The following is a 51,280-nucleotide window of genomic DNA, read 5'->3' as shown; positions in this document are numbered from 1 at the left end:
GCAATTGTAGTGTATAACAATGTTAAATATATTTACGTACATTGATTAGATTAGTTTAGTTTAGTTAATTCCTGTATATATATATAAAACCGAATTATTAGAAGTACATGTATGTTGTAATCTTAAGAAATTTTTTTTTCCTATTTACCTGATAATCCCTTTAGATTTTCAGTCCCACCAACTATTTTCTACGTTCTCTCCCTCTCTATATTTTTCATGTCAATATCTTTCTTCAAACCTTTTATAAAATCTTGTTTACAAACTTTTCCTCTTTTAAAGCCTTTACTCCGCGACTATCATTCTCTATTATATCTTTACCATGATTGAAATATACTTTGATTTTGTTTCTATCCAAATTCGATAATTTTTTGTTGGTAAATAATTTTTTTGTTTGTTTCTTAGTAACGTCTTATTGTGACACGTCAACAATTTTCATATTCTGCTTCTATATAAAGCTATTACTTATGGAAAATTGCTGAACTGGTTGAGCTCATGAGCTGTTTATAAAATTATCATGAAGTACATTATGCTTGTACTTCCATATAAGTTACATTCAGATATGCATTTCTTTTAAAATACCTTTTTATATTAAAAGTATAGTATCATCTTTTGGAAACACAAAGGGTAATAATTATGTACGATTTGATATCCTTTTGACCCTCACCAACCGACAGTATAGTGTTCCCTATTTTAACGTAACGAGTAGCTCACTTACTATTGTAATTGACTTTTGAAATGTTGTTGTTAAATACTATTGAGATACCAATGTCAGTTGCGATATGAATACAAAGAAAAAAGATAGTAACTGTAGTATGTTAATAGGTACTTGCGTCTAGATCAATGACATTTGGATGATAATTATCAGGTATACTATTCGCCCTTTTGTTAATTGATATTTATTTCGTTTTCAGATTATTTTTACAGCACGCATAGTTCATCCGCTCGATTTTTTTGTCTGATATGTATGTACAAAATATATACAGGGGTAAGTACGGACGATGGGCGGACTGTTCAACAGGGTTCTATAGTGGCATCAGGAGTTGATAACAAAATGTTATCAACAATTACATGTACGTCAAGAAGCTCTATACTTCCCCGTCCTTGTTTTCATCCCCATGCATACATAATTATGACGTTGATTTATGATCATTCAATTGATTCATGGCGGGCGTGACGTCAGAGTCAATACATGGCTGTTCAGGTCTTTGACATGCGTGAAAATGTGTTTTCTTGATAGTCAGTTATTGGCCTTGAAATGTATAGATGACCAATCATTTTTTAGAGTTTCACTTGAGTTGAGCGATCACAAAAATGCCCCGCAGACCTACTTGTACTCTATATGAACAGCACTTTAGTTGTATTGCATTTTCTTTGTCCCCCCTCCCCCTTTTCCTCTTTAAATCTATTCAGATATTTGAAGACCAATCCTCAAAAACTGCCGTTATGTATTCAAAACTCGGTCAGGGTTTCTTCAAGTACTCCGAAGGCTCGAGAAGTGGTTTCGTAAATTATACCTCCAAGAAAGGAATGTTATGCCGAGTATCGATTTGTATTTGCATCGGGACATTCTGGAAGAGTCCTAAGCGTAGGAGGGTTACCCAATTTGGTTCAAGTGACTGTCATAACAATCTCCAGCTAACATCAGATCCTCAACACTTTCCCTGTTGAGTGGTAGAGGGAGTTAAGGTTTCTACTCTTTAGAAAATATGAGAGAATTGTAAAGCTGTCAAGTGGATTATCACTTTCTGTGTGTACAAAAAGAGCAACTGTATTAAATGTATAAAAGAATAAAAGAATCACCACTTAAATTGTTACCGAGTGTCTCTTTTGCTTTTGTTTGTTTCTTCTGGATTATTCTACTTCCTCTTGTTGTGCTATTTTTCCTCTCAATGATCTTTCTGCATTGACCTTTCTTCTTTTCTTACATTGTCTTTATTTCTCTTCTCTTACATTGTTCTTCATTTCTCTTCTCTTACATTGTCTTTCATTTCCCTTCTCTTACATTGTCTTTCATTTCTCTTCTCTTACATTGTCTTTATTTCTCTTCTCTTACATTGTTCTTCATTTCTCTTCTCTTACATTGTTCTTCATTTCTCTTCTCTTACATTGTTCTTCATTTCTCTTCTCTTACATTGTTCTTCATTTCTCTTCTCTTACATTGTTCTTCATTTCTCTTCTCTTACATTGTTCTTCATTTCTCTTCTCTTACATTGTTCTTCATTTCTCTTCTCTTACATTGTCTTTCATTTCTCTTCTCTTACATTGTTCTTCATTTCTCTTCTCTTACATTGTTCTTCATTTCTCTTCTCTTACATTGTTCTTCATTTCTCTTCCTTACATTGTTCTTCATTTCTCTTCTCTTACATTGTTCTTCATTTCTCTTCTCTTACATTGTTCTTCATTTCTCTTCCTTACATTGTTCTTCATTTCTCTTCTCTTACATTGTTCTTCATTTCTCTTCTCTTACATTGTTCTTCATTTCTCTTCCTTACATTGTTCTTCATTTCTCTTCTCTTACATTGTTCTTCATTTCTCTTCTCTTACATTGTTCTTCATTTCTCTTCCTTACATTGTTCTTCATTTCTCTTCCTTACATTGTTCTTCATTTCTCTTCTCTTACATTGTTCTTCATTTCTCTTTTCTTACATTGTTCTTCATTTCTCTTCTCTTACATTGTTCTTCATTTCTCTTCTCTTACATTGTTCTTCATTTCTCTTCTCTTACATTGTTCTTCATTTCTCTCCTCTTACATTGTTCTTCATTTCTCTTCTCTTACATTATTTTTCATTTATCTCTCTTACTTTCTCTGTTTTTTTTAACCGTAATCTCTTTCCCATTTCATCCGTCTCACGCGCTTTATTCGTTAATCCTTAAATAGCCGATGAATTATTCAATTCATCACCAAGCTCCTCGAAACACAAAACACTTGAAAAATAAATATCATCTGATTGTTTTTACATTATATATATATTTCTTCGTTCTCCATAACATACCCAAAATCTGAAATTAGTATTATACCTGTATTTCTATTTGCCTTTTACATGTTCATCAACAAATTTGTTTAGATTACAAACTAAAAGCTACTTTGATAAAAGGTTTGCATTCAAAGGCAAAAGATGTCAATAATAATTAGTTTCTAAAATGTACAAATATGAAGCATGAAGCACAAATGAATGGTGCATTTGGAAGTCAAATCGAAATAGCATGTATCATATATAGGTCATTTTACTTAACCCTTACTGTACTGGGGGGGGGGGGCCTGGGAGGCTAAGATGTTACATAACAATTAGTATGTGCATGTTATCAAAAAAGTGCTATAATTGCATATATTCATGTACAAGCAGAAATATATGTTTCTCAAAGTAACTTGATGTATTTCAGAACAAAAGAATACATTAGAAATAAAACAATAGATATAATAAGAAATAAAAAACAATAAAATACATAAGAAAATAAATAGTTGAAAATCGCATCAAATTTGCATAAATTATCGTTATTAATTACATCAAATAACTATTTTGTGTTAGAAAAGAAGTATTATATGAATAATGAGTTTCAACATTACAAAAAGTGGAGTCTGACAATTTTTTAAATGATTCTAGTTCCCTTTATATATTTCCAGATTTGAAATTCATGAATGCATATTCATAATTTATGCAAATTAACCTATGCATTTTCAAATATCATAAAAATAATGATACCTAATGAATTTGAGATGAAGGAAATATTTATTCAATACATTTTCAAGATTCTTCACAAGTCTACGGACAAATATGTAGAGTATTCTGTAAAATGCATAAAATTAGTATTTTGCATAATTAATTAGGCTATAACGACAAAAATTTGCATATTAGGAAAAAACTAATTATACCATCTTGTTCCTTATGTAAATATCTACAAACATGTAAATTTTCGCGTTCATCAGACATTCGACGGCCGAGATCCCAGGCCCCCCCCCCCCCCCAGTCAGAGAGTGCTCGAAATAGCCCAGTACAGTAAGGGTTAAAAGGTGATACTTGATCATTACGACTACTTCAAAAATAGATATCAATCAACATTTATGCCCGTATCTCTAAAAGAGCACAATTTGTCAGTTAAGCATGTTTTTGAGCCAGAAAGGGATCAACTATTCTTCACAGAGTACAAGTCAATGCCCTCCTTGCACCAAGCAGATCATTTGTTCCATACGTATATGGCGAGCCAAATGACCAATAAAGCGACAAACTGAGTTTATCGCGACAAACTATTTTTATCGGCGCCAAACATAGTTTTTTGCGTGCGACTCAATTTTTCCTGTTGATAAACTGAATTTATTGGGCATTTGGCTTGCCATATACGTAAATCAACAATGTTAAAAAACCTCTATTGGTAGTAGTGTTCTACGTAGCAGCAATTATATTCACGCACTTACAGAATAAAGCAGATGTCGCTGGAATGTTTGCACATTTGAAAGCTTGTACATCCATAAACCTAGACACACATTTCAGATTGAAAATAAATACAACGTAGCAGCTGCTTGAACAAATTTAAACAGAAGGAAAAAGAATAACAATACTTTGCTTTGCATGGATCAAACTTTTGAATGAAACAAATTATTTCCATATAATGAAATAAAACACTACCATAATATGACTAAGTGTGAGTAACAATATCAACATATACCTTATCATAATTCTGCCCCCCCCCCCCCCCATCCTAAGATGTGCACTTTTTTGATGAGTCGGTATGCATGCAGGATTTACATGCATGCATGATTTACATGCATACATGTACATAGCAATAAACAACAAAGTCATGCACTGTACCCATTCTCATCAAGAAACTGCACATTATCCGTGAAAGAATCATTAGCATTATTGGCTACTCCAACGACTACACAACGGAGGATAAGGATACAATATCTTCCTAAATCTAGAGAAATTCACAAATGATCACTTGAGGGTAAATTGCAGGCACCTTGTTCCTACCCTGACAAAATGGGTCGACCTTTCACGGTCTGCATCTTCTCATATTCTATCATCCCACCAAGTGAACCATACTCTCTAGGGCAGATTTGTAAGATAAGGCTGATATCAAATGGACTTCTCAAGTCTTTTAATTACAGTGTATGGAAAGCTAACCAAACATTACAGTAAAACATCCTCTCCCTATTTAAATAAAAATGAATCGGTATGAATTTTTCCCCAAAATGTAGCATAAAATAATCATAAGAGTATGCCCTATCCAAAATCATAATGAAAGTTTGAGAATACAAGGCACTTGAAATGAATATCAGTTTATACATTTTAATATATTTTAAGCGCAAAAGTCATACAAATTGACTCTTATAGGATAATGCACATGAAAAACCTACATCCTATTCATTTAACACAATGTATATTACTGTACCTCAATAAAGATAAATAATCATCACCAAAAATCTTAAAGGGGTATCAATGATATTCATGGTAAAAATCCTTATTGTTTTTCTTTTACTCCAAGCACTTCTTAATAAATCCCAGACTTAATCATTTTGTAATGCCCCTATCCTTTTGCAGGTAGCACTTTGATAAATATAAAATAATTTATAGGCATAATCTTTAATACTTCACACACACACAATTTATACAGTGATAACCGATAAAGAAATATTAATTTTGCAACATTGACACAGCACACATATTTGAATCATATACAACAATGTATCACAATATACTAAGAAGTGAATAATTAGCAAAGATAATCAATTATCTAAACAAAGATTTATCTACATACCTAGGTAATAAGGATTGCACAATTAAAGCAAAATTACAAATAGTTAAAGAAAATATATAAGAATTCAGGCACTACCGTATCATTATCTTATAGCTCAGGATAATACAACAGATAAAAAGGATCTAATGATATATGCTTGTATGGAAATCTGAAAAAGCAGATTTAAAAGAATTGAGAATTGATTAATACATCAACTTTCAATAAAACATAATGGTAATAAGGTAAATAATGTATATATTAAATATTTAAAATGTTGAGTGCTGTGACACATAATCGATCAATTTTTGTTTAGATCACGGTGTTCAGTGGAGGCAGACACTTTCCCTCATACATGACACTTTCAAAACACTAATCTCACTGATGGCCATCTCAATCTCAATTAAAAATTTATATTAGTCTGAACGCGAGAGTAAGCTTTGTCACTTTTTGAGTTCCCATGTGTAACTTTCATATATCCCCCTTCATCCCTCTCAGCTCCATTAAAGCCCCTAAACCTGAGGGAACCTGAAAAGTTTTCACTACAATATAACCTTGACAATGGAATAATAATAATACATGTCATAGCCTTGTTTACACCTATCAAACAAAATCTATTTGCACCAAATCCTCATTGACGAGGTAATATAATAGTCTAGTCTCCCTCTTACATGACAGTGACACGTTCAAAACACTAAACCCGCTCATGAAAAGCAAGCTCTCAATTGCAAATCGATGTCAGTCTGAACAAGTTGGTAAGCTTTGTCACCTTTTGAGCTCACATGTGTAACATTCATATTCCCCCTTCATCCCTCTCAGCTCCATCAAGGCCCCTAAACCTTACACTACAATAAAAGGTAGTGCAAAATGCAATGGAATACTGATGATACATGTCATAGCCTTATTGACACCCATCAAACAAAATCTATTTGCACCGAATCCTCATTGATGAGGTAATATAACAGTTTAGTCCACAATAGTTTTAAGAGCTCTTCTCTTACATGACAATGACTCTTTCAAAACACTAAACCCGCTCATGAAAAGCAACCTCTCAATTTCAAATGAGATCAGTCTGAATAAGAGAGTATGTTTTGACACCTTTCAAGCTCTCATGGGTAACATTCATGTACCCCCTCGGTCCCTCTCACATTCAGTAAAGCCTAAGCTGACAAGTCAATTGGTTTGACTGCAACAGAGCATGACATTCTACGAATTAGATCAAGTAGAAACGGTGCTCAGTGGAGGCAGGCAGCTTAAAAATAGAGGAAAGTAGATTGCAGATCAGAGATATTAAATTAGCCCCCCCCCCCCACTCTACATTTGTCACGATAATTTCTTAATGCAAAAAAAAATCAGGGATATGGTTTTAGAGAAGAAAAAAATTAGCATATTTGCATAATAAATTACAATTATATTTTATAAATAAGGAACTTCAATAAATGTCATTAATTTGAACAAGCTATATTTTAGAATATATGACAGGCTACAAACATGCCAAATTTGACTGCATTTTCTCCATAAATAGAGGGAAAACTGGAAAAAGTAGAATTCCTTGAAAAAATGTAAATATTTGCATCATTAATTAGACAAAAATAAAGAATGACAAAAGAAAGCATAAATTTGACTATGCATTCTTGTAAATTACATGATGGGACACAGACACGCCAAGTTTGGTCAAAATTGGTCCATAAATGAACGAGATCTGACGGGGGGCAAAATTAGCCCCCCCCCCCCCCCCCTCCTTATAGTGGCAATCTTGCAATGACCATCTTTCAGTCCATAACACATTTCAATGGCATTTGTCACAGACTCAACAATCAAAAATAGAATATTTAAAAGCGATTGACAGTTCTGACAAGGTCATGAACTTGGTCACATGAACATGAACATGTAGACACAGTACTACATGTAGATTCTGTCTAGCACCAGATGTTGTTCATTCACGACTCCAATCATGATGTCAAACATGTCCACATAGATATCACATGTTTAAAGAGAAGGTTGAGTTCTGGGAAGAGGTGACAAATAATTTGTGAGCGTTATCATTGCATTATGCAAGTGTGGAAGAACATCAGATAAAAAATGTTCCCTGAAAAGCATGGCTCTTCAAATGCGTCAATATTCTAAATATTGCATGTAACATCATAAAAATCGGGACGGATCTTTATACCACGTGTTTGTGTAGTCCCTTATACATCTTTCTGTGTACAGTGCTTGTAACTTTACCATGACTGGGCCAAATTTCTAATCATTTTGATGATTCCAAAACCTTGCAGTACACATCAATACTTACATGCTAGATGATCAACCTTTTCTGATCGATTCCACATCGTTTCTTTCACAATGCAATCGCATGGCCAGAACTCAACTGTATCTTTAACAATCAAAAATAGAATATTTGAAATCGTTTGGGTTCTGACAAGGTCATAAACTTGGTACAAACGTGTAGACATAGTGCTATATTCTGCCTAGCACCAGATGTTGTTCATTCACGACTCCTATATGATGTTAAACATGTCCACATAGATATCACATGGTTCACTACTGCGATGTTGGAACTGGCAAACAATGCTCCCAATTCAGCGTGTGTGGTGGATACGTTCGTATGAAGGTAGTGCAATAGAAAAGTACTTTCCAACATTGACATGTATCAAATTAAAATGTTTGAAATCTACATAGATTTTCCAAAAGAAATGATAGGAAATATTAGAAGTATGGCTCAATAAAAAGTTGATTTCTCGTTTTGTCTGTATAGGAGTGTAAGAAATTAAATTAAAGAAAAAAAATGACCAAAATCATGTACACTTTGAATTTTCCATAGAAATATTTCTCTCTGTTTCGTTTCACTGGTTGTCTTGCCCTAGAAGAAAACTTAGGAGTTTAAAAGATGTAATTTTCAAACAGAGCTTTGTATTATGCTTAGCACCAGATATGTATAATAGTATCCTTATGTGATTGCTGACATGGCATGCTTGCACTGCTCTTGAGACTAACATAATGCAAACACTTTTAGGTTCCAGTAGTTCTGCAGTTAGATATCATTCATCACAATCAGCAGCACTGCTACTGCTGTATCATGTATCATATATAAATAAATTTACCCAGCTGGCCTAGAGCACAGAAGTCGAGCAATTACATGACTTTGTACACGTGTGAAATATCTGAAAACAGATTCTTTGAGCAGCAAATAATCTTCAGTATACAGTGTAATAGCTGAACACAATTTTCCATTTATTTCATCAATTGTCTGAAATCATAAAATTGTTCCTCTCTTCTTTGTTTTCCTTTATTTCCTTATCAATTTGAAATAAATAATTATCCAGATTCTCGGAGTGATCCGCTAACAAAATTCTCTGATGTTTGATTCTTCCGTTAGTAAGAGATGGTATTTTTTAAAACTGGTATTTTCCAAATTGTTATATAATCGCAAGTGGACCTACAGCGGTTTACATCAATGATTTGGAAATAACACCCACTCATGCCAAGCCAAACTAATCACAATGGAGCAATGGTATAGTGCCTTTATCATCTCACACAAGGAGATACTAGCAAACAATGGGACCCTATAAAACCTTTATCAATTCTCTGAAGACATATCTCTTCACCACTTCATAAATAATCAGAATCACGAACCCAGTGCATCGTTTTTTCTTTATCTTAAAGTGCATAGAGACATGAAATTTGCTAATGTATTATCTGCTAAATAAAAAAGTTTAATTTTTTATTATTAAACAATATGACGTAAACAGGAAACGATATGAAGTAAACAGGAAACAGGTAACGATATGAAGTAAACAGGAAACAGGAAATTAGATAACCCTAATTTTTTTTAATGAGGCACAACTTAGGGAAGCCATATAACTATATAGAGACTCATATCTCAGCTGGTTCAGGGAGATGGGACTACAGTAGGTCTGGCCTTAATGTCCATGGTCAGCTCTCTGTCTTCGAATACAAACAGATTCCAATCAGACTTAGTATCGCAACCATCACGTTTTTTGGATGGTGACATTAAACTGTAAAGGTATGTGACGTTTTAAGATCGGTCCCCAAAAGTAAATAATCATATCTGATTGATGCATGTTGGTAAAAACGAATTACACACACACAATTTAATCCGCAATTAGTGCAAACTATTAAAAATGACCCTCGCCTTAGGAAGCCATACAAAACAGCTTATGGAGAACGGTTTCATAGTGAAAATCATTTAACTTATAGGGATACTTATCAAGAGAAAAACCACTGAAATATGATTTAGCCAAATTTGCTGCATGTGAAGCCAACAGACAAACAATCCTGCACCAGAAACTATCATTAATACAGCTATCATAGATGACACTTTTATGAGGTATTTGAATTGTAGAGTTGGTTTCTTTCTTCCTACTTCAAAGTGCTGACACATATTGTCACCACTTTCATCCTACCTCAAACTATTCTTCCCTGTTACCTCTCTTATTTCATCAAGTGTCTCCTTCTGTTACTGTATCACCCAAATGACCCCCTGGCTATAAAACACCATGTCTATTTTACTCCACAGTAAAATGATGATTTCAAATACCATCTCTTGATGTGACGCTCCCATTCTCGTTACAGTTCTAATGATGGAATCCTTTGAACTATAATACCTTTGGCATATGATGATGATGCGTTACCATAGAAATTCACTAACCGCATCATACTGGACCGCCCACGATGGAATCCTTAGGATATCCATAATCCTCCTCCTCCTCCTCCTCCCTCTCCTCCATCTCCTCGACCACCTTCCGATCTATCTTTGGGATGCTGTCATCATCGAGTCCATACACAAACACAACATCCCCCTCCTCCTCCTCTTCCACTTCGTCCTCATCGTCCTCCTCATTCTCGCTTGGTGTGAGCTCCTCCTTGAGGTCCGTCATCAGATGACTTCGCTTCCTCTCACACGCAGGGGCTTTCTCCATCTCACCACTAGGAGGGGACAACAAGGAAATCAAGGAAAGACAAGTGAATGGGTCATTCATTCTCTAAATTTAAAAAAAGTATTGTTTTCTTACTGAAAAAAAAGATCAAATACCTGATCATACAAAACAGTTACAATATGAAATTGTTATACTAGTATTCAGTTAGATTAAGAATAACTTACGTAAACACAACAGCTAGGGTAAAATTGTGCTAATTTGGCGATTTCCCAAGTTATAGCACAAATACAGAATACCACATTATAGAGGCCATATAAAAATAAATCATCGTAAGGCCTGACAGCCTGTGTACTTTTGTAGAACAGAGGGGGAACAATTAGGCCATTACAGGACCCTTATCATCAGGTCAAATCACTGTGCTTGGCATCTCCTCTTGAGAATGTACAAGAAAAACAGGTGCAAAGATTTTCAAAATATCATCCTTAGGTAATTTCAATAGCCTCATGCATTCATGCACCACATTTTAATATGTGTGTACATAACAATGACTTATTACATACTTTGACAATGACACTTGATAGGCAATATAATAGGCCTTTGAAATTGACTATGAGTTAATTTCTTGATAGTCTTTGCAATCATGTCAACAGAAAAAGAGAATGACTTACAAGAATTCATCCCCATCCTCCTCATCCTCATCCTCCATGGGTTGAGCTGAAGGGTAGGTACTAGACACCCCTGAGCTGCTGGGGTCAGTCACACTGGAGGTATGGTTGTACAGGTGTCTGTGAGCTGTACCTGTTGCTTCAAACCTACGGGCAAGCTTGTAAAGACCCTCGCAGAAGTGCTGCCCCATCTCCTCCAGCATGGCCGTTGTTACTTGTAGACCCTAAGGAGGAAGCGATGATAAGGGTTTCTATGATTCATTTCTTCAATAGATAGTTAAAATACTATTTATCTCTCAAAATATACATCCTGAAGATCAATTCCATAGGTGACCGGAACCAAGGTTACTTGGGTGGTGACACTTAAATGAAATGCTTTTGAAAATGATTCCTTTGGCAATAGTGATACCTATTATCTTCAAATTATTCACACTGCGGTAGAAATAAAATTCTCATTCTTACAGAGTATCAACAAGTATCTTTGCCTTACCAAATGTTCATCAGTGTTCAAAAATCCTTCATGGATGTTTTTTTTTTCTTCTTACATTTCAAGATAATTTAATAGATATCTAAGAAATGTCACATTATCAAAATTTAAAACTTTAACAGATTTATGATTACAAACTAGTTTGCTGCAGGTTTAGAGGATCAATGAAATAAAGATGAAAAACAGATTAAATAAATGTAATGCTGCTATCCTGCATTGAAAATGGCTTACCTTATATTTGCCCTGATCGAAGCCACAGTATGTACTCTCCATAGTGTAACTCCTGGCTACACCTATCTCTCTCCATACCACTACCCTAGCAGCAGACTCCTTGCCCTTGTCTACAGCAAAGCTACAGTTACTGTGGGAAAATGCAGGGGCTATGCTGCTCAGGATACGAGGAAGGGTCTAGAGGGCGAAGTGACAAAGAGGAGGATAATGAAAGATAACACAGTTTACAAGCATTATAGATGTCATTATCAATAAGGTTCGGTCAAAATCATAGCTCCCACTACCATCATTTATATTGTTATTATCATCATCATCATCATCATATTCATGATCACCATGATCATAATTGTCATCACCATCATCATCCCAACCATTATAATCACCATCATTCAGCATCCTTGTCATCATCAATATCATGATCACTGTCATGATCAATATCACCATAATTCTGCTTATAAGTATCGGCTTGCATGGTGACATAGATATACAGTACCGTAGGCATGTGGTTGCACACACTCAAGAAAGAAAGATTACTGAGTGTCCTTTTCTGGACTCCCCAATCCTTCCCCTCTCTCAAATGGTGCAACCCCAAGCCTACTGTATATATATTACCATAATTTGCATCAATTTTTTCATCCTTAATCTCATTATTCACATCACCATTATCCTCAGCTACCACTACCACCACCACTACCACCACCACCTCCACCACCCCACTGACACTCCTCCTCTTAACACTTCATAAGCTGTACCTTGTAGCTTGTATCTTCTACTTTAGCACCGGACACTCCTGACGGGATTCCAAACTTGATCAGATCCTCAGGAGAGTGGGACATGGCTGCACTGTTGCCGTACATGAACACATTCTTCTTCCTTGAATGCCCATGGAAATCACAGTACACCTGCCAAAGAAAATACAACAGGTTTTAAAGAGAAGGTTGAGTTCTGGGAAGGGTTGAAAAATAATTTGTGACTGTTATCTTTGCTATTATGCAAGTGTTGACAAACATCAGATAACAAATGTTCCCTGAAAAGCATGGCTCTTAAAATGCCTCAATATTCTAAATATGGCAAGTAACAGCATAAAAATCGGGAGAGATTTCCCATATAGTCCCATATACATATTTATGTGTACAGTGCTTGTAACTTTACCACGACTGGGCCAAAATTCTTATCATTTTGATGATTCCAGAACCTTGCAGTACACACCAATACTTATATATGCTACATGATCAACCTTATCTGATCAATTTCACACCGTATCTTTCATAATGCAATCGTATGACCAGAACTCAACTTATCTATAAATGAAGAATCCATAACAGGCAACGTTCTGCAAATTTTATTTCATAGATCAGCTTTGCAACTTTTTCAGTAACGGAGAGAGAGAACCAATCACACAACAAACAGCAAGTTTATGGGCTGAAACTTTACCAAGAGCACGTGTGCTGTGATAGGAAACATATCTCCGGCACAGGTCTGCATATCAACCCAACCCAATTTTAGTAGTTACACTTTTAAAAACCAACCGCTTGAGGAGCTAACATCCGTTTTATCCATTTTGGAATCATTCAAAAACCAATAAAAACATGTCTAGAAAAAAATGAGACAATGAATACCAACCAGTGGGCTCCTCTCGATAAGCTTGAGGTATTGAAGCAGTCCTTTGGTATGATAGATGGTTGGATGAAGCTCTTTGATCGGTTGTAACCAACGTCTGTTAAGATCCTCTCCGCTCAGAGAACAACGATGGCTGTATTTAAAATAAAAGAATCATAAATAAATTTGTGCATTAGTACTTTTTATTCTTGGACTTTAACACAGTATTTTCCACAGAATGGATGACCAAAGATGAAAATGACTGTAGAACTTCTGATCTGTGGTCAATTTCTAATATGAGTTGATTTTTAATATCAAATTAGGAACTAACACTATATCACAACTAAGCGAAAAGTGTATTAAACATTAAACCATATCGCAATCCAAGTCCTAAAATTCTTTCATTAACAAAATAAAGCCTGAGGGAAAATGTCTTCTTTCCACAATGGTAATTTACAAGCCGTCATTCTTACATTAAGTGCTCCACATATTTCTTACGTTACATGTGTTAAAATTTAACCTTTTTTTTTAAGAAAAAAAAATGTATTAAAGCATTTAAAACTGAAAAATATCAGCACGAAGAGGGAGTTTTAAAAAACAAAGTAAAAAAAACCAAAGCATTTCCGACCAGCCGACCCATGTTTTGGCACCCAAAGGGCAATCCTTTTTTTAAAGGCCTTACAGTGTATCTGTTGATACCTGAACAGGCTATTGGTTGCAACTGCACAATATATACAAACAAAAATGTCAGATCACCATGGAAATAAATGAAGATGATTGATTCCTACCTTCCATTGATGACTCCATCAGGGTTTAGCATAGGTACAATCTTGAAGATGAAGATCTCTCTGAGAGCCTGGGCTGTCGGGTGTGTACTCATCAAGAACTTTAGAGTACCCTTCATGATGTAAGAACTGTTACTCTCTCCTGGATGGACACGAGCTGACAGGAAGAGGTACCTTCGACACCCTGAAAAAGACAAAGAGAAAAAGATTCATTATTATTATTTTATTTGGCAAATCAAGTCACATAAAGACTACAATATAGCAACCATGAATTGAGACAAAATCTATAGAAAACATATATAAATATTGCAATAGGAGGTTCATCTGGTCAAGCTGCCCGGGTATGGAAAAAGTTAACCTAATAACTATGATGCGCAGACCTTCCTCCCCACACCTGATATTGATTCAAATAAAGTTTAAAAAACAAAAGAAAGATGATGAAGAATTGCTACTCTCTCCTGTAGGGACACAAGTCAACTGTTTCAAACATGTCTACAAAGATTCATTCATTTTTAATCGATAACCCTTGCTAAACCTTTGGATCTTGGGATTAAATCATAAGGCTAAAAGCCAAACAATGATTCGCTCAGCGTAACATCCAGTCTTCAAGATCACACAGAACTCACTCTCAACTATCAATGTTTCATATATACGTAAACTCCCAATGATCTTAACTTTCTTGAAATAAAAATTGGTCAAAATGTAACACTTAATAAATCACAAAATCTAAACTGGTGAGAAATTAATAAATTTCCATGATGACTTACTGCATTGCCATTAATTAGGAGAGTTTGGCCAACTTGGTTTCACTGGGTCACAACAAGGTGTATATTCTTTTGTTTTGTGTTTGCCCAACATAGCAGTAGTCACCATATTGTGACCAACTCAAACCGGGTTTGGCCAAACTCTGTGTATAGATGGCTCTGACTTACTGAATTGCAAGACGCCCTCTTTGTCCAGAGTTGTAGGATTGGCTGTGATAGTGAGGACTGGACATTCGTTGCCTCCTAGAGACAGGCACAGGCTCTGCTTCCTGTAGTAGATGTCACTGAACTCTCCTAAACTAGCTTGCAGCTTACTCAGGTGAACCTGTAACAGTCAAGAACAAAATTTATAAACTTGAGAAGTTGATTTCTATGTGTGTCATTGGCTTATTAAACATGCATATCAATCAGATATGATTATTTACATCTGAGACCAATCCTTTAAAGAGATCCGGTAACTTTGTCACAGATTCTGAAAACAAATCCTGGATTTAGCTCATGCTCCAATGATAATTATCAACCTTTAGGTCAGTCAGGAACCCCATGACTTCTACAAGCTGATCGCCTGTCTGATTATCAAGATATTAATGATTGGAAATCAAACTTTCATTTTCCGTGTTCCTAACGGTTTTTATAACACTACAGTCTATTGGGGAAAATGAGTATGGTAAAACCGGCACTCAAAGATGTTTACTTCTTTGAGGTGATTCATGATCATTTTGAAAAACCATTTTTTTTTAGGGCTTCAATATTACACCTTATTACAGACACTGATAACTTGTAGGACCATGCATCTCAGATTTAACATTGTTAAACAATGCCTTTAAGATGACAACCGCATTCTCACCTGTAGTGTCGTGTAGGTGAAAGGGTAATGATAAGCCAGATAGCAGATGTCCTTGTCATGTTTGAAGGTCAAGGTGAAGGCAAAGGTGAAGTAGGTCTTGCCCTTCTGACCTCCGGTGGCTGCGGTGCTACGGCTGTAGTTGTTCTTGTAGTAGGCGATCTCCGACCCTACCCTCTCCCAGTGAGGGCTCCCTTCCATGGCCTCGTGGACGGAGTACATCACTGGCTGCATGCCTGGTGCGAGAGACAGGTAGACGGAGGAGATGGACAAGACGATGACATAGCGAATAGCAGAGAGACGGTAAAGAGAGAAAGAGACAAAAAAAGAGAAAGAGAAGCAAGAGAGTAAACAAAATGAGTCAAAGAGGGAGAGTGATGGGGAAATGGGGAAAGAGAGGGAAGAAAAGAGGGGAGCGAGATTAGGTTTTGAAAGAGAGAGAGAGAGAGATAAAGAGGTTAGTTGTGACAAACACATACCATACCATATTTTAATACTCCCTTTTTGTTCAAAATCCTGTAGTATATCAGCTTTAAAATCTCTGCTATATATCAAAACAGGCAATTTCAATTAAACAATTTTTGGCCCATTTTGTAGATATGATAATACTTGCCATTATTCCACTTATTGTGCCTCCAAGAATACTGCCTTAAATTTCATTTGCAGATTATTGACCTTGACCTAAGCCTTCCACACCATCTGGGAGATGTGTGATGGCTTCTGCTTCATGACCTCAAGCCAGATCTTCCTATCTTGGACGTTCTGGTCGCTTCTGTGAGGGATCCCAGACATCTAGTAGCACAATCAGCCTTTACACAATCTAACCATTTCTTGGCTGGTCTCCCCCAGGGTCTATCACCATGAATATTAGAAGTCAGGAGTATCTCTGGGTAGTGTTATGGTCTCATACTGTTAAACATGGCCAAAGAATAGCAGCCGTTTTGGGGCTAATTTGTCCAGAATGGTTTCATCCAGTCCTAGAGTCTCCCAAACTGCTGTATTTCATATTTTTGTCTAGTCTGGTTACACCCCAAAAGTTTCAAGGGCAGATCATTTCAAAGGTAAGGAGCCTATTAAGGTTATTAACCGAGTGAAAACCGAGACAAAAAGGTACCATCAGGCTGAGTAACTCACCATAGTTGAATTGACTATTAGCCTTCTCACAGTTGATGATGTTGAATCGATGACGTACACCGGCCTGCATCCCTGATATCTCAAAGTAGAACCATTGATGATGATGGTTGCTGTTGATATCTGATCTCAAGATTAAATCATACTCGTGCTTCCTGACCTGTTTGGAAAAAAATGAACAAGCAAATGATGTCACTTTGTTCCTTCTAAACAGTGTGAAATAAACAGCTGACACTTTAATATATACAAGTGATTTGATAGGGTTACTCAACAAACAGAACTATGGCACAAGATAAACCATGATTAGGCCTAAAAAAAAGATGTTTTATTGCCCTTTAGGCGCCAAAACATGGGTCGGTCGGTTGGTCGGAAGGAAATATTTTTTTTAAACTTTTTTTTTTTTTAAACTCGCTCTTTGGGCTTTGAATGCTTTAAAACATTTTTTTCTCTAAAAAATGGTAAAAAAAAAAACTGTTTTAAAAAGCCAACCGGTGATTTTAAAATTTTGGGGTCGGTCGCAAAGGGCAATACAACATCTGTTTTGTTTTGCCTTATTAAGTCACAATTACAAAAACAGATCGGATGGGGGAGAAGAAGAAATTTCTCTCAAAAGATGACATTGATTGCTCTTGGTACAACAGGGTTTGTAAGTTGGTATTACTGAAATTAACACAAAGGGTTATATATCACTTCAAAAACTTGGAATCTCTATTTTTAGAAAATACACACAAACAAAAAATAATTGCAGTGACTAATTGGTGCTTTTAAGTAAATGGAACGCAAATGCATTTGATTACAAGTAATGAGGGAAACTAGACCAAGTAATGAAAATTGATGTACATGTATGCATACCTGCCAACCTGAGACAAGAGAAATTAGGAGTAAATTTTTCTGGATGGACTACGAGGTCGCGAACCACCGAAGGATTGGGGTAGTAGCCCGTAGATTGGGGGGGGGGGGGGGGGGTACACAGGGGGTGACTGCGGAACTAAATGTACATCTTCTATGAGCGCGAGCGCGGATGTCGGCGTGATCTGATTATCAGTGCTGTGTTATGCTTTAGTCTTATACATACATACATACATACATATTGGTATTTATTGAGCGCCTTTACATGAACATGCTCAAGGCGCTTTACATTTCAAAATACAAACATAATAGTTATATACTCTCCAAGTGCATTACACTCTAAAATAAAAATTTAAAAAAAAACAAAAAAAAAAAATTAAAAACAAAAAAAAAAAATTAAAAAAAAATCGGAGTTTTGAGGCATGCACTCGGAATTCGGAGTTGGTATGTAAAAAGCGGAGGAACTCCGCCTAAATCGGGGTGGTTGGCAGGTATGTGTATGGTAATTTTTCTCATATTGTCAAATGCAATTATGATCAAAGGGATGACCATTGCAAGCTAGTCTTACCTGTATTGCTCTTCTAAGATTGCCGCATTCAAACAAAGAATTGAAAGAAAGACTTTGCGACTCTCCATCAGCTCCAGATCTAGAGCTGCAACAAACATAATGAGAAAATATGATTAAAAAGATATAATAAACCACCTTACATCAACTGGAAAGTAAAAAGAACTATATTTTAGCATTAAATTTGGATCAATCTTGTACACAGTCACAATAAAGCTAGAATGCCATTTTCATAAGCCTTTAATTTAGGTATATTAATAGTTCCTGTAGTAGAATGAAAAAGAGATTAACATACATGTGTGCATTGATCACACTTCTACATGAGCATTAAAAAAATACTGATAGTCAAATGGGAATTTAAATATAAAAATCATATTTCTGTTAACAAATATTGTTAAATCTATGCCGTAAACCACCAACATTAAGAAGTATGATTTATATAAATCCTCTTTGAACTGAAAACCTAAAAAAAATAAAGCTCTAAAAACTGAAACATTAAACCATCTTAAAACCTGTCACTAAAAACTACCGTAGTCAAAATAGTCAAAATGTTGTCAAACATTATGTCACAAATTTCAATAGTGGTCTAAAATGATCTAAAAAATGTATTGAAAATATGAGAACATGTGGTACTCCTAAAGACACCTTACTCAAGATCTTTTATCTCTCAGAAAACAGAGACAGGAAACCTTTTGAGTATGACCCCCTACCCCTCCCCCCCCCCCTCCTTCCCTCAAATGTAAACGACAAGTAAATCCCACAATGTGATGAATGGCTTACTTGTGTGCTCCATGGTTGGTTGGAGTAAAGCGTGTTGCTCCATTCTTCATGAGCTCATCTAGATCATAGACAGTCTTCTCTATCACTTTATGTGGGTGGATCATCCTGTCAATGTCTTCAAAGACAAGGCACCTGCAAAGTAATCATTGACAGGGGGTGTTTCACAAAGATCCCAAGTTGGACTTAAAAATTATGGAAAGCCGTTAGCATCCTTGAAAATATTTTGCAAACGTTATTTTAAAAGGCATAAAATGTTGATTCAAATCATTCATATTTTCTATTATCATGGGAGATTATATGTTCTTGATGTGGCATTTATGAAAAGCCTAAAATACTTAAATTTTTGCTTTTCATTATAAGGCTACACATGGCTCTCCATGATATTTATGTCCAACTTAGAGTTAAGTTTGACTTAGAATCTTTGTGAAACACCTCCCAGGTCATGAGTTTATCTAACTCATGGACAGTTTTAAGTGATTACATTATCCTGTTGCCTTTACATATAAGAAACCTTGATAAAGAGAATAAACTTGCATGATTTTATCTTGATCATTGATAAGCTTGACAGGTTTCTATTTACGGATCATCCTGACTTCAATCCATATCGCCGGCTCAGAAAAAACAGCCATGTACATGTACCCTGTAAACGCCCTTAATACAATGTTTATATATCTAACATTTGGTTTGGTTTTCAGAGCACAGTTACCCCAAATAATACGTTATTCACAAGAAATAAAAATAGAGTGAAAACGATAACCTTCCATAATGTGGTTAGATGAGCAAGTGTGCGCTTAAATGACGCCTGACTGGAAAGCTCCCAAGGGAGTGGAGAAATGTGCATACATTGTGTGCAGGCAAGCTTGAATCCGATGACTGGGGTAATAATATAAACGTTAAGAGACATCATCGATGTATTAAGCGCTATATAACAGGGGAATATTATCATTATATTGAAAATGGCGATTGTTTTAATCAATAATCAATATTAGGAGAAAATTAGCTCTCATTACTTGCAATGGCTCAAATGACATGAATGAATGAATGAACAATGCTAACCTTTGGACACTAGCTGGTTTGTCATAGAACTCTTCCACCAAATCGCCGGTCGAATGTCCATGTATTTCAGGATGGGCAATCCTACGGAACGGAAGCACTCTCTTCGTCTTTGCTAACGTGTCCCCATACATATCAGGTTTCACCTCGTCCAAACTGACCTCCTCCGTCATCAACATTTCATTGTTCGAGCTCGGGACGTCGGTGGGACTGCGGAGGGTCATTCTCGAGATGGTCATCGATGACCTCACAAACTCAATGCTCTCTGTGGGGTGCTCATCCCCGATGCCCCAAAGAGCATGGGCAGTCACATGACGCTCAGGACTGGTATACTTGAAACCGTTGCCATGTTTTGTTCCTTTGGTCGGCGAGTGGCTACGCCTCAGGTTATGGACGGATCTAGACTGTTTGGCAGATACCCTAGGGTTTGTAGTCCTGAATGACGAAGGCACTGAATCTGACGAAAGGTCTGTATTCATGGCTGAACCACCAAGGTTGAAGTGTCCTGCAAACGTGGAGTCGTCATTGTCTTGCGAGAACCATGCATTGGAGTTGGCCTTGCCGGGGCCCTGTCTGCCTTGATGCTTAGCAATATCAACATTTGCATCATCGCTGGAAGGATAGTTTGTGACGAGACTACCGTACTTGGACAAATTTGGCAAACTGAAGCGGTTCTCTCTGAGGTTTTGAGTCGTTGCGCCCATCCTGGAGCTACCTCTTGGTAGGTCTGACTTGGCGGTGGGTATGTGGATGGTGGTCCCAGGACGCTGAGATGATGCGTCTTCAAGTTCTCCTTCCTCAGGCTCAGTCATATGCTAGAAAAATAAATCAAAAAAATAAATCATTCAAATACAGGCTTTCTGTTAACATCTTATTAACAGAGTATGACAGTATCACATTCTTGAAAGCCACATCTTTCTAGTTGAAAAGTCAAAATCCTCTTCAAGCCTTCAGAGAAATCCGGAATACAAATTAACTAGAAACTAATAAACTAAGACAGTGAGGGAAAACTTGCCTTCACATAAGAAGAGAATACACTACATTTCAAATATAATTCCACATATCCTTACCGGAAATACTTTTTTGTTTATTCTTCCAGAAGGATTTAAATATTTTTTGACCAAAAATGTATAATCTTTACCTCTTCAAAGTCGACAAGTTCAGGAAAGAATTTGAGGTAGGTTGCTAGATCTTCAGGCGTCCTTTGTTGAGTCTCTGATGCCATCTGTTTATCTCCTTCTTCTACAGCTTCACCCTGTCAAGGTCAAAGGTCAAAGATCACTAGGCCTTTGTTGAACTTCTTAATCAATACTTAAAGTGACCCTACGTTAAGCTCAAGATTTAACAAACTCGTTACTAAACAGTTTGCCAATCACTACTGATTGCAATAGAAATCATTGGAAAGCAAATAGAAGTTTTGCATCACTAATGTTGTGTGATGAAGACTCTTATGGCCCATGACACATAATACAAAGGTCAAGAGAGAGGGGTTAGTCATTGACCCCTAATTACAGGTAACTGCTGTGAGACACATGTCATTGCCCTGTCTTATACAGATTTGTCATTAATCTAAACATACCATACATACTCCATTCAATTGCAAATTTACAATCCCCTATCTCTCATTTAGTGAGCTGCGATAAATATTGGTAGGTTGCGACCAATTCAGATCATCCAAAATTCTTTACATGACATGCTCCACATCGTAACCTAGTTTCATATTCTGTAAAAAATGAGTGTCTGTATGTAGGAGGGAAAGTCCTTTTACCTTTTGAGGTTCCTCCTCTTTGTTCTCGTCACCGCTACTGACATCATCATCCTGATCATCGCTCTCGTCGATAACGTCATCTCCTACAAAGAGGGAGGAAAATAAGATTTGTAGTCAACCATGCTTTAGTGACCACCTGTCTACAAAGACCACCTGCCTACAAAGGCCACATTTGTTATTTCCTTTGAAAATGGTTTCTCATTGAATCATGTACTAAAGGAACCTGTCTACAAAGACCACCTGTCTACAAAGGCCACTTTTTAAGTTTCCCTTGGGTGGTCGCTATAGACAGGTTTGATTTGACAGGTTTGGGTTGTATCTACTTTAGGATTGTCAAAAGCTGCATGAAATACATGAAATTGCTAATTCTACGATAGCAAACCATTACAAATTGTTTTTGGTCCTTTTGAACACATTTTATGGTTTTACTAGTATTAATATAATTTTAATTCAGGTTACATACATGTACATTTATCACCATAATGTATGCATATCAATGGACAGTATCACACATATTTACCAGTCTTATCTGCACTAGTTTAGCCAGGAGGGATTTGACCTCCCTCCGTGGTCACTGACAGGTGGTTATCTCATCAAATAAGCTCTCAATAAACATAAGAAAAAGGAGACCATGGGGGACCAACAGCCACCGATTAGGCATTGTTTGCTACATAGAGGGCGCAAGAAGCTACAAGTAGTGCAGTGGGGCTTTAAATAAAAATTACAGTTTAACCAGGGAGGTGTTTTAAATGGAGATTTCGTCTCGAAAGAATTTCCCGAGGGAAAGATATTCAAGATTAACTTGGCTTAACAACAAGTAATGTAACCCTCTTCAGCCATCAAATCCATCAACAGCTGCCCTTATCAGACCACAGATGCCCTCTGGCGATCCAAATGTTACGAAGTGTTACGCAACGCGGCCTGCTTCCCTAAGCTCTCCAAACACTTGGTCGTAAAAAAAGGCTTTGAAGCCATGCGTTGCACCGAGAAAATGACGTTATACTCATTGAAGATGTATTAGCTATAACATATAAAATACGAAAATCGACAACTTATGGCACAATGCAACCTTCTATTGGTTATCAAATGCTTTCGCTGTGCTCGGATAACTCTACTGAAGACGAAGCCATCTGAACCAGCGAAATCGACCAAGGAAATCGTGAGTTAGAGTGAATGTAAGTTTCTCATCATCATCATGTTCTCTTCTAATTATTGACATTTTCCGAAAGTTTCCGAAATTTTGACATAGCTAGGAAGGTAGATCAAAGCTTTATCTCTTAAAATAACTAAATGAAATTGTGTTGTATATTTGCGCATTTGGTGTAATGAGGGTTAGAAGTTGTCAAATCATCACCACTTTTCACCCCGATTACGTACTTACGGCCGGGCCGGCGATGCGCAAGCCGCTGTGCTCGCTGCTCGCTGGGCTGTCCATGCTGCATGTTGTGGGTGGAAATACACGTACCCGCATTACTACCCTGGCTGTGTATTAAAAGCTGTGCTATTGATTCTCAACATTTCAAACACCACTGTACAAAACTCGACTGATTTCACTCAAATTTAGTACTTAAGTGACGATTGATGACACCTAAAGAGCATTAAAATACAATTTGTTAAACTTTCAGATGTAAGAAAGAATAATTTAAAAATCAAAATTGCGAGTCTACTGTCAAACTTGCCGATCAACCGCATCGGCATGATTATGTGCATTTGTATGTTGTGCGTGTATTGACTATTCATGTATTCAAATGCTGCCTATTTACACGTACTGCAGTGCTTAAGGTCAATACGCATTAGTATCAACTATCTATGCTTTGCTGGAGTGGGTGGAAAGAGAGCTCCATCAGAAGTGGCTTAATCTTAAAATACTATAGACTACTGTGAGTTTTTCTTACAAAGCCAGTCCACATTTTCCCTGCAAGTCGGGGCTACATTTCAAGATCTAGTCTACTGTCTAGACCTAGACCTATTTTTTTTTAATTAGGCTGTCAAATTTGGGGAAGAGATCTAGACTAGGTCTAGACTCTATGCAATTTCATTTTTTTTACACAACAGGGAGGGGGGGGGGTAGTTTATTTCTTACTCAACACCCCTTCAGCAAAAAAAAAAGAAGATTTAATTATGGTTCCATGTTTGGCGGGAGGTTTTTTCACATATTGGGAGATTCTACATCAAAGCGGTAGAGCAGGAGGAAGGGCGTGGTGGCTGGAGACTCCCGCTACGAGCTGGTGGGAGGGCAGGAGAATGAGCGTGGTGGCGTGAGACTCCCTCCAAATACGGGAGGGTTGACAGCCCTGTTTATTAAGAAGTTGTTAATTCCCCCCCCCCCTCCCCTTCCCTGTATTTTTGCATCCCGATCCCGCTAGCTACATGTATCTATAGTACCAGTAATTAGTAGCTTCAAGGACGACTAGGGAGTTGGATTAGACCCTGCGTATGGCTGAGGCCGGCTGCGCCATTTATACTTAGGCCAAGTAAAAAGATATGCATGTTTAGCGTCCCCGCCCGCTTCCTTTTTGGGGGCCGCCTCCCTTTTTTTTTTTTTTCTTTAATGAATTAAAAGATGACAAACATACTCCAAAATGATCTATTTCTGATTTTTTTTTTTTTTTAAATTATGGCGGCCATCTTGAAAAATAGCCTGATTTTCCGGAAAAATGTACCGGGCATCCATTTTGAAAGGAAAACAAAAAAATGGCCTCCTCCTTCCTATTTTTTAAAAAAAACAGGAGGCTAAACATGTTTTTATTTTTATTTGGCCTTATAGCCTGTGCTCGCTGGGGTGGACTCCGGTAGTTGCTGTGGCGATTAACAAAATACATTTTAAAATTTGTTTAATAAAACATAAATTATATTGGTAGCAATATTTCTGTTTTTATTGTAACAATATTTTTGTATTTAAATATATTTAAATCAACTTTGCCTATTTAATTTTTGATACAGGGTTGCAATGTCTGGATCTCACCACTGTTCTGCCCTCCAGGGGCTGTGCAGACTTTGTGGAGACGTCATCACCGAAAGAAGTGTCAAGAAGGAGAAACTTGCTAAAGTCATCAATAGGGCATTATCTCTGGACATCAGCATTGACGATGATGACATTCATCCACCTTCTGTATGCTACTTGTGTGACCGCAAACTAGGGCGCTGGAGAACATGGAAGTCGCGTAAAGCAGGCACGGGGAGAAATAAGCGAGGGGGTGATGTTGGAATACAGATTAGGAATTTTGAACCACATGTTGATGACTGCTGTATTTGCACTGCGCCACAGGAACAGGAACCTGAACCCTCCCTGCTGCAGACATGTGAGAGAATTGGAAGAGAGCATGACATGGTAGTGCAACGAAGAGCAGGAAAAGTCCTTCTCATCACTCTTGATGAACATGGAAGTTCTGCCCAGTGTTTGTCTGTCTGTGAGTCAGGACTTTGGACTTTACGAGTCTATAGCAAACTTGTTTCCAAGGAGCATACACATTTGAAGGATTTGGATATCCTTGTCACGGTAGAATCTGTAATGGCAGTAATAGAAGCGGTATCCAAGTCACACATATGCCCTGGAAATCCTGAATATGTTGTCTCAGAATCTTCTATCATGCAACGTCCCATCTACATCCATAGAATGCCAGATCCAACCAAAGACACAATGAGACACACAAGTTGCCCATTGGTCACCACCAGTGATGGAAGGTGTCCTACATGTTCCATCTATCGTACTGACTTAGCCAAATTGTATAAGACTTGTGAGGCCATGAATTCCCCAGCACTCAAAGGAAACCATCGTTACATGAGAAAGGAAAAGCTCAGCAAACGTCTTAAAACAGAGAAAACAAACAAAAAAACTCTGAATCAAAAGCTAAAGAGGCTCAAGGCACAAGTGAAAAAAAAGTTCAATGAAGAGGCGAAGTCAGTTACTGAGCTGGAAAGTAAATCATTTGCCCAAGTTCTTCAGCAGGAGGAGAATAGCATTGCAAAAGAGTTCCCTGACAAATCACCACAGCAACTCTTGTGGCAAGAACAGTTAAGAAGGCTGAACAGAAAAGGGACGGGTATGAGATGGCATCCAGCAATTCTGCGATTATGTATTGCCCTTCATGCAAAGTCAGCAGCAGCATATAATGTTTTGCGAGATTCCGGATTTTTGACCTTGCCTCATCAGACAACTCTCTTCCAATACACCCACTTCACAGACAATCCACCAGGACTGAATGCCCAGTTTTTTCAGCGGGTCTGCAGTGACATTAAGTTTAGTTCATTGCAGCAGCATGAAAAAAATATAATGTTATCGATAGATGAAATAAAGGTCAGTGAAGGACTGGTATTTTCTCAATCAACTGGAGAAATTGTGGGATTTACAAGTCTGGGAACTCTTAACGATGAACTGCAGAAGTATGCAAGGGATTGCGAAGGTGCCAAAGAGCCCAAGATGGCAAGCCACATCCTCACTGTCATGATCCGAGCAATTTGCGCCTCATATCGAAGTCCAATTGCATATTTCGCTACATTGGGAGCCACAAGCGACCAATTATACTGGATTGTCACGGAATCTATCGAGTATCTGACTCATCAAGGATTTTGTGTGCGGGGCATTGTAAGCGATGGTGCTGCTCCCAATCGTGGTCTTTACAAGATCTTGACAGAAGGAATTTCGGATAACTTTTTCTTCAACTCGATTACAGACGACAGGATTTATCTTTTTGGTGATGTACCACACTTGATAAAAACCATTCGGAACAACTTTGAAAACTCTGGTTTCAACCACAAGACAAAGAATTTGAAGGTAACAAATATGAGAACTTGTGCAGAATATTAGTCACTATCTCTTATGTGCATTTTATGCAAACGTCTCGTCTGTTCATTAATGGAAAAGAATGGGGCATGTAGAGAAAACTATGATATATACATGTACTTGTACATGTACTCCTTTAACCAGAAAGCTGCTTTAAACCCCCTCCAACATTATGAGATCCAGGGAATTCCAAAAGTTTGATGTAAAAAAAAAATCACTTAAATTGTATAATGACAGTAAAGATATACATATATTTATTGTATTCATATACCGTCCACTTCATTAATGATTTTCACAGCACATCTGCATGGAATAGCACAAAATCTTCTTGTGGGGGGACTCAAAATTAATTAATTTGGAAATTAAAACATGCAATTTATTAATACAACAGGCATGAACATTTATAACTGTTTGTAAATTGAATGAAGAAAAAAATAAATTTGATTTGATGTTTTTATTTTATTTCTTAAAACGTGCAGTTCCGAGGATTAGACATCTCTTGGAAACACATATTGGATGTGTACGAGTGGGATTTTAGCAGTCCATCAAGTCTTCGCATGCTACATAAGCTGACAGAAGAACATCTTCATCTAACACCAGCACTGAGAATGAAAGTAAAACTGGCAGCTCAGGTATGTCAATGTTCTTATACATAGATTGTTGAATCCTAAGGTGAACTTAAATTTTAAAGATGCAAACAAGATGTTTGAGCATTCTTTTAGACTTGGGCAGTTTCTAATTTCCTATTATAATAGTGCAGTTGATCAGAACTATAGAAACATGTATTTGACGTGCCCTTTCTGTACTGCACCGTTATATTCTTTTGTTTTCTTGTTAATTCTTGCATGCATACTTTGAGGAGTGCAAAAGTTTAACAGAAAAATAAATACCGGTATGTGAAATGGAATTCAGCGTTTTTCTTAACCTTTTCTTTTGCATTTGTTTTCATGATGTAGGTTTTGAGCAGTACTGTTGCTAATGCACTGAAAGTGCAAGGTCTTCCAGAAACAGCTAGCACCATCAGGTTCATCGAGTATGTAGACACCTTCTTTGACTGTTTGAATGTGTCGACCCGTTTCGGTGGACAAAGGAAACGGAAAGATACCCTTTTCCCCTACAGCGATCAGAATGATTGGCGTTTCACGGTAAGGAGAAAGAGTTCTTCTCTGTCTGATCTAACATTTCATTGTCAGTAAAAAGTATTTCAGCAAAGAAATGAGACAGTGATTTCTCATTGTAAATATCACGAATAACAATGGAATCTCATTAAAGACCTGATTTGTAACAAGGAAAATTTAAGCAGGAAGTTGGGTCCCAAGGTGTTTTTTTAAACAAGGTTTCATTTCATAATAACCGTTCCTTTTAACAATGTACTTTTTTCTTAGTTTCAAAGCAAAATATCCATTCTTTTTTTAGCAAACCCATATATCTGAATTTAAAAAAAAGATATAACAAAGTACTTTCCATATATATTGGACATCAAATATCATAATTTTTGTTTGTGATTATGAAATAGGAGTGCAACATTGTTATTGCTCTTTCATCTTGCAGTGGTTGACGGAAGATTTGTTATCCTATCTTGATGAATGGGAATCAGAAGGCCTCATCCTTCCTATCACAGCACGTGATCGGGAACGACTGATTCTAAGCAAACAGACATTACAAGGAATTCGTATGACAGGTAATTAAATTGATGTTTATTTGCAGTCATAGCAGGGATTTGGGATGTGTATGAATTGCACGTTGTGTGCATTAAAGGTAGTAGTCCTCATTTGCAAACCATCCCCAATTTTGTTGAATTTTCATGGGTAGAAGCTCTTGAGCACTATAACCCTCTTCAAATTTGTAGAGCAAACGGGCCAGTGGTTTTGAAATGATAAGTGAATAGATTTCTTTTTATTCTTTGAATCGACCAATTGGTTCATGGAGGGGGCAGTGGCAGATCCAGGGGGGGGGGGTACTAATCAAATCAAAATTGAGGGCAAATGAGGGCTACTTTCTTTAAACACACTTTTATAATTTATTTAAAGGAGCTACACAAAGAAAAATTCACTACAACTGATAATTAGAACAAATTACATATGGATGGAAAGATTTTCTCTTGAAAAACATGAATAATTTGCTGAGAAATCACATAAAAGGTAGCTATCATGGAAAGGCGTAAAATGCAATTTTTCAAGACCCTTCTTAGACCCCCGAACGCCCCTGAACGTAAGCCAAACACACGAGCGTAGAGAGCTCTGAATAGTGACGTCACACACTGGACAAACAGCTCAGTACCGGCCGCATACCGGAGTCGCGCGTGTATTAGTCTGCAGCTAGTCAGCCGTGTCCCGTGTGTGACGTCACAAATATTGACACTCTACAAAGGACCGCTGAAGGCAGAAAATCTGGATCTCAAAACTAACATTTTTGAGAGTTGATTACTGCGGGCCCCAAACATATTTTGAAGAGGAGAGTTGTTGTATTTGATCAGTAAGGCTTCCCCTTCGCAATGATATGAGTTTTGCATCAATTCAAAACACTTTTGATTCTTTGTGTGTCTACTTTAAGTATAATTTAACTTGTACAGATAATTTCAAAAGTTTGATGTAAGATTGATCTGTATCAGTTTGTACAATGATGAAATTCATCTATTTCTTTCAACTTATTCAAATTGGTATCTAAAACTTGTGATTAAGGTTGCTACAATCTTGTAACCAATTACTGAGTTGATTAGTTTCTACTGTGCTTTCTTTACATGCAGTGAATTCATTTGTGAGCTTGTGCCGAGAGCTCTTAGCAGAAGAAGGAGTGCAGTTTGTGCTCAGTGACAAGTTTAATCAGGACCCTCTTGAGGAGTACTTTGTGAAGCAGCGCTCTATTGGGCGTTCAAATGAGAACCCAACCGTCTCTCAGTTTGGGAATAACATGCTGTCTATTCATGTTGCTGGAATGAGTCTGCGTGCATCAAAGAGGGCCAATGTTACCAGAGAGAGCGGTGGCGAGACCTCCATTGATTGTACTCCAATACCAAGAAAAAAACTCTTCAAACGTTAAAGTTGGAACAACATCTTTACAGGGGAAGTTGAATTCTGGGAAGGGTCAGGAAATTGCCCAATTAATCTTTAAACAAATTTGTAATTTTAAAGAGACATGAAATATTATAACTATCTTGAAAATTTCAACTTACTGCTGTAGTTTCTCAAAACAAAGAACAGAATAAGGAGATAATGATGAAATGTTTTTTATGGCTAAAGACCAGGTTTTCAGCAACTTTACGTTGAATTGTTTTGATAGGGTATCTAAAATAGTAAACGATAATCAATCATGTTGCCATCTTACTTGAGTCAAATATCATGATTAGATTTTTTTGAACTTTTTGACCCTTGCTAAAACTCCTCTCTCCGTTTAAAGCCCCTCTGAAGTGTTCAGACTTCAGAGACAAACAAATGTGTTTGAAAAGGATAAATAACAAAAAACTACAAAATTTGAACTGTTTACTATACAGTGAATATTCTATTTCGTATTGAAAATCCTTGAAAAAGGTAGTGTTAAATGACTTCCTTTTTTAACCCTATTATACACTTTAAAGGTAAAGACCAGTTCTGGTCACTCAATTGCATTGTGAAAGAAACGTTGTGGAATCGATCAAAAAAGGTTAATCATCTAGGTTCTGAAATCATCAAAATGATAAGAAATTTGGCCCAGTCTTGGTAAAGTTACAAGCACTGTACACAGAAAGATGTGGGACTACGCGATATCTATCCAGGCAGAATTGATATGATACCGGTAATTTACCATATATATCAAATAGTAGTTTTTCGGCAAAATTTGTATCATCACGGATTAGTCAAAACATATTCTTTGATTTGACATGATTGGTAATACGGTAAAAGCTTCCATTCCATTTTTGAGAGGGGGGCATTTTCAATCAGTTTAATCTTGGCCATGACAAGAAGTGGGTTATTGGTGTAGACAAATGCATGTGTACCCTTTACAGCTCATTTTATGTATGTTATTACCAAAGAAGAAAAAAGGCCAGTCAGCCACTCAATATAGTGTCCGACAGTGAAGTCTAGCAAGTAAACGAGTTTCCTTGCATAATTTGAATATCAGGACACTGCTATCGTTTAATTTCAGTTCACAGATAGGACTGTACATATATGACATACCAGTATTCATAATTCCTGCAATGTTCTACAGAATTTGTTGTTGGCTGCAAAGGGGACATAGTATCTTTAAGTGATATTTTACTATCATTTTTTTTTTGTGGGGGGGGGGGGGGCTCCCAACACTTTGAAGGGTCTTTAACATTCTTTTCAAGTACAGTGAAACCTTGTTATAATGAGTTCTTTTTATTTCCTAGTTTTTTCACCCTGATATAATGAGATGCACGATTTTAACAAAGTAATTCAACGGTCTTTAATACTCAATGTGATGAGGCTTCCCTGCATTTAGTAGTCCTTATTTCCACATTCTCCCTAATTTCAGAAATTCCATGGCTAGAAGTTCTTAGGCATAATTAACGGTCTTAAAATTTAGGACAAACTGCCCAGTAGTTTGTAAATGAGAAATGAATAGTTTTCTGTTATTTTTTTTAAAGTTTGATTTATAGAAACAAAGAAAATGAAAGAAATCTACTCTATTCTAACCTCAAAACTACTGGTCTGTTTGCTCTAGAAATTTGAAGAGGGTTAGTATGCCTACTCAAGGAATTGTATTGCATTGGGGGAGGATGTGCAAATGGGTAAGATGTGTTCTATGTTGACAAACGTGGTTGTATAATGAAGTAAAAGAGAATGTCAATTTACCATAATGAAAATCTTACTATTGAATTTCCTGGCTTCCTATGCATCTCCGTATGTACATTTTTTTGTTGGTATTCAGAAATTCATTTCTTAACATGTTAAGCTGCAATTTCAAGTAGCCAATATCTCTATGATAAACGATGACACACAGAGCATTTCATACCATTCAATGTAAATTTATTAAAACTGAAACCTTTGAAGATGAATTCTCCATAAACAGTAACCCAAGATAACTTTGAAGTACATGTAGTCTTGAATATGGTAACAATGATTATGAATATGAATACATATTGACAGTTACTACTATGTACATGTAAAATCACCATTTTTGTTGATTAGAAATTAAACGCACCCCTAGTTTCAACAAAATAATATCTCTTGGGTTTCAATGAATCAAAATGAAGTATTCAGCATGTGTGATAACTAAGTTTGATTACTCGGGAACTCAACTGATATTATCAGTGAATGTAAATATTGGTATAAAGAGTACAATAATGTCTTTTAAAATTGACACAAATTTATATGAAGAGTCAGTAAAAAAAAAAATTGATGTTATCAAAGTACAAGTCTATTTTTATGTTGAAATGATGTTTCTAAGCACATTACAATGTAGCAAGCAAATGCATTATATTTCAGAAAAGTTAGAAAGCTAATTCTGAAACATTTCTCTGGAAGCAATAATTCACTTTGATTATATACTGAAGACGAACATCCGTGAGAGAATACACAAATTCAGGGGTTCGGGGCTCCCAACACTATTAAAGATAAAGACCAGTTATGGTCATGCGATTGCATTGTGACAGAAACGTTATGGAATCGATCAGAAAAAGGTTGATTATCTAGCATAATCATCAAAAATGATAAGAAATTTGGCCCAGTCTTGGTAAAGTTACAAGCACTGTACACAAAAAGATGTATATGGGACTACGCGACACATGGGCGATAATAGATATAATAATTTACCAAATATATCAATTAGTAGGCGGTTTCTTGGCAAAATTTGGATCACGTATTAGTCGAATCATACTCTTTCACATGATTGGTAATGAGAGCTTCCATTTTGAGAGGGGGGGGGGGGGTGTTTCCAAAACTGGTCTTTACCTTTAATGTACATGTAGTAATGATGATGATCCAGTGGCAAGGCATACAAAACAGACTGTATTATTTACAAAAGGTATGAATGAAGCACATTTTAAAACAACTGGTACATGTATTGTATATAAATAGTGAGATGTATTCACTTTTAAAGACCTGTACTTCTGCATTTTACTTTCTGTCTTACATGTACATCTCAATTCCTTTTGATCAGATAGATGTTGACTTCTTTTTCAACTCTTTTCTAAGTCCTTTTTGACCCTTCCGACTTTCTGTCATCTTTTGCTTCTTCTTCATGTTTACATACAATTTGACATAGTTCCTCAGCCGAATGGCTATGTAGTATTTGACTACAGTTGAGAATAAATCCTCTGCTTCCTGTTCCTCCAGGTCTTCACATACTAGTACATTCCAACATTTTTGTACATTATTGTTACAATTCACCGCTCGTTCTAATACCTCTTTGGCAGACTCATCCCTACCCACCAATTTACTGACTGAAAGTTCTTTGCGTACCACATTTTCCATGGTCCACATGAATCGATACACAGCATCGCGAACTTGGAAGAGTCCTCCCCGATTTTGATGAGTCATCCATACAGATGTATACTCAAGAAAACTGTCTGCCTCTGTTTTGTTATCATCTGTAAGCTTCCACTTTAACAGCACTGCGGTTAACTTTTTCCCAAGAGGAGCCTTCATTCTACGGTATCGTTTGACCAGAGCAAAAGGAATGTACCCGGCTACGTATCGTAGCACTCCTTCTTCCTCTTTTGATAAAACACGATGGGTGTCTTCAACAGACTCGCCTGACTGTTCACCTTGCATGAGAGTGAGGACAAAACTAAGGGTTTTCCTTAAGATGTACTGGAACAGTGTAAATTTAACCCGATCGCTTTCCTCAACGTTTTGCTGCCACAGAAAATCTGTCCATTTCTTCTTCACCTCTGGTCTACATCTGAAGACATGGAATGATTTGGACACTTCGATATTAGCTGATGGTCCTATAGTAAAACCATCACCAGCAGTAGCACAGGTATAGATGTTGTCCACCAATTCCTTGGCCAGGTTGATGAATGAGTCCTCCTCACATTTGATGAATTGTGCTAGACGAGAGACACTGCCGTCTGTGTAGAGTTTGTCCAACTGTACCTCATTCAGGGCATTACGGATGAGTTGTGGTCCTCTGTCAATGATAGCTTGCCTGTCCATTGTTGATTTAGCTTGAAAAGAAGATGTGATAAAAAGATACAATGTTTCAAATTATAGGGAACTGAAAAACAAACTTTGGAAACACATCAAAGTATTAATTAATATACTATCTTAAAACAAATACACAAGTATAACATATTTTCATCACAATTTGTTTCTGTTATTATTATTAAAAACCAAACTGGGATCCAAGTGAAAAGACGATGTTCACATAGTACATACCGTAGTTTCCATTGGCGGTATTCTCGAAAGCAGATTAAGCTTAGTCCAGGGTTTAATCTCCTGACCAAGTATGGAATGCCATTATGCCAAGTGTTCATATGAATAATTTTGTTATGAATTCCATTTAATCTCTCACTCGTCATAGTAATCCAGTGACAGATTAAATGATTACACAAATATTCATATTTGTTCAGGAGATTAAACCATGGACTGAAATTTGTTCACTTTCCACTATTACGCTTGAAGTTTACCTGAGATCCATAATATATTTTTGTGCGTTTTAGAATTCACACTCGTCTAAACTATATTGAAATTCATGAAAATTATTGTTCCACTCTCAAAGTTCTGAACTGCAAAGACAATGTGTTCAGTTTTCATTCAGTACATATCAATTACCTTTCTTCCTATTAGGCTTACGCCGCTTAGGCCTAGCAGTAGCTGGGCCAGACTTTGTTTTTCCTGTTGAAGAAGATGCCTCCTGGCTGCGGGTGCTACCCGATCTTGAGCAGGAACAATCTACATGTACATGTGGAAATCAGAGTAGAAGTTGATCGTAATTATTTTGATTTTTCAAACAATATTACATCATGAAACAATTCAAGTGAAATCTTGCCATCAAATTTTAAGGGCTCCCAACACTTTATAGGGGTTAATACTCCCTGATTGGAGGAATAGTTTTGCCAAGAAAAAAAAATCTTTCTCTTTATTCTCAAACAAACCTAAAAATAAAATAATTTAAATAGAATATGAACAGTGGATGGAATAAAGAAAAGAATTATGCAATTAATGCAACATCATGATCATAGCAATCATGGCCTAGCCATACTAGGCATCAACTCTCATATATTCATAAGAATACCCACCCTCCCCCCCCCCCCCCCCCTCCGCCTCCCCAACAAAAAAGAAAGAAGAAAAGATAACAAAAAGTCAATAACACAACAGTATTCAGTAAGATTAAGAGTCTTTTCAGGGATGAGTTAAACTCTCATATATCCCTGGTCTTTTCTAGAAAAAATACTTACAATACTTGTAAATAGACCCTCCAACGTCCTAGTATTAGTATTTTGTTAAAGACCTAACAACTAATTTTAAAATGAGCCTTTACTAACTAGATCTACTAGTACTCACATAGGTGCATTAGTATCCTGGCTTATATTAAAAGCTGTGCTAGTGATTCTCAACATTTCAAACACTGAACAAAATTCAACTAATTTCACTCAAAATCGGTACTTTACTTAGTGACGATTGATGACACCTAAGCAGGGAGGTGAGACTTTAACTCACATACCCTGAGCTGACCTAAGCTAAGTAAGACAAGTAGAAATAAGAACAGATCTAGATCTGCCCTTTACTTAGAATTGGATATCTTATTTATCTATTTTATTATTTCTACAAGGAAACTGCGCAAAGTTTAGGGCCGTGAACCACCACAATAAATCTTACCTTTGCACATCCACAATTCGTCGGTAGACGCCGACATGGTGCTGGCTGTTGACGGTTGCACGGCTTGCGGAGGCTGCTCGTCTGCGCCCCCCGCCCCACACTCCGGCCCGACTCTAGCTTCTCCAACCCCTCCATTGTTGCCTATGCATTCACGATGAAACCATTTAACCGTACATTCTGGTTCGCTGCAACGAATAAGATTTTCCGTTGATGGAATTTCACACGTGCATAACTTGTATTGGTCTCCAACTTCCCATACACCAGGCTCAAGAATCAAATCTTCCTCAAAATCAGTCAGAAAGTCTAAATCGTCGCCTAGCAAATACTCATCCCTACTGTACGCCGCCATTTTTGTGATAGCAGCCGATATGTATTTCCAACAATGCATTTCGCGAGCCCGATGTCACTCAGTTTCGGGAGTGAGATTTACGAGCTGTGCGCTCCGGGAGGGGGATTAAGGGGATTATGATAGGGGGAGAAAAGACTCGCGGTGCATCGGACATCTTCAAAGGGGCCTCTTAGATGCGGAATCCATTTATTACAAGCCCTGGTTTAACCATGGTATTGCAGGTCAAGCTTGTAGTCATGCCCTGTGATACATGTATGTACCCACTGGTATTGTTCCTACACTTTCAAACATTGATAGAACAGAGAAGGAGACACTACTTACCATTGGTGGGTTGTAGGAGTGCATGTCCCTCTGGCACAATAGGAAGACTGAATGAAACACTACTCCTAATGGTAGGCACTGGTAGACGGTTCTTAGGGAAGCACTTCCTTAGGATGATACAGATCAGGTTCACTATCGTCTCAACATCCTTGCCTGAGGGAGGAAAACATAGCAACAATATGCACATTAGCTTCACTGATATCTCAACGTCCGTGCCTAAAAGCTCGTTCAGATAAGAGACGGCAAAACCGCTGCGTTTTCTTTATGATGACGTAGTGTTATACGCTTTATATTTTTGTATATTATAACACAGAGCTCATTGAATATATATTCGAAAAATCTGTTGTTGGACCTAGTTGTCATTCATTCACATGTAAAAGAACACACACACCTTGTAGTGGCTTTTTTGTGGCAATTTACTGCATCTTATCTGAACAAGCCTTGGGAGGAATACATACTGACAATATTTTAACGCATATTTTCATCAAATGGCAAATATACCACTTACTTTATACTCATAATATCAGCATAACAGGATAGGCAGTATGAACTTCCTTGTTTAAACTAACCCCCGAAAATGATTTGTACGCTTCAATTGCCTTAGTGCTACATGTTCTTTAATAATGATACAAAATCACAATCAACTAACATATACATGTACTAGCCAAAGCACAAACATTTAATTTCTAAAATGTACAAGCAACAAAATATTCACTTATTATTTCAGAATGTACTTTATCTAAATTGAGGACTTTTATATCAGTTCGCCACTACACATACTTACTTGAGCTATTTGCCATAGAGACAGCAGCACTGAAGAGCACCTTAATACCATCACAATCTGCAAAGGTCTTCTTCCCTGATTCTACAATGAACAGTCAAAATACAAATTCAAATTAATACGAAAACAAATAAATTTAAGAGGAAATTTTATGTATGAAATGTATCTAATGAAAATTGTAAGTATGAAAGACAGATAGTTTTCCTATTGATCACTATCAATTTTGTATATAATTTTTTTTGGGGGGGGTTACCATCAGTTTGTTTGTAGTCATAAATCATTACCCAAATTTATGGGGACCACAGAATAAGTTTGGCTCATGCAAAATTCTAAATAACACAATTTGCATATTTTGGTTTAAAAATTGACTTGACTTGAACTTGTGTGACTTCAAGTTATGCAAAGTTAACTGTATGAACCTCCTGTACCAACACACGTGTACCCGAGGTTCCAACCCGAATTAAAAACAAGAAAGGATATAATCCATGGTGTCCCTAAACAGTACAGTAGAATGAGAGAACACAATACTCACTGAGTGTGGTGATGTTCTTGATGACATTCAGTATACCTTTGCGTATACTGATGTGTCTGTTTCTGACATCGGTCTTCTGCCATTCACAGAATGCATGTACTAAGATTGGCATCCCTCCTTGACCGATTGCACGAGCTGAGTTGCTTTCTGAACGAGTCATGAAAGAAATAATAAGGCTTTTATTGATCATGATATTGATAATGGTGGGTTGTTTAGTACTCAAGCTTGACACACAGGAAGGCTCCAGGGACCCGTTTCACACAGCCTTTTTTCAATGACAAATGACAAATATCAGTGACAAATCTGCTGATAACCAATCAGAAGCAAGGATTTCAGTAGCTTATTACAAAAACTGTCATTTGTCACTGATGGCAAGTTGTGTGAAACGCTCCCCTGGGCCGGTATTCAATTCAATACTGTTAGAAATATGAGTATTTTGACTGAGTTTTCCAAATTAGACAAAATGCTTAGCCAACTTTGGTATTCAGTAGGAGCTTTGGCTAAGTATTTTGAAGTCGAATATTGATGAAAGAATACAAAATTTAGGTTTTCTGTGTACAACAGAAACCCAAATTATGTATTCTTTTATCAATATATGTCTTAAAACACATTTTTTGGGGGGAAATCTTTGCAGAAATGAGTCATAAATGACATCCTCTTTCACATTATGATACAATTTAAGTGCAATTTTACCATCAAATTGTTGGGGCTCCTAACACTTTAGAGGGGCTTTAAACACTTTAGTCCTATCACCAGAGATTTTCATTTGGTAAAGTGTTAAACTTACTTGATTTCACAAGGAGACTTAGAGCTTCTAGGGCACTCCTGCATGAATATAAAACAGATACATTTCTTTTAACTAACTTGACAAAGCAGTAAAGGCGAAAATGTGTAAAGCTATTTCTTCTTATACGGAGGATTATTATTCCTTTTATTCTTTTATAAAAAGTTGGAGAATGAATTTACATGTCCAGTGATGTTTGGTAAAAGAACAATTAAGTTATTTATTTTCCTCTTAATTCTTTAAATGCCACACTAATAATCTTTCTGTGCCTCAGTGTGTTTTATTGACATGCTTCAAGATTATTTAACTGTTTCCAATACAAGATTAATCTATACTGGTGTTAAAGGGTTGTCATGGAGCTTATCAAACTGATTCACACTGTTTTGTGCAAACATGCATGAATGACAAATGAGCAACTGTTTAGAGTGGCAAAGAAAGCACTTAAAGTGATAAAAGGGATTTGTTGATCATTTTCAACAAAAAAATATCCATCAATGAATATACCTTAGCGCAGGGTGATGTCGCTTGCCACAGACAGAGATGATTTTGAGAAGAGAGCTAACTGCACCTGCTTTACCCAGATGAGATGAGTTAACAGCTATGGAGCAAAATAAGATAGATATACATTTAATATCATAATGAGGGCCCAGGGGGAGGGGGGAGGGGTCTCACTGCACCCGCTTTACCCAGATGAGATAAGTTAACAGCTATGGAGCAAAATACGATAGATATACATGTAATATCATAATGAGGCCCCACTGGGGGGAGGGGTCTGACTGCACCTGCTTTACCAAAATGAGAGGGGTAAACAGCTATAGAGGAAGAACAGATATACATGTATAGATTGCAAGGAGGCCCATGTAGGGGGAGGGGTCTCACTGCACCCACTTTACCAAAATGAGATAAGTTAACAGCTCTAGCAAAAGAATTGACATAGAGAGTAGTAAAAGGGGAGGGGTTGGGGGCTAACAGCACCTGCTTTACCGATATGGTATGGGGGCAAGGGGGGCAAGGGTAAGGGGGCAGACTAGGATCTGCACTGGTTTTACCAGGATGGAATGCATTTACAGCTGATGAAAAAAGAATATATAAACAGTATCTAAGGGAGAGGGGTTGGTCTGACTGCAACCGCTTTACCAAGATGAAGACGCGCTCATCCCGTACAGGGCCCCAGTTTCCAGTGGGACGTGTTCATCGGCTCCAGTTTCCGGTGGGACGTGTTCATCGTCCAGAAGCCCAACAAATCAGGCAGCCTTTACTTCAACTACAAGCAGTGTTCATATAAGGGCAGTGCATAATGACATAATGACAATATGAAAAAAATCAGTCTTACTCCAAAGAGTGTAAGAGGAAATGCTTTAAACAGTAAACTTTAGTTGTTTCAAATAAAAACCTCCAGAGTGAATCTGGGCTCTGTCTTACAAAGAGTTGATATCAATCAAGACTATGTACATAAGAGATAGGAGACTGCAAACTTATGATTAATTGGAAGATTTGCGATTGATTTGGATCAATCACAACTCTTTGTAAGACAGGGCCCTGGCATAGTACTCACAGTTTGTGGAATATATCTTGAGGACTTGAACCATAGGCTGGACCAGGTCTAGGTTGCCTGTGTTGACTCTAACAATGGCCAATGTGATGGGTAGGGCTCCACTTAGACGGGCCTTCACACCAAACTTACGATCTATCATGCACAAACACAGAGAAAGGATAAGAGAGGGGGGAATAACATAGAAAGAGATATGTTAGGTAAAGGACGATAGGTCATGTAATTATGTATTATCCCACTCAACCGCTACCATAACAATATTTTGTATAGCTAACCCTGGTATAGTAGCAAGCTCCTTTAACAGTTTGTAGTGTTTCCTCACAAGAAAAAATGCACACATTAAAGAACCTGCTTTACAAAGGAAAACTGTAATTTGATGAAGTGACTGCAAGACCATTTATAACAGAATTATAGGCCTGATGATTATAAGATCCCACTACAACTATGAAAAATAAAGATTCATGTTGCATCCTGATTTCACAACTTACCCCCAATTATTGTTTCAATTACTATTACCCCAAATCATACTGTTCCTGTTCCAGATCTTTCAAAGGTACATAATTGTAGATCAGGGAACCGATTGGAGCCATGGTAAATCTTGAAATACTCTCCATTGATACATTATGCCTGTCTACAAAATCTAAAGCTATCTGTCATGGTTATTTGGATCATCTTGGGTATGAATGTAAAAATATTCACTTTAAAATCAAACCAACCTAATCTGATAGTAATTTAAAGGTTATGTAGAGTTTTGGTAAGCCCTCAACAGCTTTTTTGGTCAACTTTGTTTCACTTTACACCTGTAGATCATAACTAGATCATAACTAGGAAGATACCAGCAGTAATATTAAAGTTGCTGTGCAAAGTTTTTTCCTCCGAAAGTGAAATATCAAACAAATGAGAGGTAGAAAATAAGTAAGATACCGTCCTGAGAGGTAAATTCAATCAATGGTAACCTGTGCCACACATGTGTAAAACTTATGAGGACTGTGTACAGACGCCAAAGTCTAGATACCCCCTGTATCTCAGTGAAGTGTTGAGATTAATGTGTTAGGAGCCATCAGGTTAGAAAGGTCATAGTGTAGGGGAGTATAGCCATTATCTAGCATACCTGCCAACATTTGAAAATAAGAATTAGGAATTTCTAGCACGGTATGCCTTTGAAAATAAGAAATGTGTACTCTTAACAGGCTTTCGCACATGCAGCAGCAGTGTAACTGGCAATACGCGATAAATCTGTACAACGCACGCAATACGTGAACTCTCAAATTGCGGCACATGATAAAACGAGCTTAATTTGGCTTTAGCAACAGCAACAACAACAATAACAACAAAAAATCTGAATATTCCAAATTTTTAGGTCCTGAAAATACAGAAAATCAGAATATTCTGGATTATTCAGAAGGGTTGGCAGGTATGATCTAGCATTCAACGGAAATCAGTGATAAAATACCAAATAGTCCAGTATGTCTATGTCGATACAAGGAGAACAAAATGAGACTATATTTAACATGTTTTTGTTTCCAATTTCCTTTTTTTCTACCAATTATTTAAATGTCATTTACCTTTAGGACCAACTTTAGCCATAACCTGATGCAGTCCAACGATGAGTTCTTCACAGGTGGGTTGTTGCTTGGAAGCTGTACCAAGGGCAGTAAGAAGAACCTGCGTAGCTCCTCTTGCTACCATACTCTGGGCTCTCTTTACGGATTGCAGGAGCTCCTGGAGACTGTACGTCACATTCAGAGAAACCTGGCTGTCTTTGGAACTCTGTAAGCATAGGAAACATTTGATTGGATTAAGTTATGCCTGTACCGAGGGCTTTAAGTAGAACCTGCGTAGCTCCTCTTGCTACCATACTCTGGGCTCTCTTTATGGATTGCAGGAGCTCCAGAAGACTGTACGTCACGTTCAGAGAAACCTGACTGTCTTTGGAACTCTGAAAATATCATCAAGTTATTCAATAAACAGATATGTCATAAAGGGGTGTTCAAAAGGGATCTTCTAACGTTTTTGATACAATGTATGGAAAAATACGGGCAAGGATAGAAAAGCCTTGGACATGCCCTCTGAATTACTCATTTAAGACAATGAAGTCTAATAAAGCCAAAGAAAATCAAATTTATGCTATTTGAATATAAAACCATGTTAAAAATAGAAAATTATCAGAATTGACCCATGTTTCTTTGGCCTAGGAGTGCAGTATTAATGGAATATATCAGATAAATTATGAGCTTATGCTTATAGTTTGATTGCAGCTCAAGTTGGCCCATCTTCAATATGACGACAAGTATTCAGAACCCTGTCAATTCGACCTACACTCTAATAACACAAAATAAGATAAATTGGGAGCTAATTGCTTGAATTTTATTTGGCTATAGCTTACCTCCAACGTTGAGAAGAGTATCTCCAAGCCGTTGGTTGCTTTGGACATGACCTCTTTTCTGACCTTCTCTGTAAAGTGCAATCAAGACGGTAGAATGTAAACATGCAAAGTATCCATTACCATTACCACTTTGGCAACAATGAATGTATACACAGGAGTTCACTGCACAGACCATACATGTACATGGAGAGTTTAAAAGTTAGTGTTTCATGTAACGTCGATCCTGTGGATGGTATTCATTGAAGTGTACTAACTTTAGTCCAGGTTTAAGTGGGTAGACTTTAATAGTCTATTGATTTATTGTCAACCTCTTCATCCGATGTCATCCTTTAAAAATTGCTATCATTCCGTTATTGAATAAACAGACAAAACCATGTCACTATGAAGTCAATACCTCGATTCATTTATGACTGGATTCATTTCCTGCAAACCTTCCACAACAGGACTTAAGAATTTCTAAAGCCAGACTACAGGAATGGTTTATTTGACATGTTTGTATATAGATGCTTTCAGAAAACGAGAGGAAATTATCCTCCAAAATAGAAATAGTCGGTATCTACATCCATTTATCCATCCATTTTCTTACAGAATAGAAGTGTCGTAGTTGAGTGGTTTGAGCATATTTGACTTGAAATTGAAAGATCATGGGTTTTATCCCAGACATGGTACTAATGTCTTTTGGCAAGTCATTAATCTACATTTGCTACTCGATACCCAGGAGAGAAATAGGGACCTGAAAGCACCTGTGGTTGTAATTGCCATATATCCCTCACGGTGACCATATGTTAGGAATATTCCCCAGGGAGTGGAGATGGTGCACACTGTGCATGAATGAATCTGATGACGAGGGTAATAACAATAATATCTGTCTGTACATTGCTAAGAGACTGTGTTTCGTATCAAGCCCTACATAAATCCAGTTTATCATTTATCATTATTATGATTTGTAGAGAATAAAGAGTTTGACACTTTGTACTCCATAAATCAATGAACTGAATTAAACCACGGTCACTAAGTCCATCCTTATGCATACGAGCCTACATCTCTACAATGAACAAGAACACAGTTCACTCAAAGGGCCAGAGTGCAATAATGGTCACAAAAGTAAGTAGGCCGATAAAATTCAGGAAAGGCAGGTGCTATTACAGGTGACCTGCTCAACAAGAAACACGGTGAAATGTGTGCAGGGTGTCACACTCGTGGAATATGCTTCACCAGGGCTAATATTGAATTTCAAACAGTGTACATTTATATGTGATTCGGGTTACTGTCTGGTAATCTGGATAACTGGTAGTGCTGCCAAATTTAAGTCTTGGTGACCATCTAGTTTCAAGTTTATTTGGAGCAATGCTAACATTCATTTTTTCAGAAAAATGTATTTGGCATCTAGATCACATAGGGCAAGAATTTCAGATTGCTTAATCGATCGTAAATGGGCAACTGCAAATTCTGAGCCTTGATAGTATAGTAATTGTTTAAATTTTTGTATAGGAGATTCAAACAATGGTGAAATTTAACCCATTTCATAAACAACTAGTATCATTTGGAGGGGGGGGGGGGCTGTAGCACAAAGATTTATGATTGATTGTATCTAAAACAATAACAAAATTTCTAATAAATTCTACCTTTACAATCGTTTTTGTAAGCAAATTGCTGTCATTTTTGTGTTACAGAAAGATATCAATAACTGTTGGATAAAATCACTTGTAGCAAGAGTAGAGATACACTTAGATTTTCATAATCAATTGCAAGCTGATTTTTATGTGCCTGATTTAATAGCAGGCTTTAGGGGTGATAGTGAGCACTACAACAAAATAGATGAGTTTTTTTCCCAGCCACCCCCCCCCCCCCCTTGAGTAAAAAAAAAGAAAAGGATTCAGGAAAAAAATGGCATCTAACAACATTTTTGAGTTAGAAAATTGGAGAAATAAATTGGACAAATTGGCAAAAATCCGGAAAATAAGGGAAAAATCAGGAAATAACGGGGGAAATCGGGGAAAAAAAATATCGGGAAACCGATTTAAATCGGCTTGTTAACTTACCATGATCTTTGAGGCAGTGCTGTATCTTTGCTGTGATATAGCGTAACTGATCCACATCCTCAGAGCTCGTACTGTTTAGCTTGTCAAGGGAGTAGAGCATAGTAGTCATCCTGGAACTATATATCACAACAAATGAAACAATAAATTAAACCGTAGAATCCTCAATGGTGTAGGGAGCATATTACTCATCCGAAGAAGAGGAGAGAGATTTAATTTAATGGTTTAACTGGTGGCACTCATCAGATATTGCACACTGGACCTACATGTACATGTATCACATCAAATGATATAAATGAATTAAACCGTAGAATCTTCAATGTTAAAGGGAAGCAGATTACTCATATGAAGAAGAGGAGAGAGATTTAATTTAATGGTTTGACTGGTGGCACTCATCCGATATTGTACTATTTAGTTTGTCAAAGATCAGAGTAGCCACTCTGCACAGGTGACATCTGGTGAAGCATTTAGAGGTCAACTATCAGTATACATGCAACATGAGATTTTAATATTCAGCTTGTATGGTACAGTCAAGTGGCCACATATTCCATGAGGATCCAAGCTATGTTTTACACTACCAGAGCAGACAAGTGATATATTTGTTAAATTTACATCTACTGGTATGTGCAAAACATAAAAATAAAGATGAGGGGATGATATCCTCAACTCACTAATTGTGACATACACCTGTACAACCTACATACAGTGTACCACTGTTTCATGAAGTTTTAAGAAACTTTAGATTTCCGTAACTTTCTGGTTTTTAATCCCATTTCGATGAAACTTTCACTGGTCCTCTACTTATTTCATTCAACTTGCAAATGGGCCGGACTTGCCCTTTAATAGCAGGTATGATAAAGTTACACGATCATAAATCATTAAAATAACAAAGGAAAGGGTTTTTTGCTTCAAAAATGAAACGATATATTTTGAGCTAAAAGCAGTCAGCCAGGTGTATTGGATCGTATTTCACCTCGTGATTTGTTCACTTACTGATTACTCGACCTTACATGTACTTTGTTTGTTCTGAGTATTGTGTTTCATTATTTCCTTTCTTTTATATGTGAAGAAGTTTAGAAGTAAACTATACCTTTCCATTCGTAAGTACTAATAAACATCTGGCAAAAACATTTGAGGGGCTTTTGAATAGTCAGCATTTGCTTAATACTTTCAACACAGCTCATATCCTACTGATAAAACCTGACAGGAGAGAATGACAGTAAACAGAAACTCTGAATTCAATAGTAGTCATCTGAAATTACACAATGTACTGCGATGTCAGCGATTGTCCCTACATGTATAAACCGACATACCCATGGTGCAATGCACAATATATATCTCTGCCTGATGAATGGGAGAGATACTTTAATTACGGCACAAATATATTCATTTCAAGGCCAGCGGAAAACGTGAACAGTACCACTGCACAGTTAAGCTCCCTGTCCTCCAACACAAATCAATAACTTTCTTTGGATAACTTCACCCTATTATCCTCTCTCATTGAAGTACAAACACACCCCCTTTGTCGCACGCCCCTTCCCTCTCATTCTTTCAAAAGGGCAATAGGCTTTATATAGGCTAACGGTTGAGCTGGGATACAGGAACAATAGTGATCTTGGCAACTGTGAGCGTATTAACAGGTATACATGCAGCTAGAAATGGTACTCGGCCTTCCAAATCTCCCTCTTCAAATATTACAGCAGGGGGCAAATCAAATATTGTAAATGTTCACTTTGTCTACAAAACTAATGTATACTTACATATAATATCAAATGGATTTACCCAGCTGTTTTTAAGATACTTTGTGGGGTGAACAAAGTCTAGTCCAGTAAAAGAAATTTTAAATTTGATCAAAAATTGAATGTCCACTGTACAGACAAATGTACTTGCTATTATTGTAGCACAAGCCAAAATGTTTTGTACACAAATACTTTGTATGTACATGCACACCATACTACAGACATATTACATTGTAAATTAACTTTCACATATAATTTAACCTGACTACTACGTACATGTACATGTACATGTATACAAAGGCAATGTTTGTAGATTGGCAACCAGTGGACCTAGGGCTTTAAATAATTACAGGGCTCTATATTAAGCTACATTAAAGGAATATTCATGAAATAAGTATATTTTCATTTTTTTTTTAAACACAGGCACATCAACTAGGTTTTGAACTTAGGGCCCTCCCAGACAGACTACTATTCTCTGAAAATATATAAAGACATCACACCTCTATATACAGTGTAGGTGATATCATAATCTGTGAACACATGAAATAATAACTCCTCAACGACAAAACTTGAACGAAATTGGGTAAATTACTCCCCAAACTTCAAAAACAGCAGTGTAATAGACCTAATTACTATTTTTATGTAAACTTCTTGAACAAAAATTGGTCTTGACAACTCAAAACATAGTAAAACTTAATCATGCAAAAAGGATTCCTCCATAGATTTACTACATGTATTACCGTAGGCATAGAAGGCTTAGAAGCTAATGCTGCGAGGAGTACTTGAATATTCAAGTACTCACACTGTTGACAACTACTCGAGTACAATTCTCATACTAGAATACACGGCCGCCATTTTTGTTTTCTTCTGATTTACGCCCCCCATCTGGCACTGTACTGGCCGGCGCTTACCCGTGCCTGGAAAAGCACCGGCATGGTACAGGGAGTAAAAATGTTTCCCAGCTCAATCATACACAGGGTGTCACCGTCAACTCACCACTCAGAAACGAGGAGTAAACTACATGTAGCTGCCGATGTCCAGATTTCTGTTTGAACTTGGAGGATAATTTGTCTATCATCTTTAGTTTTAAAGGTATAGACCAGTTTTGGAAACTCCCCCCTCTCAAAATATGAAATGGAAGCTCTTATTACATGTACCAATTATGTGAAAGAATATGTTTCGACTAACACGTGATGATACAAACTTTGCCGGGAAACCGCCTACTAATTGATATATTTGGTAAATTTTTATATCTATCCGGAATGGATAGATATCCCATAGTCCCATCTATCTTTCTGTGTACAGTGCTTGTAACTGTACCAAGACTGGGCCAAATTAATTATCATTTTCATGATTCCAGAACCTTGCAGTACACACCAATACTTATATGCTAGATGATCAACCTTTTCTGATCGATTTCACAATGTTGATTTCACAATGCAATCGCATGACCAGAACTGGTCTTTACCTTTAAGACTTGCTAGGTAGGTTAAGCCATGTTTGTCCTACCTGGTAACAACTAATGTATGCAGTTCGGATTCTGTCTATTAAAATACTATTATTCTAATCAGGTGAATGAAAAACTTATGTACAAAATTTGCTTACATTGCGAAAATTGCCTATTGAGATACAGTCAGTGAGATCACGTACAGTCAGAAACTGTGTCAATACATGTACATATTCTACACTTCTTTAATAAGCTTATGAATCCCTCATTAATACATACCCAGGTACGGTATAGACCGTCTTCTCAACCTTAGCTTTGCTCATGATGGTAGTCTTTAAGGTAGATCACACACAAGATTGAGTTCACTATCGTCTTTGAAGATGAACGTCACATGAAGTTTTCATTCTGATTTCATGCACAATGAAACATTGGTCTCCAGCACAGGATCTCTACAACAGAAAGCAGATTAAAAGGGTTTTAGATATGAATAAAGACTGTTTTCCTGTGCCAGGAAGATTAATATAGGCCACTTCCTTTCTTTCTTTACTATTCTTATAGCTCTACTTTTAAAATTTGTTTCTGTACTTTTGTGTACTTGCCACCACCTATGGAAAGAGTGACCTTAATTTACCTAACCTTGTCTCTAAATTTATGGGTAATTGGATGGGGATGTGTCAAGGTTTTGTTAAAAGATTGCGTACATTTAACAAAAATGTGACCTGACCAACAATGTTCGAGAAATTTTCATTTAGTGAGTCAAAGTCATGTCACAGAGCAATCCAACCTCTGTAAAAATTATTTGTATGAAAACGGAAAAAACAAGAGAAACAGGATGGTAAAAGCTTGAAATAAATATGGTCAATAATAAAAGAGTTATAAAACTTTGAAAAATGAAATCACTAAATCTAGATGTGAATCTCAAATTGGCAATTTCAATCAGTGGAGTGTTATCCGAGGAAAAAAGAGGAAAAAAAGGAAAATTGCACCCGGCCAGCAGCACGTTGGTTACACATGGGCCCAAGCCAATCGGTATCCCACTTTTTTCGTCACACATCTAGCAGCATACTTATTTTAAAATGTCGCACAGTTTTCATGTCATGATGTGCCATCCATCCACCCATGCGATAAAATAGCCCCTACTCTATTTTAAGTTTTATTTTAATTTTCACACAAACTAAGTTAGTAAGAAGGGCGTCAGTGCTTCAGGCGAGCATATCATGCATAGTGGCTAATACTATTTTAATAGTAATAATGCTCACTTGAGAGGAGAGTGAGTTAAGATACAAGATAAATATCAAAATCTGAGATAAAATTTGTCTTAGAATAAGAATACCCATTATCTTTTAAAGATAAAATCAAACCTTTTTGGGGGAGATAAAATCATGCTCAGAATACCACCCCTAGATAGAGTGGAGCATCCTTCTATGACTATGTGCATAATGCAAATGCATATAGTTACGCATTTCTAATCATTTTTCTAAAGTAACCAACACATATTTCTCTAATTGTATTGTGGTGCATGATATTATTCATTAACAAAATATTCAGTGAAAACAGTGAAAAATTTCAAATTCTAGTAGAGTAGAGCGCCCGGTTTTTGGTCATTTAAGGGAAAATTGCAAATATTTTGAATTCTTACTTCCTTTATTTGGCAATCTACCCATCAAAAGAAAAGAAAATTAGTCCTCTAACAGGATTTTAAAGTCACTTAAAAAATAGAACGATGATAAGCAAATTATTCCCGAAAGAAGAAGGAGCTGTTTTCTGCCCAGAATTTGGTCGCGCCGAATAGAATTCAGTCACACGATTTGTGCGTGGTATCTCCGTTGACAAGGAGCGAAGCGTATTTGTACACTATTTTCACACAATTGCGCGACAAAGCACTGAATGTCAGTGCATTGACCGAATACTGGGCGAGCGCACCGCATGGCAAGGGTATTGTATAAATATTATACCTCTTGTACTTCGGTAAGTGCGTCATTTGCAAATTCGCTGCGATGGAGTGAACACGGAAGTGATACTCTTTAAACACATTTGAAATTCATCGCACCAGCACACGTAGTTGTTTCACAATAGGCTTCTACATATGGCTATGCATGTTACCGCATGTGCTAACAGAACCCGGAAGTACAAAAACTTGTGCGACACTATCCGATTTCGAATTAAGTTGGAGATCTTTCCAGGGCCCTAGACCTATACCTGATTTAATTTTGAGAGTTAGAATAATTTACTCAGCTGCCCGATTTGTGCAAGTTTCGTGGCTCATAAATTATTTTTTTAGTTTGTTACAGCTGTTAAAATGGCTGTCTAGAGAGTAGAGTCTAATCGAATACCGTGCGCGCTACCCTACTCTTTGAATTTAATGTAAACAAGCTTCGAAATGCTATCTTTCACTACGAGCATCCTGAGCTGCGCGTTAAATGAATGAGTGAACATAAATGTACATGATAACCTTGCTTTGTTTGTGCAATGCCAATTAAATGGTAAAATGAAACTGTTGCCTTTTTAGTTTTACATGTTTTTAATTTTAGTTTTTTAATTTTATTGTGAGAATTTAAATTACATTAAAAGGTTCTCATTTTGACAAAAAATGCAGCAAACTTACTCCAGAATATAAGCGATAAGTTGAAATCAGGCATAAGGGGCATACAATAGAAAGTAGTTGTTAATTTCAAATGAAATATGCCATTACTTAGGTGCGCACACATAAATATGTGCTCCCTTAGTCCCATTCATACTTTTTAGAGATCGCCAATAGAGGCGAAGCATCAATGGTCACGCGCCGTAGCTAGTGGGGTGATCAACTGCAAGGTTCCATGCACACAATAATCAAACGTACACCCGCACAGCTCGGTTCCATGTTTGGTTAAAAATTAAGACTAATATGCTGTTCCTACCAAACACATCAACGTATATTTTAACATTTCTTAGCTTGAAATTATTCTGTAAATAAGGAGATTTTTCTTACCTTCGTAGCTTTTTGATTCGCAGTTGCAAGAAGAACCAAACTAATCAGCTAGCTGCAAACACTGAGCTGAGCGAAGGTACTACTTAGCTATCTCTCAAAACAGTATCCGAAAAAGCCTTCACTCGCCTGGCCGCGAATTTTTTTTCCGTACTCGAGCGCGAGAGGGCAAATACCCCATGTGCGCATGCGCGTGGACTTGTGATTTCTCTGCTACTATACTTCCCATACGAAATGTACATGTATTCGCATGTACTGTGCACGATTCGCGTTCTACGAGTAAACGATGGCATAGTAGTCTTCAAACACAGACTCTGATTTGCCAGTTTGACAAAACAATTACGCATATATCGTGCGTAGCAATAGTACTAGTATTCAAGTCTGAGTAGTTGTATGATTCAGACATTTTTAGTGCTTACAGAAATGCATCCCAAATTGAATAGCATGGTATAGTAGTCTGCAAGCACAGACGCTAATCGGACAGTTTGACAACATAGTGTCTTGAGTAGTGCTTTATATTCAAATATGTGTAGTTTTATGATTCAGACCCTACTGGTGCGTGTATTGGAAAGGCATCTCAACTTGCAGAGTGGCATAGTAGTCTGCAAGCACAGACGCTAATCTGACAGTTTGACAAAATAGTGTTATTCAAGTCTGAGTAGTTTTATGATTCAGACCCTACTGGTGCGTG

General features: G+C 37.0%; 3 protein-coding genes across 4 annotated transcripts; 1 reads left to right on the top strand and 2 right to left on the bottom strand.

Annotated features, from left to right (window-relative positions):
• Window positions 1-9,999: 9,999 nt before the first annotated feature.
• LOC592418 (cytosolic carboxypeptidase 1) lies at window positions 10,000-50,680 on the bottom strand. Its single transcript, XM_030977394.1, has 25 exons — window positions 50,593-50,680; window positions 47,904-48,073; window positions 44,442-44,557; window positions 42,400-42,467; window positions 41,579-41,783; window positions 40,017-40,148; window positions 38,966-39,059; window positions 38,465-38,502; window positions 37,678-37,824; window positions 37,149-37,229; window positions 36,365-36,517; window positions 22,150-22,232; window positions 21,523-21,636; window positions 20,385-21,196; window positions 19,329-19,460; window positions 18,552-18,636; window positions 17,138-17,294; window positions 16,007-16,239; window positions 15,328-15,484; window positions 14,399-14,579; window positions 13,635-13,764; window positions 12,764-12,913; window positions 12,012-12,188; window positions 11,297-11,517; window positions 10,000-10,677 (listed from the first exon to the last, which is right to left on the bottom strand). Exons 2-25 carry the CDS (start codon window positions 47,945-47,947, stop codon window positions 10,404-10,406), a joined length of 3,984 nt encoding a protein of 1,327 aa, XP_030833254.1. The 5' UTR covers window positions 47,948-48,073; window positions 50,593-50,680; the 3' UTR covers window positions 10,000-10,403.
• On the top strand, window positions 22,898-30,589 carry LOC105444767. 2 transcript variants are annotated; one of them, XM_011679446.2, is made up of 6 exons: window positions 22,898-23,324; window positions 25,093-26,923; window positions 27,412-27,564; window positions 27,889-28,077; window positions 28,484-28,613; window positions 29,679-30,589. In XM_011679446.2, coding segments are annotated over exons 1-6 (2,598 nt in total). In that variant the 5' UTR covers window positions 22,898-23,322; the 3' UTR covers window positions 29,972-30,589. The 2 variants fall into 2 exon arrangements, with proteins under 2 accessions (XP_011677748.1, XP_030833255.1); XM_030977395.1 differs by lacking the exon at window positions 22,898-23,324 and having other exon boundaries at window positions 24,925-26,923.
• Window positions 32,781-36,251, bottom strand: LOC105444769. Its single transcript, XM_030977396.1, has 3 exons — window positions 35,695-36,251; window positions 34,648-34,767; window positions 32,781-34,040 (listed from the first exon to the last, which is right to left on the bottom strand). The coding sequence occupies exons 1-3, from the start codon at window positions 36,080-36,082 to the stop codon at window positions 33,028-33,030; spliced, it is 1,521 nt and encodes a 506-aa protein (XP_030833256.1). The 5' UTR covers window positions 36,083-36,251; the 3' UTR covers window positions 32,781-33,027.
• Window positions 50,681-51,280: the final 600 nt, after the last annotated feature.

This window comes from Strongylocentrotus purpuratus, unplaced genomic scaffold (genome assembly GCF_000002235.5).
Source record: "Strongylocentrotus purpuratus isolate Spur 01 unplaced genomic scaffold, Spur_5.0 spur5_scaffold_9, whole genome shotgun sequence".
Lineage (NCBI taxonomy): Eukaryota > Metazoa > Echinodermata > Echinoidea > Camarodonta > Strongylocentrotidae > Strongylocentrotus > Strongylocentrotus purpuratus.
Note: the sequence above shows the minus strand (reverse complement) of the source record. Positions and strands in the feature narration are given on the sequence as shown.

Excerpts from the sequence above, each read along its gene's own strand:
- LOC105444767 (XM_011679446.2), top strand. Across the intron at positions 26,924-27,411 it reads ACAAGACAAAGAATTTGAAG|TTCCGAGGATTAGACATCTC; the intron begins GTAACAAATATG and ends TAAAACGTGCAG. Across the intron at positions 28,614-29,678 it reads ACAAGGAATTCGTATGACAG|TGAATTCATTTGTGAGCTTG; the intron begins GTAATTAAATTG and ends CTTTACATGCAG.
- LOC105444769 (XM_030977396.1), bottom strand. The coding sequence starts at position 36,082 with ATGCATTGTTGGAAATACATATCGGCTGCTATCACAAAAATGGCGGCG. Across the intron at positions 34,768-35,694 it reads CGAATTGTGGATGTGCAAAG|ATTGTTCCTGCTCAAGATCG; the intron begins GTAAGATTTATT and ends ATGTACATGTAG. Across the intron at positions 34,041-34,647 it reads TAAGCCTAATAGGAAGAAAG|CTAAATCAACAATGGACAGG; the intron begins GTAATTGATATG and ends CTTCTTTTCAAG.
- LOC592418 (XM_030977394.1), bottom strand. The coding sequence starts at position 47,947 with ATGAGCAAAGCTAAGGTTGAGAAGACGGTCTATACCGTACCTGG. Across the intron at positions 37,825-38,464 it reads AAGTCTCCTTGTGAAATCAA|AAAGCAACTCAGCTCGTGCA; the intron begins GTAAGTTTAACA and ends TGACTCGTTCAG. Across the intron at positions 19,461-20,384 it reads AAACCAGCTAGTGTCCAAAG|GTGCCTTGTCTTTGAAGACA; the intron begins GTTAGCATTGTT and ends ATTACTTTGCAG.